Source organism: Crocodylus siamensis, chromosome 4 (genome assembly GCF_052110815.1).
Source record: "Crocodylus siamensis isolate JL-2025a chromosome 4, ASM5211081v1, whole genome shotgun sequence".
Classification (NCBI taxonomy): domain Eukaryota; kingdom Metazoa; phylum Chordata; order Crocodylia; family Crocodylidae; genus Crocodylus; species Crocodylus siamensis.
Window position 1 is genome coordinate 205,261,176 of NC_143398.1, and position 65,499 is coordinate 205,326,674.

The 65,499-nt window shown below is 42.7% G+C and overlaps 1 protein-coding gene across 3 annotated transcripts; it reads right to left on the reverse strand.

Annotated features, from left to right (window-relative positions):
* Window positions 1–18,252: 18,252 nt before the first annotated feature.
* Window positions 18,253–53,200, reverse strand: DCAF17 (DDB1 and CUL4 associated factor 17). 3 transcript variants are annotated; one of them, XM_090045483.1, is made up of 14 exons: window positions 52,591–53,200; window positions 50,935–51,038; window positions 47,655–47,745; window positions 45,295–45,434; window positions 44,116–44,194; window positions 41,194–41,283; window positions 38,633–38,740; window positions 38,025–38,130; window positions 36,138–36,235; window positions 31,108–31,217; window positions 26,029–26,116; window positions 22,166–22,249; window positions 19,339–19,494; window positions 18,253–18,706 (listed from the first exon to the last, which is right to left on the reverse strand). In XM_090045483.1, the coding sequence occupies exons 1-14, from the start codon at window positions 52,744–52,746 to the stop codon at window positions 18,518–18,520; spliced, it is 1,599 nt and encodes a 532-aa protein (XP_089901609.1). In that variant the 5' UTR covers window positions 52,747–53,200; the 3' UTR covers window positions 18,253–18,517. The 3 variants fall into 3 exon arrangements, with proteins under 3 accessions (XP_089901609.1, XP_089901608.1, XP_089901610.1); XM_090045482.1 differs by lacking the exon at window positions 36,138–36,235 and adding an exon at window positions 33,975–34,117 and having other exon boundaries at window positions 52,591–53,196; XM_090045484.1 differs by lacking the exons at window positions 36,138–36,235; window positions 52,591–53,200 and adding exons at window positions 33,975–34,117; window positions 52,180–52,515.
* Between the last annotated feature and the right edge of the window lie 12,299 nt (window positions 53,201–65,499).

Sequence of the window (65,499 nt, forward strand, 5' to 3'; positions counted from 1 at the left end):
AACACCTGAAATTGCCAGGATCCTAGAGCAGCCTGCTCAGCATACTCTTCTTTTGGATGTCCAGGGAGAATTCCAAGAAGTTTCTTTGCCTGGGAGATTGGATCCTTGTAGTGCTGAACACAAGCAAGTGCCAGTCAACCTATGACCTCTACATAAGGCCAGTTGTTCTTAGTGCTGCTACTAATGCATACCCCTGTAGAGATTACTATGTAGGCCCAAAGCTCACTGCTTCAAGCCCTCAATGAACTGCATGAGTTGGAGCTAACCCTTGTACCTTGAGAACAAGCAGTCCCCTCCAACTGAACTGTACTGTGCCATTGTACCCAGGGAAGAAGAGGTGGGTGAGGGGAAAAAAAAGGGGAGGAATACAGGCAGCAAACATTATTTTTGATGTCACCTACATTTCCTTCCTTTATTTCAAGTGTCCTATAAAGTGCACACCAGTTTCTTTAACTAAGTTTATCTGCTTTGCATTTTGTTCTGGTTTGGTTGACATAGTACTCTAGCTTTATCTATTTTGTGTTATTTTAAGGTTCCTTGGTTTGGTTTGGTTTGGTTCACATAGTGTTGTGCTATTTTAAGAAATAATGATTGCTTGCATTTGGTTGTGTGACTACCTTTATTATTTCTTTCTGTCCAATTTCTTTCAGTCCAATTGGGCAGGCAGCTGTTACAGCTGTCTGAAAGAGAAGGCCATGGCCTTGCAAACGTGCGTAACAGAGGAAGCAATCCACTAGGCTGACTCCCATTAGCACAGAAAGACAATTACGTTTATGCATAATTAACCAGACAGAGCATCACTTAGCCACCATAAACAACTCTAAAGATAAGAAAAAAATGCCTTGTGCACATCGGCAGCCACTTTACCTGAATTTCAGAGCAATATTATAATAGTCATTTCCTTGCCTAGCTATCCGTTGATAACATTTAAAATAAAACATGGGTTTGCTGGCACTAGACCCACCACATAAATGTGAGAATATATTTCAACCTCGTTTTCTTGATCAAGGGCCTCTACTGCTTATTATGGTGCTTTCTCTTGTGGTCAGTTTCTGGTCATTGGGAGGACATGGGGAAAGGGGAGGTATGTGGAAGAGCTGAAGGAAGTAAGCCATTAGCCATTTTAGCGATTAGCCATTTTAGTCTGAAGTCAGAAGGCAGGGTAGATTTGACCTTACAGACTAACCAAATCAGAGGTGTATAGGATAAGCTGTCATAAATATCTGATAACCTTTCGTAAATAGTAGGCTTTACCTTATACATCACTGATTTATTTGCCATAGTCTATAGGATGCAGATCTTCCCTGCCTTCTGCCTGAAGAGCTGAAAGACACAGGAAAAGTGGGCTTGCTGGTACAGGACAAGTAGCAAGAAGTTCTGCTCCAACTCAGAGGTGTAAGGTCTTTCAGTACCCAGGGCAGAGCCAGTTGGGGGTATTATGTTGACCACTGGAGAGCAGAAAGGAGGCATAGCCTTTTGGAGGGATGGCACCAGTCCACTCCTTGCCCCCTAGTTACACTACTGTGCATGGGGCTGTGCCTGCCTGGCTCCTATGGCCACACAGTGTAGGGCTGCCCCTGCCATAGTAATGACTCCTGGAGGGAGGGGCCTACACTGGCACCCTAAGTTGGCACCCAGGGCTGATGCCAACATTATTGCTTCTGCTGAATCACAGATTGGGGGTTGTTAGAGACAGGTAAGCCTGTGACACATTTATATTCCGCAAAGTTGAGTAGAGGCGGAACTTCCCATCAGACACCAATATAGGGGGTTTCTGTGTGAATGGCGTACTGTAGACTGTAGGATGGCTCTAGTAAGCAGCTTAATGTCTGTACGGTATAGCATTTGCTTGCATTTACTTAACCAAAGTTTGGGTAAGAGAAAAAGGAAAAAAGGAAATGAGCAAACTAGAGCATGTCAGAGATGAGAATAATTTTAGAAAGAAAGGTCAAAATAAGTAGGCTAAAGGTTGCTTAGAGTGCATTTAGTGGTTTTATGCCAGTTAGATCTGGCATAGGACAAGATATAGCTTAAATAGGGAATAAAAATAGGCACACACGTGTTAATTAGAGGAAAACATGTTATGAACATTTTTTAAAAATGGCCTTATTTAGTAAGCTTTTTGATATTGAGCCAAGTAATAAAATATGAAAACCTAGGTTCTTTCCTCTTCAGCCTTGAACTATGGTTCTTGCTGAATGGCCCATTATCAGGGCTCCCTCCCTTCTGAGGGGGGAAGGTCCCACGTCAGGATCAAAGGAACAAGTATAAATTTTATTGCAAGTAACAGCAAAATGGTCTAATGGCAGCAACTCAGTACAAGGGCTTACAAAACCACTAGCATGTCAGACTGGAGGAAAGGCACTCCCCACCCTGTCCTAAGTCATTATCTGACTTGTTTCAGGAACCCCACCCTGCGTCCAGGGTGTCGAGATGGTCTCCTTTATCAAGTCCTTAGCCTTCATAGATTTCATAGACATTTGGGCTGTAAGGGAACCTGGAGGATCATCGAGTACAGCCCCCTGCCCCAGGGGCAGGAAGTCAGCAGGAAACATAGGATCCCAGCATCCAGATAAGCATCCAGATGTGTTTTGAAGGCATGCAAAGTGGGTGCTTGAACCGCCTCAGGTGGCAGTCTGTTCCAAACCTGGGGGGCTCGGGCAGTGAAGAAGTTCTTTCTTAAGTCCAGCCCGAACCGGTCACAGTGGAGTTTGTGACCGTTCGATCTTGGCATCCCTTGTGGGGCTCTGGTGAACAGTCGTTCCCCCAGATCCTAATGAGCACCCCTGATTAACTTATAGGTGGCCACCAGATCACCCTTGAGCCTGCGCTTTTCCAGGCTGAAAAGCCCCATTGCTCTCAGCCTCTCATCATAAGGTCTGTTTTCCTGACCTCTGATCATGCACGTGGCTCTCCTCTGCAGCCTCTCAAGCTTCTCCACATCCCTTTTGAATTGTGGAGCCCAAAACTGGATGCGGAACTTCAGCTGAGGCCTCACCAAGGCTGAGTACAGCAGGAGAATGATGTCCCAGGATCTGCTTGAGAAGCATCTATGGATGCAAGCCAGCGTTTTGCTCACTTTACTAGCTGCAGCATCACATTGAAGGTTTATGTTCATCTTGTGGCCAACCATCACCCCCAGGTCCCTTTCATCTGTAGTGCTAACCAGCGTAGCACTACTGAGCCTATATGCATGGTGCAGGTTTTTCCTCCCAAGGTGGAGAACCTTGCATTTTTTGGAGTTGAACACCATTAGGTTCTCGTCCGCCCAATTCATGAGTCTGTCCAGATCTGCCTGGATTACCCTCCTATCCTCAGGTGTGAATGCCTTACCCCAGAGTTTGGTGTCGTCGGCGAACTTGGCCAGTCCGCTTCTGACACCAATGTCGATATAATTGATGAAGATGTTAAACAGTATAGGCCCTAGGACAGAGCCTTGTGGGACCCCACTGGTGGCACACCAAGATGATTGGCTCCCATTGACCACCACCCTCTGGGTCCTACCACGGAGCCAGTTCCCCAGCCAGCAGATCCTGGTGACGTCAAGGCGGCAGTTAGCCAAGATGTGATTATGGGATATCACCAGATAGAAGTTAAAGTCAAGGTATACAACTTTTATCTCTTTCCCTTTGTCCGGGTGATAAGTCACCTAGTCATAAAAGGAGATGAGATTGATCAAGCAAGACCTACCCACAACTAACCCATGTTGGGTATCCCTCAGGATATTGCCTTCAGCTAGTCTGTTAAGAATGGCCTCCTTAATAATCTTTTCCAAGACCTTCCCCAGGATAGAAGTTAGGCTGATGGGCCTGTAGTTTGCCAGATCTGCTTTCCTCCCTTTCTTGAAGACAGGCATGACATTGGCCCTCTTCCAATCATTGGGCACTTCACCAGAGCGCCAAGAGCTCTCAAAGATCTGTGCCAGGGGCTGAGCTATGATGCTTGTCAGCTCCCTGAGTACCCTTGGGTGTAACCCATCGGGGCCAGCTGACTTGAAGGTATCCAGCCTGTCAAGGTGTTCCTTTACAAAGTCAGCTTCAGTGGAGGGCAAGGAATCTCCCTCACCCGGGCCTCCCTGACCCACAGTGGGCAGGGCCGTCCCATGGGGCTGATGGAAAACTGATTCAAAGTACCCATTTAGCAAGTTTGCTTTTTCCTGGGCGTCAGTTGTCAGTTGCCCCATCTGGCTTAGCAGGGGTCCAATGTTGCCCTCGCTTTTCTTCCGGCTCCCCACATATCTAAAAAAGGACTTTTTATTTTCCTTGATATTTGTAGCTAGCTGGAGTTCCATTGCAACCTTGGCTTTCCTGATTTGCTCTCTGCAAGTCTGGACTAAGGCAGAGTAATCCTCCTTGGTGGCAGTTCCAGTCTTCCATCCTTTGTAGGTCTTCCTTTTAAGACTCAGGAGGTCCGCCAGTTCCCTGGAGAGCCAATGGGGCTGCTGTGGCCTTTTGCTGCCTTTCCTCCAAGACGGGATGTACTTTGCTTGCACATCCAGGATTCCTCCCTTGAGAAGCAACCACTCGTCCTGAACTCCCCTCTCCATTCGGTTGTGACCTATTAGGGCCCCTCTGACAAGCCTCCTTAGCTTGTCAGAGTCAGCTTTCCTGAAGTCGAGGACTTCTGTACAACTGACTGACTTGCCAGCTTTACGGCAGATGGTGAAAGTGATCAGTTCATGATCACTGTCACCCAGCTTCCCTTCGATTGTTAGGTTGCCAGTTAGGTCATCTCTGGTTGCCAGTACGAGGTCGAGCAACGCTTTACCTCGTCAGCCCATAGACTTCCTGCATCAGAGAGAGGTCATCCACACATGAGAGAAAGCTTTGCAACTGCTCGGATTTGGCTGAGCGCTCCTCCCACGAGATGTCTGGGTAGTTAAAGTCTCCCATGACAATCATACACCAGGATTGTGTGGCCTCAGCCAATTCCCTGGTGTTCCCTGGTGTTCCCAGGAGTTCCTAGTCGAGGTCTTGACTCTGGGTAGGGGGTCTGTAGTAGACCCCCACCACAGTATCCCCTGTGCCATGTTCCCCACGGATTTTAACCCAGAGGGTCTCAAGTCATCCACCGTGGGTGCCAATGTGCAGGGACATGTAGCTTTCCTTGACATAGAGAGCTACACCCCTACCCCTTTTGTCCACTTGATCCCTCCTGGACAGGGTATAGCTGTCTATACCCATGGTCCAGTCATGGGTGGAGTCCCACTAGGTCTCTGTTATCCCAATGACATCATAGTTATTTGCATTTAGGAGGAGAACAAGTTCCTCCTCTTTATTCCCCAGGCTCTGACATTTGTGTATAGACACACAAGTGTCCCCTTAGGGGCTCTTGCCTTGTCTACATTTTGTTCCAGGGCTGGGGCTGGGGTGGGATCCCTTATGTGCCTTGGCCTGCTGGCTTTGCAAGGGCCACTCGGTGGGCCAGCAGTGGCAGTAGTCCCCCCATCCTCCTTGTCCTTCCCTGAAGTGATTCCACCTAGTTCTCATGACTTTTATACCTCCACTCCCGCTCCCTATCTCTTTGGGTTCTCCAATCAAAGTAGCTTCTAGCCTTATTACCTTTCATGGATTAGAGCAAAACTATTGTTTCATGTTGCAAAGCTGTCATTTTGAAGTTTCTCTTTCCAGAGCCATTGGGTCAGGCAAGAGCAGTTTCTCTTTCTAATCTTATCCAAAGAGCAGCAGATGCATTAGGTCATTATCCTGTGGCTCCTGGGTTCTGCAAAGCTGACCTCTCTGGGATGCCAGCTTAGCCTCCTCCCAAAACTCTTTCCGGGACAGGCCTTACACCCATCTGCAGATGAACCAAGATAGTGCTCTTTTAAAACTTAATTTTAAACCTAGGTAAGAAGACTTTTTTCCCTAGTACTCTGGAGACCTGCTACCAGCTTTTTAAGACTTCAGAACATAGACAATGTAATATTAATTTCTTTCAAATGTTAATAAGGTTGTAATTTATTTTCAAGAATAGGCATTTTAGAAATTGTCATTTGCTTGATATGCTCTGTCTGTACTGTTTAAAAATTTTTATCTTAGTGGTATTTAGTTATTAACTTTACTTTTAAATTGTATTTACAATTATGTTTGTAAGTACTGTATTTAGTTTTGGTAGGACTGGCTCTTCAAACTTTTCTTGGTTCCCTGAGTACCTCTGGGAGTGAATAACAGACAGATAGTATTAGCAAAACCTGCATCTGGGAACAGGCCTACATCCATTGTAGACATCTATAATCACTTTCCTTTTGCCCCTTCATCTGGTTCCTGATTAAGAGAAGAAGAAGCCTCCACTTCATAAGTCTGCAGTCATTCAGGGCATTTGGGGGCATGCGTGGAGCACTATTCTCTCTCCCATGGAAAACGTTAAGTAAGCTAGAACAGCTGCAGGGGGATTTATCCTTATACCCTTTCTTCTTTTCTCTCAGTTAAGAGGTTAATCTAAAATGTATTAGAATAGGCATTTAAGTTCCTCTCTCCCAGTTATTAGATGAATTAATATGTGAAAATATTCACTAACAAACAGTTGCCTATCAAGCTAGGAGCAATACCAAGGAGTACTCTCAGACAATTCTGGTCAGAGCCGAAACACAGCACTGAAGCACATATTCAGAACCACTTCAGACTTCTCCCAAGGCACCTGCACTACCTACCTGCTTGCCAGGCTTTGATACACCAGAGTGGGAGTAAGCAGGCAGGGATTGCTAGGAAAGTAACAGTCCCAGGGAGTCAGTGTAGATATAGCCTTTTAGGAGTAAGAAAAATGATAAATACATTGAAGTCTAGAAGGGCTGTACACATAGCATATGACTCTTCCCCTGTCTAAGGTTTGCTAGTCTTTGGCCCCTTTGCAGGGATAGGTACTCCTGCCTATCATCTCATCTAGGTTCCTTCCCAAGGACCTTGTGTTAAATAAGGTGACTCTGTTTCTTATGATCCTTCACCATCTACATTGGGGCAGGCAAAATATGACCCATGAACCACATTCTGCCTACCAGGCAATTTCATCCAGCCCACAGGTTCCCACCAATTAATGCTCAGCCCATGCACTTCGCTTTTACCCTTGTGGGATGGTCCCAGCATGGGAGTGCCCCAGCCAGCATGCAGCTTCTGGGCGGGGCCACTGCTGCCACTGCTGAAGCCACCGGGGACCTGCTCAGCTTCCCCAGCCTCCAGTGGCTCCTCTGTGTCCCTGATGCAACACTCCATCTGGGCAGCAACTAGGGAAACACTGGTGGGTGGAGAGAAGCTGCAGCTGGGCGAGAGTGCAGAGCATGGGGCTGGTGGGAGTGCAGAGCCCAGGGCCTGCACCCAGCAAGGCAGCGGAAGCATGAAGCCCAGGTTGGCTCAGTTCCATTGTGTGGGCCTCCCTGCGGCTCACATGCAGCTACTGGACTTGCACACAACTGCGGGGGAAGCCCTGCACGATGGAGCCAGCTGCCTTCCTTGCTCCCTGCTACCACTAGCCCCCTGGTGGAGTCCTGGGGGCTGCATGTGGCAGCAGGGAGCGGGGCCAGGCTGCTGGTTCAATTGTGTGGGGCTTCCCCCCAGTGGCACATGAGTCCCAGGAGCTGCATGAGAACTGAGAACTCCTCTCCTTGCTGCCATGTGCAGCTCCTAGAACTGGCTGGAGCCATGTGCTGCTGGGCAGCTGTGCCTACACAAACCACGTTACTCTGAGAGCCTACCACCTGTTGCTGCTGCCACTGAGGGCTTTGCACCATGGGGGGTAAGGGACATGGGGGGGTCGCCATCCCCTCACACCCCACAAACCCTACATACCCACAACCATAACTTGCCCACCCCCCCCGCAACCCGCCATACATATACACAGCCACACCCGCAACATACCCTCCACACACACAGCCACTCCCTACATAAATCCCCCACGCAAACCCTCCCACACACACATACCTCACACCCCACCATGCACAGACACTCAACCACACCCCACACACTTCCTCCCCCCCAACAATATACAAGAGTAAGACTTTATTTTGAGATATTACGTAATCACCTCTATATACACTATGCAAATGCACATAAAACAGGACAAAAAAAATTTAGAAATAAAATTAGAATATTATAGTAGATGTTTGACTTTTAGTATAAGATTTGGTTTTTTTCTGGTTCCAAGATGGCAAATCCATCACACAAGGAGTACTTCTGGGGGCAAAAGACTCCTGGTAGCAAAGCTCAAGGATTAGGGGATGGAACTTCTAGTCCCAAGATGGCAACAGGGGGCGGTGCACCTGTCAAGGGTCAGGGCTACGCTTGTGGCCCTCAACAGCTCACCAAAGCTCATTAAGCAGCCCTTCTGCCAAAATAATTGCCCACCCCTGATCTAGCTGGACTGCTTCCTACTTTCCTTGCAGAACAACATTTTTCATCATAACGCTCTATACACCAGTTCTTCAGAACAATTCCCCAGCTTCTGGCCCTGGCCTCTTTTCTAAATGGGTCCTTACAACTGTAGAGGTTAACAGGTCATCCCTTTAATAGCAACCCTTTAGAGGTTAATAGCAACCCTTTCTGGGTTGCTCTCATGTGAGGGTTTATAAAACTCATTACAGTGCTAAGAAAGGAGGTCTAATGTATTTATTTGATGTTCAATTAGAAATAAATCAAGTGTTACAGGTAGCATTTGGCTTATTAAAAAGCTGTGCGCATGGGGGGGAGGAGGGAGGTAAAAGGACAGGGCAGAAAGTGTGATATAAGATGGGGGAGAAGAGCACTGTTAATGGAACAAGGCAGATAGAAAAAAAGGAATAAATAAATTGGTATATAATATTTTGAAGCTTTGATACACCAGAGCAATATGATTCCCCAATTATATGATTGGGAAGCTGTATGGAATGATGTTGAGAATGACTCGTATCTCTTTGATTTTATTGTGATATAATTTTTAATAATCTAGTATTTTATTATTTAATTTCCAAAACAAATATCTGAACTTAATGTAATGCTTGTAAAAATAATATATTTACTTAAGCTGCAGAAAAAGTGGTGGGGTAGCTGTCTCTGCGTCAGTCCTTACATACATTGGAAGTTTGAATTTTACCAGAAAATCACAGAAACTAAAGCTAGCTGTCTATACCTCACTGAAATCCTTAGGAGAAAAAAGGGTGCTCAGAATTTCACAGAATTAGGATCCTAGTCCCACTTCATGTAAACTGAGGATATTCTTGTTATTGGGCTAAAACCACAGCATTCCTGATCATAAAGCAATGAGCTGCTGCCTAGGCAGAATGAAGAAAACAAAGAATTGTTTCAAAAGAGCAAACCTGAAAAAAAATCCTCCTTTATTTTGAATGTATTTGAATAAGTTCCATGCATTTTTTTCAAAGCAATTTCCTTCCTTCTTCCTTGTGCCAGTCCAACTCTTTGATGTTGTAAAAGACAATTATGTTGAACATAGCAAAGAGATGGTTTTTTTCTCTGAAACAGGAACCATATGGGAATCTTCAGAATTTCTGCACTTTATTCATATTGCTCACTGTTTAGCATATTGAATTATTCAGATTGTATAAGTGATTTCCAAGTATCTAATTTACACTGATTATGACAGAAAGGTAAATGCTCCAGACTCATCACACACTAGCATATGGGTATTAGAATCTTAGCCCACAGGCCAGACTGGGGTCACTTTATACATTCATCCAGTTTTCATTTTAATTTTAGACTGCACAGCAATTTGGCTTTGCTACCAGCAGCAACCCCAAAAGTTATTTTAGTGCTTTGTCTATTGAGTCTGCTGGAAACGAAAACTGACCCAAACTGGGCTTACTCTAACACTGGCTAAGTAAACTGCTGCATTTTCCTGCTGGCTGTCTTGTGTTTTAAAATCTAACTCAAAATAGGCAGCTCAACACACTCGAGAGCTTTTGATTCACTGCAGCCAGGATTTCAGTATTTACATTTGGTCCACATGTTGGGCTATTTTTGCAACCATAGGCCATGTCCAGACAAGCATGGACATTTGTTTCCCTGGGACAGTTAGCAGCAGCACACTTTGTGCCACTACTTCTTGTCCCTGTGGAATGCCCGTGCCACACACGCTCTGGTGTGTGGCAGGTTACCCTGGGTGGGGTAGGGGAGGCTGAGGCCAGCAACTGTATTGGCCCCAACCACCTTACCTAGGGCCCTGGGGGAGCTGCAGCCATGGACTTCATAGATTTCATAGACATTTGGGCTGGAAGGGACCCCGGAGGATCTAGTTCAGCCCCTTGCCCCAGGGGCAGGAAGTCAACAGGGATCATAAGATCCCAGCAAGATAAGCATCCAAATGTGTCTTGAAGGTGTTCAAAGTGGGTGCTTGAACCACCTCAGGTGGCAGTCTGTTCCAAACCTTGGGGGCTCGGACAGTGAAGTTCTTTCTTAAGTCCAGCCTGAACCGGTCACAGTGGAGTTTGTGACCATTTGATTTTGTCATCCCTTGGGGGGCTCTGGTGAACAGACATTCCCCCAGATCCTGATGAGTACCCCGATAAACTGATAGGTGGCCACCAGATCACCCCGAGCCTGCGCTTTTCCAGGCTGAACAGCTCCATTGCTCTCAGCCTCTCATCATAAGGTCTGTTTTCCTGACCTCTGATCATGCACGTGGCTCTCCTCTGCAGCCTCTCAAGTTCTCCACATCCCTTTTGAATTGTGGAGCCCAAAACTGGATGCAGAACTTCAGCTGAGGCCTCACCAAGGCTGAGTACAGCAGGAGAATGATGTCCCAGGATCTGCTTGAGAAGCATCTATGGATGCAAGCCAGCATTTTGCTTGCTTTACTAGCCACAGCATCACACTGAAGGCTTATGTTCATCTTGTGGTCAACCATGACCCCCAAGTCCCTTTTATCTGTAGTGCTAACCAGCGTAGCACTACCGAGCCTATATGCATGGTGCAGGTTTTTCCTCCCAAGGTGGAGAACCTTGCATTTTTTGGTGTTGAACACCATTAGGTTCTCGTCCGCCCAATTCATGAGTCTGTCCAGATCTGCCTGGATCACCCTCCTATCCTCAGGTGTGGATGCTTTACCCCAGAGTTTGGTGTCGTCGGCAAACTTGGCCAGTCTGCTTCTGATACCAGTGTCCACATCATTGATGAAGATGTTAAACAGTATAGGCCCTAGGACAGAGCCTTGTGGGACCCCACTGGTCACAACACACCAAGATGATTGGCTCCCATCAACCACGACCTTCTGGGTCCTACCACGGAGCAAGTTCCCCAGCCACCGGATCGTGGTGACATCAAGGCCGCAGTTAGCCAGTTTAGCCAAGAGGTGATTGTGGGATACCAGATTGAAGGCTTTTTTAAAGTTGAGGTATACAACATCAACCTCTTCCCCCTTGTCCAGGTGATAGGTCACGTGGTCATAAAAGGAAATGAGATTGGTCAAGCGAGACCTATCCGGAGCAAATCCATGCTAGGTATCCCTCAGGATATTGCCTTCAGCTAGTCTGTTAAGGATGGCCTCCTTGATAATCTTTTCCAAGACCTTCCCTAGGATAGAGGTTAGGCTGATGGGCCTGTAGTTTGCCGGATCTACTTTCCTCCCTTTCTTGAAGATAGACATGACATTGGCCTTCTTCCAATCAATGGGAAGATGACCAGGCTTACTGCAGCTGGGAGCCTAATTGTCAGCTGGAGCTGGGTTTTTTAGTGCACTGCCCTGTTTTTTTTTTGGTGTGGGTTTTTTTGACCCTGAGGATCTCCTGGTGTTAAAAAACCAGCACATGCTGCAAGGTAGCAGCAGTGCAGGGAATGCCTTATACCACACACATCCATGCTTGTTTGGACACAGTCATAAAGGCTAGGGTGGAGTTTTTCCTTTAATGCTATTGGAATTCACTGGAGCTTTTCCATGGAATCAGCAGTTCACACTAGCAGACATAAATGGAAGATCAGAACTTAATATACTAATATGCTTTTGTCAAGTAGATCCCATCCATAATGCAGCCAAAACTGAGGGTATGGGCTTATCTACACAAAGATGTGTTCATTATTTGCTATTCTGGATTCACTATTCGCGAATCACTTTCAGGAACAGGAAATTTAACTAGGCAAGAACAAAGTGCTCTTATTTCAGAATCAAGAGCATCTGACTATGAAATTATTCAGGAATAGGTATTGCACTTTAGGGGCCCTCTCAATGTCACAATTAATGTATAAATCCACAGAAATAACAAGAATGCTACATGTGTACCCAATTTAAGGCGCCATAAAATGACAAACAAGCCCCCCAAATATTCCATATTAGGTAGGACATTTTTTTGGGCTGATTTGTATGATGCTTTAAATTGAACATGTGGTGTGTCAAGCTTCGTTCCAGGGCTGGTGGTAGAACAGGAGCAGGCATTTATTTGGGCTGGAGAGCCACTTAACAAGTTTTGGTGAGCTGTTCAGGGCCACATACACACATGTGCAGATACTCGCACACACAAGCTCCCTGCAGCTCTCCCTGTACCCCCTCTCCCACACCAAGTTCCTGGCATGCAGCTGGGTCAGGTAGGAGCTATGCCAGCTGCTCCAGCTATACTCACGTGGCCCAAAGTGGTGTGCAGGAACACAGCATGGCACTGGTCAAGCCTGGCCTGGCTGAATGCCCAGGACTGAGGGCACAGGAGGGAGTGAAAGGAGAGGGAGCTGGGAGCCACAGGTTATCGGTGCCTGGCCAGGCTGGTACCACACTGTGTTCCCTGCTTCTCCCTGCACCCATCCCCTGGCCTGAGTTTCTGGCATGCAGCCAGGCTGAACCGGTGCCACACTGTGTTTCCACACACCACTTTAGACCACATGGGCACAACTGGAGCAGCTAGTACAGCTCCTGCCTGACCCAGCCACAAGTTGGGGACTTGGGGTCGGGTAAGACCTGCTTCAGTGCCCACTCCCTTACCAGGCCCTGGATGACCCATGGCTCCTGGCCCTCTTTCCCCGCACCCATCCTCCCCATTGACTGTATTTTGCCCACCACTGTGCTAGAATCAGCTGTGGGCACCTGGTTTTCAGCTTGCCAATGCAGGGGGAGTCCATAATACTGGGCTCCCCCTGCACTGGTCAGTAGAAAAGGCATAGTTAGGATCTGATCCCTGATCTCAAAATGACGCCTTTTCCCATGTGTCTGTGGCACAGTAGGAGGTGCAACTGTTAGGATTATAGCTCATATCCTAAGATGCCTTTAAATAAATGTGTGCCTTAAACTCATATCTTACTTTGGTTCAGATTAAGTACTGTATAAACAAGCCATTGTGCTGTTTTTACAAGTTGTGTCCAAACAATGAATTTTCTTGTATTACAACTATGTTTTCATGCTTACATCAAGCTCTCTACCTGATTTTAGAAAGTCCCACTAGACAGTTTTGGGGGGCATCTGTGTGATGGTGTCTTAATAGTTGCTGCTAAACCTGGCATTTAGCAGAAGCCTTTCTCTCATGAAAAGACTAAATATTACCTTTGCCAAATTGCCTGCAGAAGTGCCCCTGGAGAAGTGCCTGCAGTGTTGTCTTCCTTCATTCTTTCCCACTAAATCTAGGTTTTTGGGATTGTGCAGGACTTCTAATTAGTAATGGAATGTCTGGCATTATCTTTTTATCATCAAAAGGCCTACTAATCATCAACTCTAAAATCAGCATTGGGGAAGGGACTGCAGCTCAGAGTGTTTTCAATTTACACTCTCTGCTCAGGCTATGCATGAAGCTTGTAGGTATATCTGGGAATTGGTTTACTCTCTAGAGCTTTATTTCTTTATGTTTTCTTTCCTGCACTCCATGAGTTTGGTCTCACTGGAGCTCTTAGTAACAAAGTCTGATTTTACTGATTTAAAAAAAACCCTAAATCTTCAACAGACATAGGGAGTCCACAATTAAAGTATTTTTTGCATGCATCCAAACAATGCAGAAAACAATATTATGCAATCCAAATATGCAGTATTTTTCCTGGAAACAAACATCCAGCTTCTGGATATTCACTTGCTAAGCATGAACATTTAGGACAAGAAAATAATAGACAAAATTAAAACATAGTTTGCAGGAGAGGTTGTTATGCAATTACGTTCTAAAGGAAGTCAAACAGTAAATTTTGAGAGATAGAAGAAAGTGAGAAGTCTACCCAGGAAAACAATCTATAGCTAGAGATGGTTGAAATCTCTACATTCTAAAGGGTCCTTCTATGGCAATGAAGCATTTTTTGAGATTTGAATGACCCCGTGTTGCCTCTGCTTGACAGTAATTTTCTCCACTGTAAGTGCTGATGCCAGTTTTGTTTTCTATTATTTGAAATCTTTTTAGTGCCTCAGGAAGGTTTGGGTTTTGTTTTTCCATTTGTATAAACAGGGAATGATAATGATACATAGACTGAAGTTGTCACCAGCTGAGGTGGCAGAATCTTAGCAAACTGAAGAATGGCTTACATATATAACTGTCTTAAGTAATTGACTTATTTAATTGGGCCAGAATAGAGATGCCTCATTAAAGATTGGTTTTTAAGCCCATTACACTTCATTCTCATCCTGTTATACCCCCATTTTCCTGTATAGTTCCAGATGCTATCTACTGACTGAGAAAGATACTGTCGTTCTGAGTTAGGCTAAGCTTCATTAAAAACTGCTACCCTCCATTTCAGATACTTATAAACAATAAAACACCTTTATGGAATCAGATATCTAAAATAAAAACAACCAACCACAAACACAGGTAGATCATTTCACAAAACAAAGATATATCTGTCCAGGAGTTCTGCTTACTTGTTTTGTGAAGGCTTTTTTATATCTGGGAAAGAGGCAAAAAGGCAAAAGAGAAGCATTCAGGATGCAGAACAAGCCCTGGAAAGGGAGAACTTTGAGGCTAAGTACTTGCTACAAAAGGAGCTTGGAACCAAGATGATGCGGTATAGCCATTTCCTGAGATTGTAGGGCAGCTCACTATTGCTCAATCTTCTTGCATAATTTGGTTGTGGATCCTTACTAGACAGTTTGAGGGTCAAATTCTCACCTGGGTGATTACAATCATGAAATATTTTTATAATCCATTTAGATTAAGGGTGTCAAACTGACTTCATGTTGTAAAACAGAATTCCATTTTTAATGATGATCTGCAGTATAGGGCTTAAATTTACGGCTATATTTTAACTCCCACTGATATCACTGGGAGGCTTACAGAAAAATGAAGACAGAATTGCATTACTTATGTCTTAAATCAGGGGTGTCAGAGATGCAGCCTGCAGGCCAGCTCCAGTCTGCAGAGTCGCTTTATTCAGTCTCCACATACCACTAAACTAGTCTTGTGCATAGGGCCTGCAACATGCCACAGGTGGCAGCCTGTTCAGGATCTCTGCTACACACAGCACCCACTCTGACTGGTCCAGGACTACACCACACCTCCCTGCCCAGTCCAGGACTGCACTATGTATAGTTCACATCCCAGACCAGGGGGTGGGAGGAAGGAGATCCCAGACCAGCTGGAGTGGGTGCCACCTGCAGCATACATCTGCAGACCCACACTGCACACAGCACTCATTCCAGCCAGTCCAGAATCTATGCTGCAAGTGGACCCCAGATCAGCTGGAGTGGTCATGGTGTGTGATGTGGGTACCAGAGTAGGCACTGCATATACTGGGTCTGGCCTGGGGTGGGGTGTGGGAGAAGCAGGTAGGTGGGGGACAGGGTGGTTCATGGGTCTGATCCAGCCTGTGGACCAGCTACTCATCTGATCCACAAGGTCAGATGTGCTTGAGACCCCTGTCCTAAATAATGAGAATAACTACATGTTTAGTTATTATTGGATATGTATTTTATTGCCACATTCAGGATCAATGGGAGAATAAGACTAATGCTTGAGACTACTGCTACTTCTAATATGTTTCACATTCTTCCCCATTTTTTTTCTCTTGCCCTGTTCACTGTCTTTGCATGTCTCCTCTCTTTTCCAACTGCATTCCATTCCTTGTAGAAGCTCTTATTATCCACCTACTTTTTACTTCAGTCTTAAAGACCTTCCCTATTCTGTCAACTAAAATGAATATTAATCATTCTTACATTTAAAGCATGTTATTAAACTTTTAATTAGTATTCCTGTGAGATATACTAGAGGAAGGGAGGCTACCACTCTCCAAAACATTTTACCTAGACCAGGGGCAGGCTATTATTTTGGGTGGAGGGCCGCTTACCCAGTTTTAGCAGGCTGAGGGCCACATGGGTTGCCCCGCCCCTAGACAGGTGTCCCGCCCCCTGGTCACCATCTTGGGACCAATGTCCCAGGGCCAGCAATGGCGGGGCCCAAAGCAGGGCACAGGCTGGCAGGGGCACGTGGAGCCAGGCTAGGCTGTACCAGCAGGAAGAGTGGGGGAGCTGGCTTGACTCCACAGAGTCCCTGCCGGCCAGGACCCTGCACTCCTGCCGCCCTGCTCTGGGCCCCGCCAGCACTGGCCCCAGGAGACTGGGGCGGGCCCTGTGCGCCTCATGGCTCCCTGCCCACTCACTCCCAGTGCTTCCCAGCCCCATGGTACAGGCGGGGGGCAGCGCACAGCCCCAACCCCCTGCTTGCCAGCAGGGAAGAAGCTGGTGCTAAGCGAGGGAAAAAGCAGCCCCTTGCCTGCCCCGTGGCCAGTGCTCCCTGCTGCAGCCACTTACAGCCTACGCAGGGCTGTCTAGAGCAGGCACAGGCAGCCCCACATAGGCTGTGAAGGGCTACAGTGTGGGGCGCCAGCCACAGGGCGAGTGAGGGGCCATTTTTCCCCATGCTCAGCACCAGCTTGAAACCTGCCCCTGCTGCCAGCCTGCACTGGCTCCGGGCTTGCCTGTCAGGGCTGTGCAGGGCAGCAGCAGCCGCAGCCCCTCTGCTTGCTGCCATACCGGGCAGTGTTGGCTGCTGCCGCCCACCCAGAGCTCGTGCACTGGACAGCCCACAGGCGGCAGTGGCAAACACTGCCTAGCATGGCAAGCGGGGGAGCTGCAGCTGCTGCTGCTGCCACGCGCAGCCCCGGTGGGCGAGCCCAGAGCCGGCGTGGGGCCCAGGTTGGCAGCGGGGATGGGTTAGAAGCTGGTGCTGACCACAAGGGGAAAAGTGGCCCCTCGCCCGCCCTGCATTTGGGGCCCTGCGCTGCCGCCACTCGCAGCCCACCTGGGGCTGCCTGTGCCTGCTATGGACAGCCCCATGCAGGCTGTGAGCAGCTGCAGCAAGAAGCACCGGCCACGGGGCAGGGAAGGGGCCACTTTCTGCTGTGCTGAGGAGCCCAGGGAAAAGCTGAGTGTAAGGGGAGGGGGAAGCAGCCCTTCCCCCGCCCTGTGGCTGGCACTCCCTGCTTGCAGCCACTCACAGCCCACATGGAGCTGTCTGGAGCAGGCACAGGCAGCCCCAGGTGGACTGTGAGCGGCTGCAGTGTGGGGTGCTGGGCATGGGGTGGGTGAGGGGCCACTTTTCTCCCCCTGCGCTCAGCTTTTCCCTGGGCTCCTTCCCTGCCTGGGGTCCCCCTGCCCTTCCCCCTTACCTGCTGCGGCTTCTGGCTGGAGGAGTGGGGCTGGGCAGGCCCTACTGTTGTGGGGGCCTGCTGGGCTTCCCCTGAGTCCTACTGCACTTGGTTTCTATCATTTTTGACAGGAACCAAGGGCAGATAAATATTAATTTTCTAAATTTTTTAGGAGCCCCGCAGGCCAGATAGAATGGCCTCGCAGGCTGGATCCGGCCCGTGGGTCGTATTTTGGCCACCCCCGACCTAGACTATTGTGGATCACCTTTGAACATTTTTTGCAGTCCTGGAACCTAGACACTTACTTGTTTGAAAATGAAAGCTTACATTCTACAGAATTAAGATGTGTACACAGGAAATAAATGAATCTGGCAGGCTAAATGCAGTATTAAAGTGGTTGCCTGACATCTCCAGCTCAGTGTTTGGATTGTGACATACAGAGGCCAGAGGACTAGTGGGTTTTTACAAACACATGAACTGTATTTATTTGTTTTCTAAGTATGATATTTATCTAAATTATTAGCACCTTCCATTTAAAAACCCCTCCACCATTTTATACAGTCATATAGAAACAACAGCAGAACGTATTTACTTCATGTGTATACAGTTGGATGACAACTCTCTCTATTGATCTGAAACAAATCTTCATCCTATACAAATTATTTACTTTGCTTTAGGTAACTTTATCTTAAATTTGCATAGCTGAGGTTTTTTAAAAAAGAATGATGCAATACAGCATGCCAGTAGGTTCAAAACTTTCTGACTGACACCATGTGTTTCATTTAGACTAACTGCTGAACAATGGTTATGAGTATCATTTTTATTATTTGTGTTACTATATTATAATCTGTATCTGGTAGCAATAACAAACAGGTAAATACATGAAAAACAGTTATGGTCTATAGAAGATGTACAAAAAGAGAAGATTTAAAATGTAATTATATAAAAATGTAAGATCAACATATGAATTTTCATACACAGTGGTCAAAAGATAACAGTTGACTACTCCACAGCAATAAATATCCTTGGTTATTACTCCAAGTGAAGTCTTTGCAGCTGGAGACTCTCTCTCAAAAATATTCAAAAATTCTCCCCCCTTTTTTACAACACAATCTCTTTTTTTTTTTATAGCTTGTATGGTCATCTTCATTTTCACTATCACAGACCATTTGGTAAACATAGCAGCTGAAGATGCGATTAGGTTTTTGTTCAATGTGTAACACTACATCTCTGTCAAAGTAAACTTGGTGACTGTAAGTCTGCAATGAAAACAAAATTAAATCACGGTCTCATTTCAAAAACCTGTTATACGCAGTAATATATAATTCTCACAGAACAGATAAAATGGTGTAGCAGAACACTTGTGATCTTACTGCAACAGGGGATGGGGACAGGAAGTTTATGCAACTAATTGGTCTTTTCAGATAATGAAAACATAACATTTAGAAACCACTCCACATTATTTTGACTGCTAAGCCCACACTTAACTTTATGCACATTAGTATATCTGCCAGTCAAAGAAACTACTCACGTGCTATAAAGACAAATCTGTGTGTAAATGGTTTTGGGCCTGAGGCATAAATTGATAAATACTTTACAAGAAAATCTCATGATAGATTTTTCCAAGCAAATGCTGTACTGAGGAATCTCTTCATCTCAGAGAATGGAAATTTTTAGATAAATTAACTATTGCCTAATAGAACACTTGCAAATTCAAATCACAATTGTAAAATTTGCTCCAAATTTTATGCTCTTTATATATGGGAAATGGCAGAGTAATTTGTACTAGGCACCTAACTCAGATCCATACAGAACACTGTATGTGTAACGGTATAGCAAATGGAGTGTAGGGGGACATTAACATAAACCGAAGACTATGTATTCTACTCACCACATCCCAAGACTCCAAGAATGGAACACTCTTAAGGAGAATCCCATGTTCATTACAGTGAAGGTCAAGGTGAGCTCTACCATCACGTCCTATCTGAGTGACTGCCACGACGGATAACAAATCCAACTCATCTTCATGGTTCACAATTTTGAAAGTCTCATGAAAAACAAAACCTTGAGCTGATCAGTAAAATAAGCCTTTAGTTATTTTTTCAAGAACTCTGTATTTTTTTGGAGAAAGTAGGGACTACAAGCAGACTTATGGTCTATCATAAGGAAAATCCCTGCATTTTGAGGCACCCAGGAGGTAACTTTCTAATTACTGACTGCTCATTGCATTTCAAGCAAGCACCCATGAGAGAAGAAGAAAGGAATTAAATTGCTGTATGGCTCCTGTGTATGAGTACAAGGGTTTTACATAGAATTTTTGAGGGTGGAGGGTGAAGAATTGCAGTGGAATAACATTGTAAGTGCTGAGAAGGAAAATAAATTAGTCACTTAGAAATTGTTAGTGGCGGTATGACTTAAAACTGTTGTCAAAAGTAGTTCATGAGATTTGAGAAAATTACTAGGATAAGTCACAAAATTTTTTTAATCTCTACTCAGAACTACCAACCTGCAAACAACCTGAGCAAACAGTAGCTCTAGACTATTCTAGGAAGAGATTTTTTAGAAATCCAAAAATCAACAGCAGGGAGATCACATCTGGTTGTCATAATCTACATGCCTGAGCTGTGAAAGAGGACTGAGGCCAGAAGCTGAAGGATGTCAGCTGAGAGGGCCATGTGTCCTATTACTATGTGCCTGAGAGTACATTTACTTTGCCTATTAAATGGCTCTTTTGTTTTTCTCCTCTTTAAATCCAATAGAGTGTTTTCCTCTACTGAGGAAAGGTATCTATTACAGCGTTTGGAGAATAAAGCTTCAGTAACAGGGAAAAAAAAAGTCCATGGAGTTCTCACTTCTGTTGTGTTATCACTGTAACTTTTTATAGCTGAATATAAATGAACTACAAACTTGATAGGTTATGCAGGAACTTACCCTATTTTCACTGAGCTAATACCTATTCCCATGGAAACAACAGTAAAAAGGTTTGCCAGAAACTGAGCAATTAAAATTCATATACATGTGTACATTTCAACTGAGTCCTTCTTGAGAGGTGAAAATTGTTTTCCAAAAATTATCTGAAAACCTCAGGTGCAGAAGTCCTTAAGTCTGTCATGCTTTTATTTTGAAAAAATACTTAACCCCCACCCCAAAACCTTAAATATTTCCCCCTGCACTCCAGCCTTTTTCTAAATTTGAAGTGGAATAAAATGACCAATAAAAGATGGACTGTGCAATTACACTGGGAACCCAAAGATTTAGAACTTTCATCAGCTGATTAGGTGCCTCATACCTCTTATATAAACATACATGACAGCAGATCCACAGTTATCAAAATCTCATTATTTTGACAGCCTATGTTAAAACAGATATAACAAAAATTTGTTATATAATCCATGTTATCAGTGACCCGAGGAAAGGCACTTCATGGTCAAAAGCACATCTAACATCTCTCCCATCTATAAAGTTGGTCCAATAAAAAAAAAGATATCACCAAATAAATCCTTGCCTCTCATTTATTTTCTGGATCATCACAGCTACAGCACTCTAACCCTGTTTAATATGTGTCTCCTGTCCTTAGCTGTAGGCATAATAGAACCAGTTAAAAAAAATGATATTCAGATAACCGGGGGAAGCCTGCTGGCTGCTTTCTCCTGCTATGTTTATGAACGTGGGAAAAGGAGGCTGTAGAGAAGAAAGATTTAAATGACATACTTTGCTAAAATGATCTAACGAAAAGTTGTTTAGCTATAGTGCTATCCTCCCACTGGTTAACAAAAAGGATTAAACCAGGCTCAGTGTCGTTTGAGAATGTATAGTTGAGGGGGGAGGGGGAGGAGAAGGATCCTATTTCCCATGGCTGCATTAACTTTAGGTTAGCTTTGTCAAAACAGGCTGGAACACCCTCCATTCAAGGTAATAATGTATTTATGCCAAGGGTAAAGTAAAAGGATAGTAGCATTCTTGAAAATTTTGACCTATTTTTCTACACAACTGGAATACAAAGAGAGAGCGAGCCCTGGCTTGATTTGTAAATTAGCAAATTTCCAAGTTGAAGGAGTATGAAAAGAAACAAAAAGCAAAAGGCAATGAATGAAACAGAAGAAAACAAACTGAAAACAGACTAGCAGTAAAGAATGTTAGATAATGGTTAACCTGATTATCTGGACCAGGTCTGCTCTGCAGAATTTTGTAATGCCTTATTATGTAGTCACATACAACCTAAATAGCAAGGTTACAGCTGTTCCTATCATCACCAAATTTCTTTTAGCACTTACCAATTTTACTGAAACAAAGAAAAGAGTTCATGAGTGACAAGTCACTCAAAGCAGAGAGAAACACAATTTTAAAATATTTCTTTGGATCACTGCTGACAGACTATAGGAGAAATAATCTAAATGATCTGAATGGAGGGAAGAGGTAGGGTAGTTTGTCACACTATGGATTTGATGCTGCACTACCTACGTCACAGGGAGTTTTGCTACTGACTTTAGGAGAAGTTGGATTGGTTCTTGAAGGACAAAGACTATTTCAGGCACAGATGACACTTTGGAGGAAAACAGAAAATGGGAAAAGAAAGCAAAAGGAATAGTTCAGATGGAGGATTAGGAGGACAAAGGCAGCACCAAGATGAGCGTAGCTAATAGTTCTGGTAACTGCCTCTGTTCTGGCTGAACTTGCACAATATTTTGGTATATTTTTGCTCATTGTATCACAATTACCTCTTGTTCTGGGTCATCATCCAGTAGGTTAAAACGTTTTTTCACCACTCGGCCAGAAGCTGTTACAGTTACAGAGTTGTTCACCTGATGAGAAAAGAAGAAAAGGTGGTTCAGGACTAAAGGTAACACAGGTTGTGTTTTAGCTGTACATCCATTTTATTTGAAATTAGGTAAACTTTTAAAATACCAAAAGGCAGCTTAGTCTTTATTAAATAAAAAAGAACAAACTTTAACCTGTACAGAAGCACAGAAATTACTGTATTAAGAACCATTGTTTGATCCAACCGTAAGGTTTTATAGGCCCTCTTAAAAACAGAGGTCCTATCCAATTTGACAGAATATTAAAGGTGTCACTAAAGTCAAAGTCTTTTCCCAGATGTACTTCTTACCTTGTTCCACTATTGAGCTATACACAGCTTAACTGTCACCAAAATTAGAGATGTGCGTGCATTAGATATACCGTTTGTATATGCTTTCTGAAGCATTTTAGGATCCTTTGAAATTAAAAAGCTAAAGATAAGTAAAATACACAAGATGGAAGGGACAAGCACTAAACTACTTTTCATCCTTTAATATTACTCCGTACTATGCTTTCTACAAAGAAAGCAGGCCATTTTCTGCAACTTCAAAGGATTCTCTCCAACACCCTTTTTTACTTCTATCCATTAAAATTTTATTGTGTGATACTACTGATTCATTTTAATTGCAATATTTTAATGACTTAAACTATAAACGTAACATATAATTACTGCAGAGAAACTGGGTTACTTAAAAATGCCATCATGCAGACAGTTGGACACCAGTCCTACAACTGGCTGGGCACAGCCATTTTGAAGTAAATTGGGTTCTATGTAGGCATGGAGTTATGCTTATTGGGCTAAATCTGTAATGTAACAATTAGGAGTTAAGCCAAAAAGAAGAAAAATCAGGAAAAAGCAGAGAAGCACTGCAGAAACGGAAACCCATTAATGTAGCAAACAGAGAAACAAACAGTCAATAAAAACAAGGGCAAGATATACTAAAGAAGCATACCAAGGAATAGCAAGAATTTGCTGGGACAAACTTATGAAAGCAAAGGCAAAACATGAGATATGACTAGCAAGGGATGACAAAGACAGTGAAAAAGTATTTTACAGATACTTCAGACAGAAAAGCAGAACCAAGAAACTGTGGGTCCATTGTTTATAGTGAAGGTGCTTTATTTACAGAAGACACAAAGAAGACAGAGTTGCTCAATGACTACTTCATCTCAGTCTTCATAACAAAAAAAATGACCAAATAAGTAACAAAATGTATACAGACAAAGAAGAATAAATAAATAAAGAGCATGCCAGAGACTTCTTTACAAACTTGGATTCATTTTTATTGGCATAGTCTGATTAAATTATTTTCAGGACGAAGTAACTGGCTGAAGAAGTCTCAGAGCCACTGGCAACAATATTTACAAAGTTGTGGATGACAGGTGAGATTCCAGCAGAGTGGAAAAGGGCTAACATAGTACATATCTTTAAAAGAGGATACAGGAGGACCCAAAGAAGTAGAAACCAGTCATCTCAATTTTAATATGAGTAGTTACTAGGGCAAATTATAAAGGTTATTATAAAAGTCAATTTATAAATACTTGGAGGAGGAAGAGATGATCACTAGCAACTCACCTAGCTTTATTTAAGAATATTTAAAAACAACTTTGGCATAGTTACGACTTTGGTGGATGAAGGGATGCGGTGGACAGAATACATTAGGACTTTAATAAAGTTGCTGATACAGCTCCACGTGATATTCTCTTAAGTAAACTAGAGAAATGTGGGCTAAACAGCATTACTGCTAGATAGATATGTAATTGGCTAAATAACTACAAGCAGAGACTAACTATAAATGGCTCAGTGTCTGAATGGCAGGTTTCAAGTGGGATTCCACAGGGGAGTGTCCTGAGTCTGGTGTTCAACGTTTTTGTTAATTGCTTGGATGCCAGAATAGAGTGCTTCCTGATCCAGCTGGCAGATGATACAGAACTAGAAGGGGGTTGAAAACACTTAGGAAATACAAGTAGAATTCATAAGGATCTTCATAGATTGGAGAACTGGACACTAGACAACAGAACGAAATTCAGCAAAGAAGTGTCAGGTGCTACATCTAGAGAAGAAAAACCAAATGTGCTAAAACAGAAGGAGGGATAATTAGCTATGCTAAAGCAGATAATAATAGCATTGCTAAGGCAGAACTGGGGGTTTTAGTGGATCACAACTTGGCACAAGCCAGCAACATGCTGCAGTTGCAAAAAATACTAATACACAAATTTAGACTGCATTAATACAAATATTATATAAAGGACACAGGGGATGCTATTACCACACTAAGTACTACTTATGCCACAGCTGGAGCACTTTATGCACTGCTGCGCTCTGCAATTTAAAAACAATGTGGAGAAGCTGGGGAGGATCAAGAGGTGAACAATGAAGGTGAGAAAAGGGTTGGAATACAAGCTATATGAGGAAAGGTTAAGAGAATCAGGTATATTTAGTTTGGAGAAAAGGAGATTAAGGGTGATACATGATATAATTTTTCTAACAGAACAACTGTTTTTCCTTGTCAGATAGGGCAGGACATGAAGTAATAGTTTCAAACTGAAACACAGCAGATTTAGTTTACATCTCATACAAAAAACCCAACTTCCTTACAGTAAGAACAGTAGGACTGTGAAACAAGCTGCCCAGAGAAGTGGAAATTTCCTTTACTAGAAGTTTTCCAGAAGAGGCTGAAAAAGCATTTGTCAGGGATAATACATGAAGAGCACATCCTGCATTTGTGCAGGTTGGATTAGATGACCATAAGATACCTTCCAACCCTATAATCCTGCGTGTCAGCAAAGTAGGGAAGACCTTCCTATACAGAAACTACAGTACTATTAATCACAACAAAAGTACTATTATAAATTCCATACCCCTTTCTTCAGAGCATCTCAGAGTTATTTGCAAACATTAATAAAGATAGTCTTGAAACCCTTCTTGAGAGGTATGTACTGGATTAAGGGCCTGGTCCCAACAGAAATCATAAGTAGTGGAGAAAGGCTCAACATCTCCAAAATCAGGTCCCTGTTGTCAAGGTCAGACAGAAAATGTCTGAGAGAGATAAGATTAGAATTCAAGACTTCGGGCGCTCATTCCCAGCACAGAATTATCATTCTTATGAAATCTTAGGAAAAGGCAGGGGCTAACCCTGTTCCTTCTGAATTTAAAGAAAGCTTTGCTACCAACTTTACACATTTTTCTAAAAAAATTAATGCCACTGATTTCATGAGACAGTATTCAAAAACTATTGAAAAACCTATTCTGTGTACAGGTGTACCTGCTGAAGCCAAACTGCAGTTCTAAGTAATATGAAAATGTTTATCAGTATTCCCTAGTGTGTGTCATTTAACTAGTTCAGTATTCCCATAACTTTTCATTGTTTTCTGTCAAAAATGTTAATATTAGACAGGTTTGAAATGTTTTGGCTATTTGAACCATCAACTTCATGATTTTTTACAGTATGAAACCTGCTTGTGATTATAATTTAGAAAGACCTTCTTTTGAAATAAATTCATCATTGTATTTACAACTGTTCACCATAACAACTGCTGAGGACTAAAAAGTCAAGGGAGGTTTCAGTAAAATAGCCTTATAATACAAATTATCTGTGAAATAAATCTCTCTTATATAGGCCTGACGATACAAAGTCTGCTGAATTCAATGAGTCAACAGACTTTGCATCAGATTCATAAGATACAGTGATATACATATCCACATTAATACATGCATACCACATATAGTCTTACAAAAGTAAAAGATATTCTTTCAGTGAAGCATTTATTGTTATAGTCTTACAATATTCTCCCTGTTGGCCACAATGATAAAATCTTCTATAATTTCCTGTTGGTTGGTATTATTTTCAATTTCCTTCAGTTTCAAGACTCTTAAAAAAAGCAAAAAATACAAAATAAGTCATTCTGAAATCTACTTGCTGTAATATTTTTAAATTTATGCTCTAAAAATAATCATATTATTAACGAATCACAGATAAGTGAAAGTTACAATAGAAACTTATTTCAAATCCTAGGATTAATATATACCACATACGAAAGAAACTGTTACTATAACTTGCACTGACTTGTGACATTTTAGCACACCCCTTCTAGAATCTATAGCATGTTCATTACATTGTGGTGTTACCTGCATATTGTTTCCATCTATAGTTGCTATGAACTGATGACAATACTTTGGCATAAGGATACTCAGACTAAGGAGGAATCATTTTCCCTGCAGTGGTAGTGGGAATTGACTGCTGGCAAAGCCCTCCTTCCCCCCAATGCTGCTAGAGCCCCATGCCCATGGGTTGGATCCAGCCTGTAGGCTGTAGGTTGCTGACTAGGTCCTGCTGTTTTAGGTCCTTGCTACTTTGCAACTAATGCAATATTGATCCAAAACAGAAAATGAGTTCAGCCAGCTTCTTGGAAAAATAATTTCCCTAGAAATATATGCCCAACTTCATTTGTAAATTATTTTTTAAAGTAGTATTTGGGGGCAAAAAAAGAAAAAAAAAGAAAAAAGCACAGAAGCATTTAGTTTTTACCCACTGCAGACAACAATGAAGGAAAGAGATGAAATATGCTCTTATTATACAGGCATTTCCTGAAGAAAGTTTCAAAACTATAATAGAGACAGATAGATTTTCTTTTCTCCTAATGTAGTCACACAGTATTTACTAAATATTTTGAGATTAAAATATAGATTAATATAGGGTGAAATGTCTTCTAGGATATGAACAACCGCAGATTTGGAAGAACTGAAATATATTTGAGGAAGCCCTGACCAAATCATTTTGTATTCATCTTTAAAATAAATTCAAGCGGTGGAAATGAAATCTCCTCTATTTGTACCAGTAGTGCTAAGATTATATTCCTTTAGCTCTAAAAACAAAGTTTTATCACTTAAGTTCTTACTACTGCAACTCTTTACAATATATCAGCTAGAGTTTCAGTATCTAGTTTAAGTCAGTTTCATTCGTATATATCTCCCAATTATAAATGCTATTTAATACACACACACATACACACATACACGTATGTATATATTAAGGCTGTGTAAAGCTTCGGGCGCTGATTCGATTTGGAGGACTGAATCGATTCAGAAAATGATTCAGAGATTTGGCAATTCAGGCAGTCCCTGCTCGCTGCCACAGGTAGCTGGACCTGGACTCTGTGCCAGTAAGTAGGGGGGAAGGGGGTGGGGACTGGAGAAGGGGACTATGGAGGGGACTCTTGCCAGGCCCCATCCCCTGCCTGCTCCTCCAGCCCCCCTGAGCGCCCCCCAACCCCTGCCCGTTTTCCCGGGCCCGTCAATGGCTGCCCTGCCCGGCCTTGGCATCCCAGCTCTTAAAAAAAAAAAAAGCAAAAAAAAAGCCCTGCACTCACTGGCTGCTGCAGTGGCCGCTGGGGCTTCTGGAGGCTCGTGGCAATGGGGATCGCCCCCTCGCTTGGCAGGATTCAAATCTCTGAATCAGATTCGGCCAAATCTCACTGAATTGAATCACTGTCCCCTGAATCGGCTGAATCCGAAGCGAATACTAGACATTTTGCACAGGTCTTTATATATATATATGATGAAATTATTGTTGTTGGTATGTTTGGTTACATAACAACACTTTTAATTGTTAAAAGAAAAGTGTTATGTTGGCCTCTCTCCTGCCTTTTGTTTTCCAAACCTATTATTTTATAACTTTAGCCTTTGGCACTCAGATCATAAAACCAACCTACCTGGCTGGAATGAGGTTTTATCATGGGGTTAGCAATCAGTAAGAAGAAAGTTATCATGGTGTTTTCACTGCCAAGTCATTTGACTATGTACTCATTTAATATAGAAATGAAATTTGGCATATTCCACAGCTGAAATCTCACATTGCGTAAGATTTAACAGATGGCTTAGGAAGGTAAATTAAAAAGTCATGTAGATGTACTGGGCTCCTTCCTGTACCGTCTTAAAGATAAGCCAGAATTTAAAAAGTCAGCTCCCTTCCATTTTTGAATAGTATGCCTAACTGGCTTCTTGACTCCCTCTGTGTTTATTTTCTCATTAGTCTTAAAGGTATACTTTAGGCAGAATTCCAAAGAACATGCAAAATTTGAAATAAAATTCAAATAAACTAATTTTCAAATGGGGGAAAGAGGAGAAATCATTGAATTAATGGCTGGCTAGGACCCGAATTATGAAAACCAATGTTATGAAGACCAGATCAAATGGGATTCTATTTTAACAGATTAAATCTGGCTGTAAGAATTTAAAAATATGCAACGTTAGCTGATCAAAGCTTATACATCCAAAAAAAAGAGTGAGGGTCTCAAAAACTTATGATGAACTTGAGAGTGTCAGCTTTTGAAACTGATTTATTTAGAGGTACACTGATAGAGATTTTGGGGGCCAATACCGAAAGCTGACTTTTAAGGAGGCATATCGGCCAATACTGATCCGATTTCTAAATAGCTATGTGCAGCTGGTAAATCTATTGTGGTGAAAGGGGAGGGGGAAAGGAAGAGGCGTGGAGGGAGCAGATCAACAGCCCCTGCACTGAGGGAGGAATGGGGCTGGGGTAGGTGTTGCCCAGCTGGGGCAAGGCAGGTGCAGGACAGCACTGTGGCTCATTCAAGGGGCATGGGGAGGGGGGCAGCAGCCCCCGCCATTGCACGCTACTGGTCTGGGAGCTGCTTGTCTGGAAGCTCCCACCGCTGCTCCTGCCAGTCATCTGGGACGGGGGGTGCCCCCGGATCTGCACAGGGTGGGCTGGGCCAGGCAGGCTGCAGCTGTGGTCTGGGGCTGTGCTGTGCTGCACTTGGTGCAGGCGCCGGTGGCGTGGCCCCTGGCCCTAGCCGCAGCCCACTCCACACAGATCATAGATTCATAGAAGTAGGGTCAGAAGGGACCTTGTAGATCTTCTAGTCCGACCCCCTGCCCTGGGCAGGAGAGAAAACCAGGCTCAAATGACCCCAGCCAGGTAGACATCAAGCCTCCTCTTAAAGACCCCCAGGGTAGGCGCCAGCACCACGTCCCCTGGAAGTTGATTCCAGATCCTAGCCGCCCTGACTGTGAAGTAGTACCTTCAGCCGTCTAGTCTAAACCTACTCTCTAACAACCTATGGCCATTATTCCTTGTTACCCCGGGGGGCGCTAGGGGAAACAAGGTCTCTCCCAAACTCTGCTTGTCCCCCCTAGTGAGTTTATAGATGGCCACCAGGTCCCCCCTCAGCCTTCTCTTGCGAAGGCTGAATAAGTTAAGGTCCCATAGCCTCTCTTCGTAGGGTCTGCCCTGCTGTCCCCGGATCATGCAGGTGGCCCTCCCTTGAACCCTCTCAATGCTGTCCACATCTCTCCTGAAGTGCGGGGCCCAGAACTGGACACAAAACTTGAGCTGTGGTCTGACCAGCGTCACATACAGGTGGAGGATCACCTCCTTGGTCCTGCTTGTGATGTATATGTGGATGCACGACAAAGTACGGTTAGCCCTACTGACTGTGTGCTCGCATTGTTGGCCCATGTTCATCTTGGAGTCAGTAATGACTCCAAGATCTCTTTCTGCCACCATGCTCTCGAGGAAGGAGTTTCCCAGCTTATAAGTGTGCTGCTGGTTCCTACTGCCCAAGTGCAGCACCCTGCACTTGTCTGTATTGAAATAGGATGCTATTTTCATTAGCCCACTCCTGTAACCTGTCCAGGTCCTGCTGTAATCTATCCTTCCCTACTAACGTGCCCACCTCACCCCAAATATTGGTGAGCAAATTTGAACAGGCTGCTTTTGACCCCGTTGACCAAGTCACTAATAAAGAAATTGAACAGTGCGGGCCCAAGGACCGAGCCCTGGGGGACTCCACTGCTCACTTCCCTCCAGGTCAAAAACGACCCGTCCACCACTAGTCCCTGTATATGACCCTTCAGCCAATTTGCAATCCATCTGATTGTGTAGGCATCAATACCATAGCTGCCTAGTTTTGTAATGAGAATGGGGTGGGAGACCGTGTCAAATGCCTTGATGAAGTCCAGAAAGACTACACCCACCACGACACCTGTGTCCAATGCTTTGTGACCTGATCGTAGAAGGCAATCAGGTTGGTCTGACAAGACCTGCCCCTAATGAAACCGTGTTGGTTGCCTTTGAGCATCATCCCTGATGCTGGCCCATCACAGATGTGCTTCTTGATAAACTTCTCAAAGAGTTTCCCAAGGATTGAAGTAAGACTAACGGGCCTATAGTTGCCCAGGTCCTCCCTCTTCCCTTTTTAAAGATGGGGACCACATTGGCTTTCTTCCAGATCCGGAGGCACGCATGCAGCAGTGGGAGCCCCGCCACCTGGATGAGCCGCAGCTCCGTCCCGTGCCCACCCCGCCCTAGCTGGGCAGAGCCTGCCCCAACCCCACTCCTCCCTCACCACGGGGGGCGTTGAACTGCCCCCCCATGCCGCTTCCCTCCTCCCTCCCCTTTCACTGCAACAGACTTACAAGCTGCATGCAGCTCTCCAAGCTACTGGGCTGTGCTCCTTGCTGCCTTCGTGATACGTTGAGGCTGCATACAGCCATTTATCAGCCAAATTACTGGCCACATCAGGCCAATTTCCGATTTAGTCAATTTTCTTTATATCGGTGTTGATCCAATATTGTACTGATGTATCAGTGCACCTCTAGATTTATTATGACAATTAAGATGGATGTCAGAAGAGACTTTATATGAAAATCATTACTTTTTTTTAGTTAAGGCATAGAAATATTTTCTCATTATACCTAGTTTAAAAGTGACACTACACTGTGACCCAATAATTATCCCTAACTCTTAGGGACCTTCCAACAAACTGCTAATTAAAGGTTACCTTGTATTCTTGTTAATAAAAATAAGCTTTGGGAAAAAAAGTAATATGTACTTACTTAATCAAATTTGGTCCCACGTGGATTATTCTACCTGAAGTGTCTGGGTGGAAATAGATCCAGTCTGGTTCTAGTGAACAGCATTTCATATCTTGTATGCCATTTTTTGCCTGAAGCAAAAAGGGAAAGCTTAGAACTTTAAAATTTTGATATGCTCAAAGAATTAAACTGGAAAGTCTCCTGCCCAACTTCATCTGAGTGGCTACAAACACTAGCTAGACCCTGTCAGTACAAAGAGAATAGCAGCCCTGAAACTGGAATAAATAAAGGGAAGAAGCAAACCCTTAGGTAACTTCAAGGCTTAAAGGAATCCCACTGAACTGGGTTGTAATACTGTTTGGTGTCAAGGGAACAGTGGGGTCCCAGAACATGGTTAGACATGGCCCTACCTTTGTAAGCCCACACATTAAAAATGAAAGATCTAGCTTAACAACTGCAAATACTTCAGCAATTCAAAACAGATAAGGTGTGATTTGAGATCAGACCTGTCTTTTGCATTAGTTCTAAGTCTTATTACAAATGTGAGATACATGTCTGCAGAAAAGCTTATTTAGGTCTGCTAGCCTGGGATAATTCATAATTTCAGCACCAAATCAGGCAATCCTACAAAGTTTTGGAAAAGCCATGTGACAAATTAAAATAATTTCAAACCAATAATTTAATTTTTCAATGGTGTTAAGCCACCTCCCAAAAATGCGGGGGGAAAGGGTTGCCTGATGTCCTGGCCATCAAAAACACCAACCTCTTCTATATAACTATACTTCACCATGAGACAGAGACCTGCATGGTCTGAAGAAAATAAAGACAGAAATACTAGTTTAAAGATGCTAAAGAGTCTAAAGAAATGAGTACATACACTGATGAAAAAGTTCCTGGATGAAGAATCATGAGTTAGCAGGCCAAGTGCTTGCCCATGTATCAGAAGTGACTTTAGCCTGAATATGGTGAACAAGCTAAAGTGAAGGCTAAGATGAAGAGCTGACGCATGTCATATAATACAACATTTCAGGGTGGATAAAAATCAGCGATTTTTTTTTTAAGTAAAAAAAAATCAGATTTTTATTTAAATTTTTTTATTTTGTGTTTTTACTTCTTAAGATGCTTTTTGTACAAAAATAAACTTACATAAAGATAGCTTTAATTTAAGATAAGTTAAAGCTCAAAGATATCATCATGGAAAAGGGATTATAACTTCTAATTATATACTATTTGAGACAATATACTCATGTAACTTTTTTAGAAGTTTTATAAATAGGTCACAACGGGACATATATTAGGGGCCCAATCTTATGGGGTTCCCAGCGGTTCCTCTATAGATTAGTAAAGATTAAAGAAAACCATTCTACCCAATGGGACTCAGTGCTCAGTCTAGAACAGTGGTCTCCAAAGTGGGGTGCACGCACCCCAGAGGGTATGCGAAGAAAATATTAGAACTTGTATTTTATTTATTTTTTATCTAAAAAAATAAGAAAGAAATTAAGCTTTACTAATATTTAATATACAGATTAACATTGGCGCCCTCACTCAGTCCATATGTCAGACAGTCACGTGTCACGTACGGTACGTGAGGTATCCTGAGGGAAGAAGCATTCATTCGCTTTCAGCGTATTGCAACGTATTGCAGTTTACATGTGACCGGTTAGATTATATTATTTAGTTTTAACTAAACTAACCCTCACAAAATGGACAAGTGGCTTAAAAAGATTCCTGCAAAGAAACTGCGGATTGAATATAATACTAATAATGTGAGCACAAGCAAACAACAAGAAAATGGCAGAACTGACACTTCTCCTACTCCTAGTATGAGCTCTTCGTCAGCCACATTACAAGGTAAAAACAATGACGATTTAATTTCTATTTTTGTGTATGTTTTATAATGTACATATTAGTACAGTAGTACAGGTATATAATTTATAAATAAATATGCATATATTGGGGGTGCATGCTCAAAAATTTTTTACTGATAGGGGTGCGTGAATATAAATATACATATATTGGGGGTCCATGCTCAAAAATTTTACTGATAGGGTAGTGCGATCAAAAAAGGTTGGAGAACACTGGTCTAGAAGATCTCATTAAGCATCTCTGTGATGATTAGTTTCAGTTCTCAAACTGTGGATTTGTGTCTCCAGAGATCATAGGCAGATAAGGTTTTTTTTGGGTAGATGTGGTATCTTTTATTACACCAACCAAATAATTGGAAAAAATGTTCTTTGCAAGCTTCTGAGCACAAACACCCTTCTTCAGGCATAGGGAGAGTTTGTCGTCTCCAGAGATAACATCCTTGTTAACAGCAGGATATGGAGATGAGAGATAACAGACCTGACTACCCATCCATCAGCACCTTTTGTAGAAAACAATGATAAATCGAGGCTTCCTGACCAGTGATTTAAATCAACTTGATTTAAACCAAAGCCACCCTACATGTCTACAGATAAATTACAAGTAGAGGAACAGAACACAAATACTAAACCCATTTATTTTGCAATTTGTTAAGACTCTGAGTGCTTCCCTAAAGATTCTTTTTGGCTGGCTGACCAGCAGGAAGCACAATAACCTGTCACCACTGTGAACACAGAGAATGCAATGGGTATATGAGAAGGGAGGAAACACCAGAAACAAAACCAGTGGAAAGAGAATATTTCCATTACTTAGCATTCTTTCTTCTGGCAAATTCAGAATTGGTATTACTAGTTGGTAGGGGTAATAATGTATAGTACTCCCTAGCAAGGAGTTAATCAGAAGAATAAGAGGATGCAGTAGCAGAAAAAATGGGAAAACTGGTTTTGCTTCAGGGCTTTTCTCAGTTCACCCTGTGAATAAAATAGATGCATATTAATTCCCGAAAAGCCATTTGAATACATTACCAAAGTATTGTCTTTCAGAGAACAAATATGGAAGACTCCTTTGTGCTTTTTATTATTAGGTGTGATGATGTAATGCCAAGGGTATCCTCCAATTTGAAATGCATTCTCTAAGGAAGACACTTCAAATAGCAAAGGTGGGGTATCTGTGAACATTGGTAATGTTGAGAAGGTTATTAGCAGTCTCACAATTCTACTGGTCCGTAAAAGCCTAAAATCTCAGAACAGCATTCCTTCTTGAGAACTTCTGAAGACTAATCATATGCACCCAGTGAATCAGATTAAGGGTAGAAAGGTGTCCACATTTGTAATGTAACAAAACAGAGTGGATTGTAACTACTGTAATTTGCAACTGAATTTATAAAAAATAAACAACACACTGTAAGATTTTTATAATGAATATAAAAAGGATTGTAGTTCTCCTTTCAGCTCATATAAGACAAATCAATCAAAAAACTCTTCAGCATTAATGTGCTAGACTTGTAAATCTTCTGTGCATCAATGAAAAAAGTTAATTACCTACATTTAATTCAAATGGATACCAAGAAAGATTTATAAACTAACTAGCTACCTAGAAATTCCTTTCTTAGGCACTAAAAGTAAGCCACCTTTTAGGGTGATAAACAGCCCTGTTTAAACAGCACAGAACACCACTAAAAAGACTGATAGAAAACAAATTACAAGGGGAAATTTGAACATATAGAATATAAATACTTAAAACAGTTTTTATCAAGATGGGGAAAAATGTTTACTTTTTTTATTTTTTAATTACCAGAACTGGGTACGACTTCAATTTTATGCCTCTGGAAGACTGAATTTGGAGTATTATTTTTTTTCTTTGTACTCTGATGGGACATTGATTCAGTGTTGCCTGAGGAAAGCATGCCATCTACTGAATTACCAATACCACTTTGTGCCGTACCTTATTCTTTATCTTGGGTTTACAGTCAAATTCTGACTTGATCTTATCCTACTTAGTTTATGAAATTTAATAATCACCACTTGATATGGTACAACTGCATGAAGTATGAGAACTTACATTTATATTGTGCCACTCTCATGCCCATATCAAGATTCAAAGCACTTGGCCAGCTATTGTGTGCAAAATCATCTGCCACAGTAATAAAGCCACACTGGAGCCAGGAAGTGGCAGCTGGTTAACACCACACAACAGGTTAGGATTACTGAAGTGAAGATAACTACCTCCACAAGAGAGAGATTTCTGATCTACCTTTCAGAAAGTTTCTAATCAAGGTTTAATAAAGTATGGCCTATAGTAAATTACAGCCTTGGAAAAAAAGTGTAGCATATGACTAGGGGGGTTGGAGAGGTGTCTGAGACATCTGAGTTGATTAAAAAATGAGGGAAAAAGTCATGAAAATTTGTTAACTTTGTGCTGAAATGTTAATTTCATCAATTTATTTCTGACAGCCTAATCATTTAATTTAAGAAACAAGATAAACTAAGAACCCTGAAAAAGCTGAGTTAATCTCAAATCACAATAGTCCTATAGAACTCCTTCTTATGCTTATGTTGTCTTTTACCAAAAACGTTAACCATTACAGACCCCCAAAGCCACAGCAACTGCTGTGATGAATTTGCCTCAAATCTTCATTCTTTGTTGTTATATATTGCTTGCTCTCATTGCCCAGCAGTCTACTGGTTAGTACAATACTATCTTTGTTCTTAAACTCTCCTCGTAGAAATGTCAGTCTTCAATCACCATTTGGGCTTCTTTTGTTCACTTCCACAAAATACTCGTCTTATCTAAATGAAAAGCCAGCTTGCTCCTGGTGGTACTAGCATATTTGTTCTAGATGTGGCAAATTAATGAACAAGACACTTTCCTCTCCATTGTATGAAATAATTCAATAGTTACATCATAAATTCTTATTTTTCAAAAAGCAATTTTAAGTCCTGGACCAGTTAGACAGTGGCTTCATGAAGATTTAATTGTAAGTGCCCTTTCACTTATTTCAAATTTGTCCAAAGTCACTAGTACCCAATAATCATGAATAGTCAACACCTGTTTGGTGACCCGTGTGAACTGAGCTATTGATCTCTGTGCAGCATCTCCTCTTCACAAAAAAACCACCATGATTGACACCCTTACTGGCAATCTCAGCAGAGAGGGTAAAGACTAAACAAGCATGGAGATTACCCTACTCTTATCTGTAGAAGTGGTCTCTCCAGGACCAGGCTGAGGTGCATTGACATAGCAGTGTGAGAAACCTTGCACTGCTTCTGTCCAGGATGTGGTTGTTCTGTGGAAAAATACAAGATTTCAAGTTTCCACAGCTTTGAAACCATCCACAAAGCATCAACAGTCAAGTTACATCAAGCACAAGTTTAAACTCTGCCACCTTCAAAAAGATCAGTTGCTTCTTCACTGAAACACTACATTTCATTGCATGTACTGTCAGCCATCTCACTTGTAAAAGAGAACTGCTCAAAAACCACAGGAATGCAAGCATCGCTGAACAGCGGCTATATAAAGTATACATCAGAAGTTGAATAGTTTTTAACCACAAACTCTTGAATAAGTCTCAAGATAAAAACAAAATGAAAAAAAAAAATCAACCTTTTCTTTCGACTTTAAAGCTTATGACCTATAATGCTCCATAGGCCACGAAAATATATCCAGTATAAACTGTTTCAAAGCTCTCATAGGCCTGTTTTCCATCAGCCCTCCAGCACTAAATCATAATGTAGGAATCTGAGAGAGAGAAAACTGAAGAGAAATTTCCTAAACTCTTGTGCAAAACCGGAGTCAAATGTAATTGCAGCTTTTCTTTTTCTTTTTATAAGACATTACATGATTATTTAACGCCTTAATTTATCTAGCTGTTTTTTCTTCATATATTGCTTTAATTTTATACAAAGACCTGGCTTGATTTGTCTGTAAATGATCTTTATGTCTGTTAATAATGAACACATTTTTATAGAGAAAATCATTTAATACAAAAACATCCCAGATTTTAAAAAATGGATGCTTAACATTGGGAACAGACATGCATATTAATGGCAGTGAAAGCTGACAAGATCTGAGCCCTTCTGAAAGTCAAACTACTTATCTAGGTGCCTAAATATGGATTGAAGAAGCTCCTGGATTTTTTTAATAAGGAAAAAATGCACATGCTGAAATGGGGAAGTCCTTGACTTGGGACAAACCTTAAGAAACATAGGGCCAGATTCTAATCTCAGACGCACTGGTGAAAAGAAGCGTTTTTTATCTGAAAATTATAACGCATGTCTAAACAAAACCAACCAACATTTTTCCTGTTAAATTATGTTCAAAGCATCTGACACAATATACACAGCAAGACTAATCAAAGTTAAGATGTGAATAAGTTACATTCTGCTTCCTTGAGTTCTCTCTGCAGGTTATAGTAGATACACTAGTCTAACACTAGATAATAATCTATCTCACGCCTAAGTCATTATGTAATGTTTCTCTCTGTTATTTAATAGTTGTCAGGTTTTCCCCCTTTCCCTGCCAGAAGGAGCTGTACAGGAAACCCTCACTATTTGCGGGTTTGGCATTTGCAGTTTCAAATATTCGTAAATGCTGAACCTGCATTTTAAATACACTTTATACACTTACAGGAGAGGAGCACTCAGGAGGTGTGTGCTTGCTGCCGCCAGGCTCCTGCTGCCGCCGCTGGAACCATGCCCCCCCTGCCACTGGGGGCACTGCGTTCATGAACTCAATGCCTTATTCGCAGATTTCGCCATTCACGGGGGATACGAGAACGTATCCCCCACAAATGGCAAGGGTCGCCTGTAATGGTGGGTGAAGGGGTTCCTGATTACTCATACCTTATAAAGTTTCTCAAACACTTTAACACCTAACACTTAAAAGTTAAAACACTGTTTTAGCTTAGAAGAAAAGAAGAATAGAAGAAAAGTCCTATTAGTAAATTCTTAAGTTTTAGAGTAAATAGAGGCATACTTTTATTATAACGTAATGGCAAACACAAATGAATGTGGAGTGTTTCTCATGTTTTTGCAAGCAGTGAGTCAGCCATCAAATAGTGAAAAGATAATAAATACCTGTTATTTTAATGTTGCAAGGAAGACCAAATGGATACTTTCCTACAATTCCAACTCTATTATTCCAGTTGAATTCACTGCCCAAATCAAAGTGCTGCTCCATGAACTAAAATAATGAAAAACAAATTAGCTTTACCAATACATGTTTATTATCTGCTCAGTTTTATTGCTTTTGTTATTAGTGCATTACTAAAACAGTTCATTTCAGTCTAAAATCCTGTCTTAATTACCAACAGATTTAATTTTTTTAACTAGAAGAATTTAAATTAAATTCCTGTTCAACAGTTGATTTTCCAAAATAAATTTAGTAAGATTCTAAGATTCTGTTTCATATCAAGGAATCTTCCATCCAAGTTTTTAATGAAACACTTCTGCTACAATTTTTACTGATAGGCAGAGTTCAGCTAACACTTGTTCTAGTATGTACTATCTGTGTGGTACCTTGTTAAGATCTCTCACTCTTACTTTATACTCTAATGGTGTTATGGAAATAGTTTTATCCTGTCTGACACATTTCCTCCATTATAAAGTCCAGTTTTTACATATTGTACTACATTCATAATAATCAGTCTTGAGATAAATTGGTGTTACATTTCATGCTCCATTACCTGCTCAGAGATAGCCTGGAAGCTATAAAGCTTGACCAGGCCCATGCTATTCATCACAATCAGTATTCCATTAGAAACAGCAACATCCATGACACTGTTTCCAAATATCTGGCTCAAGAAAAAAAGTGTGAGGGAAAAGATCATTCAGAGGGAATGCAAAACACCAAGGCTACATGATTCTAATGTTATCTTAATTAGCTTTACACATCAAAACTATCCAAAATTGGTAACTGCTTTAATTTTGAAATGTTTTTGTTATCACTATCCTCAAGCTCAGACTGCAACATAATATTTTGCCTTTCAGTATCACCTGATGTCAGATACTTAACAAATATTCATTTTCAATATGTCCCCAAGACAAATATTTTTTTTTAGTGTTTTTACAGATGCACAGAGGAATGAAACTTGGAAGTCCCACAGCTGGTTAGTATCAGAGCGGGGAATACAATTTAGAAATCTTGTTTCTAACTCCTCTACTGTTTGTCCTTTACCAGAGGCAAGTATTTAGTCTAGTTATGACTCTGGGACATCACATAACTACAAAATTAGCTAATTTATTAAGATGTCACTAAGGGTACAATATCAGATTCTTAAACTGGGAACCTGAATCCCAGGCATGTGTGTGCCTGGAGAGCTGTTTATGGGAGCTGGACCTGATGATCTTGCAAGGTCCCTTCCAGCCCTTACAATCTATGAGTAACTCCTAATGATGCTGCAATATTAGTTTTGTCAGAAGTATTTAACATATCTCCACTAAGAAGAAAAATACTTTTCTTGGAAACGAAGAAAAACTTTTCTTGGAAATAAATAGATTAAATTCATTCAAATTAATTTTGGGCTATGACTGACCTAACATAATGCCATTGCATACTTCTTTTTATATGTAAAGTATTTATGGAGGGTTTTCACTCTGATAATCAGATGTATTGTCTAGAAATGTGGAGTTACATTATTATTTTCATAATCTTAGATGCTAGTATGCTTTTATTAAAATTTCTAGTTTGTGCCATATTCATTTATATGGTTGCTCAATAATAATTCAGCATTTTGTTATAAACTGATCTGATTGATTGATTTGTATGTGGTACTTTTCAGTGAAATTATAGCACTGTGTTGCCATTTTGTGCCCTCTCATTCATCACCCCATTCTTACGTTTTTCCCAGTAACTCCAGTAATTCCAATGATTCATGAACTTCTGAACTCAACAAAGATGTTTCTTGACAAGTACCATAAAACCTCACTGGTAGTTCTTGTGTCAAAAAGCCCCAAAACATAGCACTACATTTATCTGTATATCACACGTTCCCACATAATACTCGCACCTTCTTTTGGGAAGGAAATGTGAGTATAAAAAAGGCTTTTTCCAGGATCTTAACTGCTATAGTATGGGCTCAACATGGCATTAGGGAGGAGGGGCAACAGCATCACTCAATGTCTAACTGCAGCTTTAGAACTACAGTTCTACTGCTCAGCAGCTATAACAGGGTTAAAACTAACTATATGCATAAAGGATGCACTTGCTATCTCCTGACCTGGGGGAGAAGCACAGCCATTATAAGGAGCCATTGGCAGCCATTACAGGGAGCCATTATACAGCAGCCATTACATGTTTCAATTCCAGTGCAGAAAATCAGCCTCCCTGCTTAAAACACCATTCCAATTTTGGAGGGCTGATTTTGGGGGGAAAAGGTATGCATGACATGAGTAAATATGGTATTATTTAGAAGCCAGACTTCAAATAGGACATGTTTCCTCTTCACTGACATTATCAGACTCATCTTTTCATTATCTTTCTGGTATCTTTCCATCTCAATGGTCATCAAAAGAATGTTCCTACATAATAATCTACTTAAATGGTCCAGTACAAGGCTGTCCAGCTTCAAAGACTTTTGGGGCCATATGTCCCACGCGCTGCACTAGCAGGGACCATATAACATGGGGGCAGCACTATCTGGGGTCACGGGCTGTGTAACAGTGCAGGTAGGTGCTTCCTCCCTTTTGCACTATGTGCACAGGCAGGTACCCCCATAGCACTGCACCATGCATGTGCATGTGATTGTGTTCCCCCACACAGTGTGGCAGTCTGCTTCACCTTCAGTTCCCTTCAGGCTCCCATCTGGCACTGTGTTGTATGGGTACTCTGGACTGCTGTTGCCGCTCGGGTAGGGGCATTCAGCAGAAGACAGAAGAAGGAGAGAGATCCCTGAGGCCCTGGCTGTTGCTGGCTGCAATCACAGCAAGAGAGGAAGGGGAGGATGGGTGGGTGCTTGAGGGCCCATGTTAACCTTACTGGAGGCCACATGTGGCCTGTGGGCCACTAGCTGAACAGTCCTGGTCTAGGATCACCTCAGGACCCAGTACTGGCCCCTTCATTTGGATGCAGTCTGTGGCTACTGATATGTGGAAGGTGGAATGTCACTACACATTAATGCAATGGGCCATACATTATTTCCGCAAGTTGTAAGAATTAGTCCTGCATTACTGCAATGTGCAGTGACCCAACTCAATGCCTTTTAAATAACTAGGCCTGAGACTATAGTTAATAAAGAAAGTAACTCACTTTTTTGTTTATCTCCAGCATTCCAATAAAGGAAAGAGGTAGAACTCTGAATACAGCAAGAAAAAACAGCACAGACTGTTGGATGCCTGCCTAAGGAGGAACAGCAATGATGAGCAGAATTATTATACTCCAGGCAATTATTACATGATAAGGCATGTATCTAACCATATGAAACCTTAATAAAAATTATTAACAGTGTCTTGTGCCCTCTCTGAATAAGGGAAGTTCTCACCATTTTACAGACGTGGAAGCTCAAACGTTGGGAAACTTCATCATGCCAAAAGCCATAACAGAGGCCTGGGATATCTCTACACTCCTGCCGCTGTGCTTTTATTGCAAAGCAAGTCACTTTTTATCTCAAGCTAAAACAGAAAGGAGAATATCTCTGGGGAGAAGAAACCAGCAGCATACCTATAGGCTGGGGAACACCTTTCTTGTCAGCACAGAGGCAGAAAGGGATCTTGGAGTCATTGCTGGCTCCAGGTTGAATATGAGCCACCAACGTGAGGAAGCTGTCAGTAAGGCTAACCGCACCTTGTCACGCATCCATAGATGCATCACAACCAGGTCCAGGGAAGTGATCCTTCCCCTATATGTGGCATTGGTCAGGCTGCAGTTGGAGTACTGTGTCCAGTTTTGGGCGCTGCACTTCAAGAGAGATGTGGCTAGCATTGAGACGGTCCAGAGGAGGGCCACTCACATGAATAGGGGGCAGCAGGGCAGGCCATACGAGGAGAGACTAGAGCAGGCTTGTCCAACATATGGCCCGTGGGCCGCCAAGCAGCCTGCCAAGGCATTTTCTGTGGTCCATGGTGCTGTGACAGGAAATGAAAGTTCCCACCCCTTGTCCCTTCCCCAGCCCCTCAGCAGCTTCCTAATGGCTGCTAAAGGGCTGGGGAAGGGACAAGGTTCCCACACGCACCGCATCAGCTTGACGTTGCCGACACGGTGAGTGTTGGAAGAGGAGTAGCCATGTGCCACTCAGGACAGGATGAGCCCAGCTGAGCAGCAGGGGCTCAGCTGCACTTTCCCCCGACCTGTGCTGGTTAGTCCCGAGCGGCACACGGCTCTGCCACCAACTCTGCTGGCTGGTGCAGACCCAGGCAGGTCTGTCCCATCTGGAGCAGCATGCAGCTGAAGCCAGATTCCCACATGCTGCTGGAGATGGGAGGAGCCCAGCCAGGTCAGCACCAGCCAACAGAAGTGGCGGCGGAGCCATGTGCTGCTCGGGACTGGCGAGCAAAGGCAGGGTAAAATGCAGCTCAGCCCCTGCCGCTGCGGCCAGGCTCATCCTGTCCCGTCCCAAGCAGCACATGGCTCCGCCACTGCTTCTGCTGACCAGCGCAGACTTGGCTGGGCTCCTCCCATCCCCAGCAGTTCATGGGAACCTGGCTTCAGCCGCATGCTGCTCCGGATGGGATGGACCCAGCCAGGTCAGCACTGGCCAGGAAAAGTGGTATGCAGCTGAAGGTGGCTTCCCACATACTACTGGGGATGGGAGGAGCCTGGCTGGGTCTGCACCAGCCAGCAGAAGTGGTGGCAGAGCCATGTGCCACTCGGGATGGGACGAGCCCGGCTGGAGTGGCAGAGGCTGAGGTGCATTTTCCCCCTGCCTGCGCCCATCAGTCCCAAGCGGCAGATTGCTCCGCCACCGCTTCTGCTGGCTGGTGCTGACCCGGCTGGGCTCCTCCCATCCCCTGTAGCACGCGGGAAGCTAGCTTCAGCTGCGTGTTGCTCCAGATGGGACAGACCGGCCCAGGTCAGCATCAGCCAGCAGAAGCGGCGGCGGAGCCGTGTGTCGCTCAGTACTGACCAGCGCAGGTAGGCGCAAAGTGCAGCTGAGCCCCTGCTGCTCCGGCTAGGCTCATCCTAAGGTTCGGTTCATGTTTGTAAAATACTTGGAGAGCCCCACAAAGATGCACTGCATAGAAATGCAAAATATATTTTGACTTATTTGGTTGGCACCTTGGGCTGAGATTTTCAAAGCTGAGTCAAAAGGCCAACTTCCATTAAAATAAATGGGATTTAGAGGGCTCCAAATCTTCTATGACAATTTTGTAACATGCAGATCTACCCTTTTTTGCAAATGTCAGCCATAGTTTGGAAGCTCAGCCAAAGAACGTAAGAGCTTCTGAACATAAGAGCATAAAAAGTGCCATGCTTGGTCAGCCCCATAGTCCATTTAGCTCAGTATCCTGTCCCAAACAGTGGCAGAGGTGGATGCTATAGAGGGAGAGTTTTGAACTGGTTAGACCCATTTCATTGTCACTTCCTGCAACTTCATTGGTGTCAAAGGTCATGTGACATCACTTCCTGATGTGATACCACTTCCTGTGAGGTCTTTGAATATGGCTCACCAGCCCACTGAATGATAAAAAGTTCGTGATCCGGCCCCACCTTCAAAAAGGTTGGACACCCCTGAACTAGAGGGTCTGAACCTATTCAGCCTCCACAAGAGAAGGCTGAAGGGGGATCTGGAGGCCATCTACAAATTAACCAGGGGAGGATCAGCAGGGAATAGGAGATGCCCTGCTTCCCCGGGCACCACATGGGCTAACTAGGAATAACGACCACAAGTTGATAGACAGCAGGTTCAGGCTAGACATCAGGAGGCATTACTTTACAGTTAGGGTGGCTAGGACCTGGAACCAACTTCCAAGGGAAGTGGTGCTTGGTCCTACCTTGGAAGTCTTTAAGAGGAGACTGGGTAGACACCTGACTGGGGTCATATGACTCCTGGGGTCACGCACTCCTGCCCAAGGCAGGGGGTCGGACTTGATGATCTGTTTAGGTCCCTTCTGACCCTAGCTACTATGATACCTGCCAGATGGGGCAACTAAAAATATTTCTCTTTGAACTTCTGTACAAGCCCTGTAAATATTTGGCTACATACACCTCACCTGACAGGATGAGTAAACCTACCTGCCGTGCTGCTGCTGAGAGCTTCTGCTGAACAGACTTTACAACCATAATTTCTTGAGGAGAATCCCAGTTCAGGTACCTGTTGGTGATAAGAAAGAAGCCTTGATGTCAGTATTAGTTTAGTCATTGTCTAAAACCTTCTTAAGGTAAGTGGCCCTTTTCACATAATCTAGATTAGATTATGAGAGTCCCAGGCCAGATCCCAAGGTCTCAGCCAACTCTGCAGGCTCCATGAACTGAGTGTTTAGGTTCTGAGCATTGATGGAGCTGTTTCCCATGATCTGAATCACTCTCCCTATTAGACAATGCAAAAAAACACTATACAAACTCGTGGATAGTAAGGTTGGCTGCTGTACCTTTTCCTCTGCATTTCATAAACTACTACTATGATTCTGAAGCAAGAGAGGGATCACTTCCTCTGAGAAGTGGGATGGAAGGGGGATGGGAAGTTTGCTGTCCTGCTAAAAACTAAAATGGATACATTGTGCAAAAGCATATGCATACAGTTAAAAATTGCCTGTTTCTAAATTGCTAATAATATTTTCCCTGTGTTTTATGAAGTTTGCTTTGCAGAGCTTAAAGAGACATTCTCGTATGTTGTTATTGCAATATTAAAAGTTGTAAAATTGACAGAGGAAGCTAGTATTAGCATGAACTTGTGGTTTTTTTGTAGCACATGCTCTTCTGGACAGGTAACTGGAATTTAGGGACAAATAACCATAACACTTAGACTGCTGAAGTTTAAAACTGTTCTTAAACAATATGGCATGTGGAGATTGTGTCCAAGAAAGGTCCTAGACTGAGAATCCCTCTCATCCATAAAATGGGTAAAGCTTAGGACCAGCACTGTAAGCTACCCCTTCCTGTACCAACAATGTGCCTTCATCCTGACTGGGAGGGAGCTCCTTGACTATAATTCACCTCTAATCACTGGCATCTGGGAGTCACTGAAGAATTTTGGGCTGCACTCTTTTCCTGCTCTGATATAAATTCCAACCAACAAAAAATGCATTTTTACAGTTCTATGGTTGTAGGAAGTATAGTATAAAGCCACGTTTTCTGAATACATAGAAACTTAATAACTTAACTTACAGAAAAATAAAAAATATTTCCCCCGGTACTGCAATAATGCTAACTATGAAAACATTGCTTATGTAAAGCTCAATCAACTTTTAGTACCTGAATTTGCAGTAGGATCCTGCAAGGTATATTTTTTCCAGTATTTCCCCAGTATTAGCAGAGAGACGAAGGAGGCAGTTCTGAGCTGTCAAAACTACAAGCGAAGTTTTATAGTCTGATAGACTAGGCAATGTTTCCCCCTACATAAAAAAAAGTCAGTGAAAAAAGTCTGAACATGCAAACAAGGAAAGTCACAAGGCCTAGAACCCTGAAGTGACCATAAAACAAAACAGTGGTTGAGGGTAATAAGCAGGCTTCTACAACATCAGACCTTATATATTGTTAAATCATATAAATCAATGACAATTGCCTACTGCACAAAACACTTGCTTTTATGCATTCTGCAGTTTAAAACCCCCACAGAAGTGTATGGCCTACATGAACATTAAAAATCAACTTTTTAAATCCCAGTCTTCCTTTTTTAAACCATAGTTTGCCAATATGATTGTGCAGTTGATCATGTAATTGGATATCACTTAGTCATGAGGTAATTGAACAATCATTGAAATTGTGTAATAAACTATTCCATAGTAACAGGCCTTTGCAGTTCTGGGATAAAAGTGACTTTAGCCCAGAATAATGATTCCACTCACAAAGCAGCATAATTAGCCTGGGATAGTCAATTTATCTTGGAACAGTGTCCAAGTGGGATAGTAATTATAGAATAGGTAATTATACTAAACTAGCTAATTATTTTGGAAAAAGCTACGCACATCAATTTTGCCCATGTAGACAAAGCCTTCAAGGTCTAACTGCCTGATATCAAATAGCTGGATATCACACCAACCGTACCCACAAAACAACAGATAGAAAAAATATCAAGGTTGAAGCCAAACTGAAACTCAATTTATATTAGCAATGGATAGAATTTACAAATCTTGAAAAAAAAGTGGAAGTAAAATGTTCTACAATAGAAACAAAATAAGATTATGACACTTAACACAGAGTGATCAAAGCTATTATTTTAAATTTTTGGTGAATTTGTAATATTCTTTTTAGATTTTCCAATTGTGGAGCACCTTCTTCCAATAATCCCCAGCCGCTTTTTAAACATAGCTTAAAATAGGCTGAAAACCTGATAGATGAGATATAACAGCTATTTTCACAAATTTTGGATGAGAGATTAATCATTGTGCTTTTCTGTCTTAAATCCACGTCTACCTACTAAAGATTAGAAGGTTGTGGATTTTCTTCTGAAACTTCTGGTGCTGGAGACAAGAGGCTGGACTAGATGGTCCTTCAGTCTGATCTAGCATGGCAAGTACAATGGTCCTATATAGCATTAGTAGCTTAAATGTCTACACTGCTATGGAACAGGTAATAAAGTGAATACTACAAAAGTAGAGCCCCTTTTGAGTTAACAGTACACATGCACAGTCTTAAAAGTTAGAAAATGTTCTTTCATTCTTTTTCTTCCCCCAAGATAACCAAAAATGACTGAGTAAATGTTGGCAGGAGGCAAGGTAGATTTGCACTTTATACACTAACTAAATCAGAGATTTATAGTGTAAGTTTTCATGAGCTCAAGCTCAATTCAAATGCTGTCAGATGAGTAAATTCTGCTTAAACTTCTGAAAGTTCACCTTTGTTCTGAGACACAGCATTGCAAATTTCAGTCTAAAAATTACATTTTAAGGCGTTTGTGAACAAATGAAAAAGAATGTTAAAATTGCAATGTGGTAGTAATAACGGAGATGTAGAGTTCATATATATTATGCACCAGTTTAAAAGCTTGAATAGAATAGCATTAGAATTCTTCTAGGGTCTATAACCCTATTACTGTGTAAACTGAAGTTACACATATATCAACAAGATGGTATGCCCCTAAAGATTCTGCCAAAAATAAAGGACATATTGAAAACTATACTTTGCATGCAATTGTTTTAAAAAATGATTCCTTCATTCACGGGGCAGGAAGCTCTCTATTAGTAAGGCTGTTTCATTGAAAAATACCAGACCATTTATGTGCTATCCGATGATCATCATTCCTGACAAGCAATGTGATAGTCCTTAACAAGAACACTGTTACAAACAAAGCAAGTTACCTATTAAATAACTGCTCCAAGCAAAGACTAACGTAATATATTAACGTGCACTACCTTGAAAAATTACTCCTCTTAATGGAGAAGGTTAGAATAAAGTGGATTATATGGTCTCTGAATATTTGGCTCCTTCCACTGAAATCATAGCAAACCTTCTACCATTTTCACTGGGAGCCATTTACAGACATCTGAAGTTGAAATTGACCCTTAAATTACTGCAAATAATTTCAAGTTTGCCCTTGTCATTAGTAAACAGTTCTTTCATAGCTAGATCAGTTACATCTTTACTTTTCAAAATTTCTTTCAAAGTAATCTTACCAGAGGACATTCCAATAATAAAGCATCCTCTATTTTTTCTGATTTAGAACATGGTGGCATTTGATAAAGTATTCTTGGCTCTCCTGCAATACTGAAAAAAAAGATTACAAATGATCAGTCTATTTTATAAATTACCTTCTGTCAACAGGTCATTTTGTGGATTGTTATAAATCGTAACCTCTTCCTCAGGCAGGGAGCAAGCTCAACTGTCCAGCATGCCAGACTATTCTTATTTTGCTAAGGGTCACTTTACATTACCCTCAGACTACTGGGTAAGATTATTGTAAGACGCTGTTAAAAAGCTCACCTTTCCTTGGGAGAAACATTTAAAAAGATTTAACAGTAATGCTCTTACTTTAATAAACTGTATTTTGTATTTTTTTAAATATATTAAAATTCACTCAGAAGCTAAGGAAAATCACAAACCCACCTCACTTACTACTCTACACTTTTTCAGCTTCGCCTACTTTAAAGTAAACACATAGCTGCCGGTACATATATTTTAAAAAATGAAAACACTTTACAATGTACAATCTTCTCTCTATAGAGGAGAGGAGTTAAAGTAGGGCTACGCGACTTGTAGCTAGTGAGGAGTTAAACCTTAGGCTCTCACCTAGCCATCACTCCCCGCATTGCTCTGGCTGCTGCTTCCTGTCTTTGCCCCAGGGGACAAGGCAGTGTGGTGCAATGTGGGGAACTAAGGGTGAGTCCAGGTTGTGCAGGGTGGGGGAAATCATGCCCTTGTCTAGCAGCAGTGAGGAATGGGGGTGATAGGGATGCCCAGTATGGTGGTGAGGGGGTAAGCAGTGCAACACTGGAGAGGTGCCAGTGCAGTAGGGGGAAAACATCCATGAAGCCCAGTGGCCTGTGGCTTGCCTGATGAGACCCATGAAGTGTCCAGCTCCTGTTGGTGTGGCCCTGGAGGCTTAGAAGTTGGACAGCCCTGAGATAAATAATGGACCACACATGGCCCATATTCTTCATGTTGTTTAATGCAGTACTGGTGGATGGTCAGATGCTGCAGTGATGAGCAGTAGAATCAGAGAAAATTAGAGCTAGAAGTCCATCTAGTTCAACCCTCTGATCAAAGCAGGACCATCCAAAACTATATCATCCCAGCCAAGGTCCAGCCCAGTCTTAAAAAATCCAAGGATGAAGATGCCACAACCTCTCTGGGTAACATGTTCCAGTGCTTTACCACACTCCTAGTGAGAAAGTTTTTCCTATCTAACCTAAACTTCCCTTGCTGCATCTTGAGACCATTGCTCCTGTTATCTGCCACCACTGAGAACAGTCTAGCTCCATCGTCTTCGTTGTTGAAGGCTGCTTTAAATCCCCACCTCAGTCTTCTCAGCATGACTGAAGTCCCCCATAAGCACCAGGGCCTTCCACTAGCTGAAGAAACTACAGATACTAGAACACTGGTTTGTAACAAGTTACTGGACCAAATTCTTTCAGTTGCATTTGTGTAAACCTAAAGTAACTTCTTAATTATATTCTGTAGCTGACAAAAACATTTGGCTCACAAAATACTGTCATGTACTGCATCACAGCATTGCATCATACATCCTGCTGGTGCAATAAACCATTTAGGATCAAAGTCTTCTCACCTGTGCTACTTATTATAACAGTGCTGAGAAGTCCTTTATAGTTTAAGAGCTATACAGTTTACCAGTATAAGTCTCTTAAATGTGTTTCCATTTCTGTCCTCTTCTTTGGGCCGTATGTGTATTTGCAGAGCATTTGTACCATATTCATTTATACGGTTGCTCAATAATTCAGCTTTTTGTTATAAACTGATCCGACTGATCAATTTGCACGTGGTACTTTTCAGTGAAATTATAGCACTGTGTTGCCATTTACACAATGGAAACCACATGTTAAAAAGGGACTGGATCCAACAAAGTAATGAATACCCTCAATCCCCTTTAAATTATGAAATAAGGCAGGGCAAGGACACCTTGGAGCAGAGGTGTCCAACTCATCCAACCTCACAGGCTGAATTAACATCCCTGAGCCAGTCTGCAGGCCAGACTGGGACTAGCTCTTTGTAGAGTGGCCACAGCACTGGGTCCACCTTGCATACCACATGCATCAATCCCTGGGGCCTGAACAGGGCTAATGCTGCCCTTGTGCACTGGTTCCAGGGTCAGCAGGGCACTGCATGGAGCGTATGCCCTGTAGCAGCCCCTTGTGCCACATGCTACGCGTGCAGGCTGCTCAGTCCTGCACACACGTGCCAGCCATGTGGCTCACTGTAGTGCAGCCTCTGGGGCCAGTGGGGGCGGGGGTGTTGCAGGCACTGCATGGGCTGAACCCATCACTGCACACAGCACAGGGGTCCAGGGCACAGGTTGCTTGGGTCCAACCCACAAACCACATGCAGTGTGCAGGGCTAGGGCCAATGCACAAGGTTGGTCCAGCAACCTGCACGCTGCATTAAATGGCACCATGGGCCAGATCCAGTCTGCAGGCCATTATGTTTGACACCCCTGTCTTAGAGGCTAACTGAGAAGCATATAAAATTTCATAGGTGACAGCCTATTTCATTAGATGCTATGAAGTCTGAAAGGTGCTCAAAATGTTGTAAGATTGAGAGTAGATTACTGCTCACAGGATCAGGGTTTCCCTTGCCAAAGAACAAGGTCCATAAGTCATCACAGAATAACCACAGCATTAGGAGATAAAAAAATGAGCATCTAATCATGCAAACACTGATACATGTATTTATCTTTGCTTAGATGAGTAATCCAATGGGAGTACTTGCATGAGTAAAGTTATGCACATGTCTAAATGCTTGAAAGATCAGAGCTTTCTGGCACATTCAGTGCTTGGATTCTCTGCTACCAACTCTGTCAACTCTGGCGATGTCTTTTGTGAGGTAGCTCAATAGATACTCAAATATGTGGTACTGCATATCCTACACGTCAGGAAAGAGCTTGTCACTCCTGAGCCCTGGATCAAGCAAGTATACATAAATACTTTTACACATCTGAGTTTTTACAGCCCCTGAGTCAATACAAATCCTGTCAGGTTCAATACTGACCAAAAAATACAGCTATGTGATGACTCTGATGCCACAAATAAAATGAGTCCTTGAACACCATTTAGTTTAGCTGTATTAGTATCTTAATGTCTGTGAACAAAACTGAGTTTACACCAAGATCTGAAATGACCTTTGTGTGGGTCATGCTTCTTCAACCAAAAGAAAAAAAAGTTTCCATAGTGATAGTGACTCAGTGATAAAATGTAAAGTAATGGAAATTTTCCATCATATTACCTACTGACACAGCACCGATAATTGTCAAAATAGATTCTTCCACTTTCATAAGTAACAGGAGATGTGGAATGACTTGTCCAAACTTTCCTGAATTTAGTACTTTCCTGTAACAAACAATAAATAGAAGGTTGTTATAACAAGCTGTGGTTTTGGAAAATATTTCATTTGCTTCTGCAACTTAATGACTGACTTTAGCAGAATTCATGGTTGTGAACACATAAAGGATTTTTATCCAAATAAAAAGGTCTGCAGAATTTTTTAAAATAATTCTATAACCGTGTACTGGGTATATCCAATTGTGGGTAGAAGAAACATTAAAATAAGGCAAGCATATTTTTTTAAATAATAAAAATTGAAAAATAACTGAAAAAATTGGTGTTGGAGGAAAAGGCAGTAAAACTGATGAATGGACCTTTGTAAGTAAACTAGGGATAAAACTGAATGAAAGGAGATCCTTTTCCAGTTTATAGACAGCACATAAAATACATTTTTAATCACTAACTTAGAATTGGCTACAAAAGTTTAACCTTTCACACTGGAAAATGACAGGCTCAGATCTTACCACTGTGCAAGAATACCCTTATGTATGTAATTCCATGAGGTTTCTCAACATCATCCTCCCCATGTGCTGGGGAAGGCAAAGGGAGTTTGTAAACTTGTTTACATAAGGATCCCAAAATGTTAGTGAGTTTAGTAACTAATCACAAGTATAAAATTAGGCATGTGCAGGATCTTTACCTGTAGCATTAACAAAGGCTTGGATCTTACAGTAAGAAGTGTGCAGGCCAGTGGTTCTCAACCATTTAACACTCAAGACTGAAGAAATCCCTCAAAAAATTCCAGCTTCTAGCTTTCCCTCATTTTTTTACTACAAAAAAATAACAGAGCAGATCTTTTCTTGCAAAACATCTTTTTGACACTATGTATTCCTATTTGAAATATTAAGGTTTATGTTGTGAATTTTGGGTATGTGTTGGCACATCTAGTATTGTATAGTACCCTTAAAAGGAAGTCAAGGCACCCCAGTGGCATGATGAAAAAGCAGGGCACAGGCAGATGACAAAGAGACAGAGTCCTGTTCACTTCAGCATGCCTCTCTGTGGATGCAGGTATGCAGACACCTCCATAGAGATCTTGGCTGGATGAGCGGGGCCTAGCCCTTTCTAGCTTGCTAAAAGTAAACGGATTTATTAAATGTCTGTGTTCATCCCAGCCAGGGCGTGGATGATCATTTCAGTTTCCTACCCAGGTAGTGTTCGGCTTCCAGCCACAGGACGTGTTTGTGCTTATTAGAAAAACAACCACTGCCTTCCTTCACTGGGGAAAGAACTTGACTGAGTTTAGCGCGGAAGGCCCAATGACAAGAGAACAGCAATCCCTTAAAACACTCCCATCCGCATCAACGCCAGACGAGTCCTACACAAGACCAGACACCCGGATTAGGACATTGCAGGAAAAAGGTTTTCCAAGAGGCAGTGTTATTATTAGTTAGTCAAAAGCTTGATGAGCAGGGAGCACTAGGGGTGAGGTGGGGTGGGGTGGAAGGGTTCCCCATACAGTATCTTGCAGGGATGAAGGGCTCCTCATCAGCCCTAGCTCCGGCTCCAGCCAGAATCCCAGCTCCTTGCCTGGCTGCCAGGCGGCGGGGAGCGTTACCTGGCAAAGCAGCCTCCTGAGGATCCCTAGGTTTTTCCTGAGGGCGACCCCAGCGTCCTGGGCGTAAAACCCGCGCACTCGCCCGCTCAGGAGGCGGCAGACGTTGTGGGGGGCTCGCACCCCTCGCCAGGGAGGCGCGGCGCCTCCAGGCCCCATGGCCGGCACGGGGGAAGCCCGGGCAGCCGCACCGCAGGCCCCACCGGCTCCTCCCCCTCACACAGCACCGCCCCCGCGGCACGCAGCCCGGTGCCCGCCCCCCCGCGCGGCACCCTGGGTACGGTAGTTCCCCGGGCAGAAAGCCCCCAGTCACCGCCTCGGCCCCGGGATTGCAGCCTGCCGGCGTCACGCCGAGCCGCGGCCCTGGTGCCGGGCAGGAGCTTAGTGCTCCAGCCTGCCGGAGGCACAGGCCTGTGGGGCCGGCCTCAGGGCCCAGCCCGCCGCTCCCGGCCGGGCACGGGCACGGGCACGTGGCCCATCAAGCCCAGCCGGCCCCGGGCGCAACACCAGCGCCGCGCAGCCACGTGGGCCGAGCTCCCCCTCAGGCCTCCCTCGGACCGGCCTTTCTCCCCAGTGCTGCCTTGAAAGAGTCATGCTGCCACGTAATCCTGCTAAAGCCAGGCGTAGGCGGTTACAGCGCATCCAGGGGTTGGTGTTTATTTTTTTTTCTTTAAAGCAACAGGGTATACAATACACAGTTAGGAAAGACACCAGAATAGAAACAGGATTTTTACATTTTATTTTAGTTTGACCTCTTCCGTACCCAGCCACATGCTTTTCGGTTGATCGGGGGAAAGGAACAAAAACAATCCTGAGAAGATGGGGCCCTCAGCAGGGCGAGGTGAGGAGATGGCTCAGGTGGCAGCAACTGCCCTCTCAGCTCCCTGCTGTGTGGTGTGTGCCCCCTGATCACACTGGCTGCAGGCTTTAAAGATAAATTTAGTGACTGGAAAATGCTGAATTGAAAACTATGGAAACTTTTTTTTCTTTTGGTTGAAGAAGCATGACCCACACAAAGGTCAGTTCAGATCTTGGTGTAAACTCAGTTTTGTTCATGGACATTAAGATACTAATACAGCTAAACTAAATGGTGTTCAAGGACTCATTTTATTTGTGGCATCAGAGTCATCACATAGCTGTATTTTTTGGTCAGTATTGAACCTGACAGGATTTGTATTGACTCAGGGGCTGTAAAAACTCAGATGTGTAAAAGTATTTATATATACTTGCTTGATCCAGGGCTCAGGAGTGACAAGCTCTTTCTTGATGTTTCTGACGTGTAGGATATGCAGTACCACATATTTGGGTATCTATTGAGCTACCTCACAAAAGACATCGCCAGAGTTGACAGTTGGTAGCAGAGAATCCACGCACTGAATGTGTGAGAAAAATCCAACTTCCTTCTTACCTACAGAGGTTCATAGATCAGGAGTGTGGCGTATTGATGGGGTTGTATAAAAGCTCGTGCTTCATTCAGACTAAGTACAGACAGTCAAAAAGCTTGAGGCTGAATGGATTCACTCTTCATAGGTCCATAAACTCCATAGATTGAACCAGTGAGCAAGTGAACAAATGTTCACTTCTGATTCCAGAAATGCAGCCACATGCCTACAGTGGCCCAGGGGAGAAGCAAGGCACTAGAGCAGGGGTAGGCAATTATTTCGGGGAAGAGGGCCACTTACCCGGTTTTGGCCAGCTGTCAAGGGCTGCATGGGTAGCCCCGCCCCTTGACAAGTGCCCTGCCCCGGTTGCCATCTTGTGACTGGAAGTCATGCCCCCTAACCTTTGCCATCACCATTATTCCTTTCAGCAAGGGAGTTTGCCATCCTGGAACCAGAAAAATATCAAATTATATTCTCAAAAGCAAACATCTAAATTCTAAAACATTTATTAATTTGATTTCAAAGAATATTTTTGCCCTGGTTTACATGTGTTTGTATAGTGTACGTAGAGGTGATTGTATATAAAAGCTTAAAGTGAAGTCTTACTCTGGCATATTGTGCGTGTGTGGTATATGGGGTGTGGGGGAGGGAGCATGTGTGGATATGTGGGGTGTGGGTGGGTATGGAGTTTGTGGGGGAAAGTGTGTGGGGAAGAGGATGGCAGGGGTGTGGGTGTGGGGTCTGCATGTATGGCAGTGTGAGGAGGGGCGTGGGTGCATGTATATAGTGAGGTGTGTGGATAGGACTCACTTTACAAACACACACATACTGGCACAACCCCATACTCCCTGGTCCAGCAATAGTGCTAGAGCAGTGCAGGGGCAGGAAGGCAGGGAAATGGCTGGAGGTGGGGAGGGGCTGGGCTGCTACATTCCTCCTTAGGTGCCCCCAGGTCCTACTACCCCTGTCTTCTGTCAACTTTGATAGGCAGCCAGGAGCAGATAAATACTTTCTAAATGTTTAGGGCCAGCATACAGCTTCTGGTGGGGCAGTTTCCAACATGGCTGCAGCTAGCATAGCTCCTCTGTTCCCCTCACCTCCAGTGGGAGCAGCCAGCCTGAAGCTTCCTCACCGACATGCCTGGAGCAGGGGCAGGAGAGGGAGGAGGAGTGGCTGCTGGAGGTGAGGGGAGTACAGCAGCACCCAACTGGTTGCAGTCACACTGGGAATAGCCCCATTGGAAGCTGCTTGCTGTGGGGTGGCGGTAGCTGTTTTGCTCCCCTCACCTCCAGCTGTGGCTGCTGTTCTTGCTCCTGCTCCTCCTGTGCCTTTCTGGGTGGCTGGCCAGAAAGCTTCAGCTGGGCGGCTCCTGCCCAGCAGGTGGAGCTCTGGCTCTAGCTCCCTGCCACCCACCTGCAGCTGGCTGCTCATTATGCCAGGTGGGTGAAGCAGGTGGAAAGCAGCTGTGAGCTAGAGTGCTGGGCATAAGCCACCCAGCTGAAGCTTCCCACCTGCCCACCCAGAGCAGTACTGCAGAAGCTGGGACAGCAGCTGCAGGTGGAGCCAAGGGAAGCAGAGCAGCCCTACTGGCACCAGCCCTGGCCAGCACTCAGCTTCTAGTGTGGCTGTTCTGGCTGCAGCTGCTGTTGTGCTTTCCTCGTCTCCTGGTGACAACATGAGCCCAGTTGGCTGCAGTCATGTTGGGAACAGCCCCACCAGAAGCTGTGCACTGGGGTCTGGGCCAGTGGGTGTGGGTGGGAGTGGGAGCGGGAGCAAGGTATAGGGGCAGCCGCGGAACAGGCAAGCTCTGCTGCATGCAGCCTCATCCCTCCCCTGTCCCCAGCTGTCTTCCAGGCAGCCTGGCCACACCCCCCTGTATCCCCCCCTGCCAACTCCCCCACACAGGGCAGGACATGGAGGAAGCAGATCATGCTTGTATCACTCCCAAATACTGTTCCTCACTCACCCAAAGCCCCATAAGAGTTTTGGTGAATTGTTGCGGAGGGGAAGAAGTGGGTTGCTGACCTGGCCTGCAACGACTCATCAAAACTCCCTGTGTGGTCCTTAGACTCAAATAATTGCCCACCCCTGTACTACATCCAGTCAGGGTTATCTTAAACCAGTTTTGGCCATTTTGAAAGCAGTTTATATGCACTGAATTAAACCAGTTACAGATTTAAACCAGTTTCCAGTCACTTGTCCTGGTTTATGTGCAATTTCTATCTGTAGCCTCAAGTGTGTTAAATATGCTAACAGCTTTCACAAATAATATATTATTAAAAAAATACTTTGAGAGGCAGGGGATGATGGAGGTGCTTGGCGACAGTTGCTGCCAAGTCAGGGCCCAGTAAGTCCTGTGTATGAAGCTGGGGTAGTATTGCAGGCATTACTCTTGAAGCAGCACTGCAGCAAACAGGTTAGTGTTGTGCTGTTTGTCTTGTGCTTTTTCTTGGATAGAGAAAGTGCAGTTCAGGTATATAGCTACTTATGAGTGACATAAGGGTATTTGCAGGTTCCTGAGCTCTGGAACTTGCTTCTAGTTTGGCAGAACACATGCAGATTCTCAAGAGAGATGAGCTGATTAATTTATGATGACAGACTGAAATTCATAATTGTAAATTCTGGCTAATTGGTTTTCATATTAATGACATATTACACTATAAAATAACTTTTCTAGGTACAGTACAATTATTTTGTATTTATTCTTTGACTTGTATGTTTAGATCATTCCATGGATGATTAGGAGCATGAATAGGCATCTTAAAAAAATCAAAATTAATTTGTAAAAATAGAGGACTTAAATAAAAGGACCTCTGGAAGATTAAATATTATGTTAAATTGACATTTTTTAGTAGCTCAGGCCCTAAGTGCAAGTTCTGGCTGCTAAAATCTGCTTTTGTTTTTTGGGGGAAAATAATATTTTGAATGCAGAAGAAGTAATACATCATTTCCCTCCCCCATTGATAATTAGTTGATAGAAACTGCCATCCAAACTGCTTCTATCACAATGTCCATTTTATACGACATCCTCATTAATAACTAACATTTAGTCAAAAAATTGTAATCATATATTTTTTAATCAGTGTTTAAGGGCTTAATTAACAAGAAAAGCACTCATTTATAATATGAGCATAATCCTGACAACATAATTTTTTGAATAATTTAATATGTGGCTTTCTGGTAATTTAATGAATAGCAGATTGTTAAAATTATTTTAATTTTTAAAATATTCTTGAATGTATCTGTCATTTAAAATAACTTTCTAGTGCACATTAGACTTTACTATTGTTATAGTGCAGGCAAAATGTTAAAGTCTTAATACTTGCTATTCAAAATTTATCACTGATTGGAGGTCACTGTCCCTGTGTAACCTTAGCATACCTTTACTTTATTGCAGCAGCACCAGCCAGCAGAGGGTGCACAAGTTAACTAGCAAACCCTGCTCAGAGCTTTGATTATCATTAATGGCATCCTAAAGCTGAGTTGCCAAACAAATCAGTTACTAAGTTAGGTTCATGTTGGACACTATTACATAAATAACAGTAAGAAGAGTGAATTACAGTGTTGCAAAGAGTAAACATACTAGAAAAAGAAAGAGGGTTCCCTCTGGCTTTATAGGGCAGTGTATGTGTGCCTAAATCCCAGTTTCTTCAAAGACATCACTGAAACTTTTCTTACACATAAAGTTAAGTAAATGTATGTCGGTTAGAAGAATCTAGTCTAAAAATTAAAAAAAAAATACAAGAGTTTGCCTATGTAAACTAGTAGGCATTAATAACTAAAGACCACCATTATTATTTCCATTACTTCCACTATTTAAAAACTCTATATCACAGTGCCCTTTTACAGGCACTCAGTTTTGCTGAGTGCACTTTTCACTACACATTAGAAACACAAAAAATCTAGGCAGTTATTAATCTTGTTAAGTGAAAAACACTTTAACAAGTAGAGCTGCCCCAAACCAGAATTTCTGTTCCATGCAAAAAGCTAAGATTTTGAAATTTGATGTCATTTCAGTTCAGAATAAAAAAGTCAAAATCTCAGAATTTTCTGAAAAATGAAAGAGTGAAATACTAGCTCGTTTTGCCTATTTGAAAATGTTTCATTTCAACTTTTCCTTCTGATTTTTACTATTAAGTAGAAATTTACTTTGTAAATGATAAACTAAATATTTTGACTTAAAGTGAAATCTTAGTGTAAAAAACATTTTGACAATTAGCCACAGAAAAGCCAACAAAACTGAGACATTGTTACAAAACATTTCACTTCACTTTTATTGAATCAGCTTTTTCGGAGATAAACCTGTTCAGTAAGAAACTTCAATTGGCTCTAATTACAAGTAAAAAGAAAGAACAGGGCTAGAGATAAGAGTAGAATTGAAAGTGTCCAAGTAGGCTTTTTTTTGGTTTATCTCCCTTTTATTTAGCAAACATATCCCACAACTTCCCCTGTGTAATTCCTTTTCAAAACTCTTTTTGCTAGTAGTTTCACTTTCTCTGCATTTACACAAGGTAATTAAAGATTCTGTAAATAATTGACATCTTTATTTCTAAGGTGTCTGCTTCCTTACCTGCCAATCCGTTGGTACTTCTTTATTCTTGCAATTGTCATTACCTTATCTTGCCTTGCATTTGCATTAAAACAGTTATTTTTATTGGATTAAATTCCATTTTAACAAACATGCTAGTTTCTGTGTTATAGAGAATAATGTGGAGTAGTTTCCTCTCCAAAAAAATAGCTACATGTAATTTACACTCCAATTTTTATATATATTATGAAAGAAAATAGCTTTCTCTTTTTTCAGAGGTGGTATAGCTAGTATTTTTTTAGCAAAGAAACAAAGACAACTCATCCTTTCTCACTGGTGGTTTTCCACTTCATCATAGAATTGAGCTTTGTGTCTAAATAGCTTTTAACAGGAGACTCCAGAGAGAGAAGTTAGGTGTGGGGGTTGTAAGTGTGGAAACAATTCTTTGCAATCAGTTTTCTGCAGACAACAAATCAGGACATGATTAGAAAAACAAAAACAAAAACTCCTAAATTCAGCCTGTTGTTTTTTTCATAATGGCAACCCTGTATCTTAAATTAGTGATGCACATCCAGGGTGCCAAATCCTTTGAAGGCTGACCTGAGGTGTGAGGAAATAACCAAGGTGTGAAGAAATAAGCAGATAAGCTCACCAAGTCTTGCCTCTGCCTGAATTATTCCACTACCCCTACTGCATGGCCCCTCTGCAAGCTGATAAACACTCTAATACAGTATATAAATTAGTTTTTTAAATTAAGTGCCATTCAATTCACAAGTTATGGAGGAGACCTCAAGTCCAGTGAGGGGTGCCTTGAGCCCAGAAAGTTTGAGACCCACTGTCTTAAAGACTCCTCCCCTTTCAGTGTTATTCTGGCTTTTGTCTTTGCTTTTCCAGGTGCCCATAGTAGCTTAAGAATTTGTATCCCAAAGAATAAGTTCCGTATATGTCAGCTTCTGATTTGCTGGATGTAAGATGGGCTAGCAAATCTTTGCCTTCAGAAAGGATGTTTTATACAACTTATTTCCTTCCTGCAGTCCCCCGTTAGGGAGATGTGGTTATGGTAACATAAGATATCACCCTGCCTTGCATGAAACATTTCCTCTTTTCTCGGACACGTTTAATTACCAACTCTCCCCTGCAAGCTGCTGTAAGAACAGAGCACTACCATATCTGCTAACTTTAATGGCAGAAATCATGTATTATTATTCGTTTTAGTTGTGCTGACTCTGCGGGGCTGAGGCAAAGCCTGTTTCAGTTCCTTCTTATTAAGTTTTTGAATAGCTACAGCAGTGCAAAGTCACTGAAGGTGGAAGGGTTTCAGTGGGGTCACTGTGGGCCAGGTGCAGAACTAAGATTTTGAAAAGGGCATGTACCATACAGATGGTGTGGTGCCTTACCCAGGGATGTCCAACTCATTTGGTCCTGCAGGCTGGATCTGGACCATGACCCATCTCCAGTACCAGGTTGATGGCTTTGGTACTTCTGCTGGAGTTACTTCAAAACCCAAGGGGTGAATGCTGCTGCTGTTCACCTGCCACCAATTTTCATTGCCAGTGGCAACTGAAGACCTCAAATTTGGCAGTGACCAGTGGAGTGAGGAGCAGGTGGTACAATATTCAGGCCCTGGGTCCTTGAGCTGCACCAGTGCAGCAGTTCTGGCAGCCATGCTGATGAGCTCCCTGTGTGCCATACAGTCAAAGGAGGTAGAGCTCCACCACTACATGCCCCTGGATCTGCCCCTGTTGTGAGCTGTGCCTGCCGCACCTTCTGTAATAAGGCATGAGGAAAGATTCGAGTTGGCATCTCAGACCCCATGCTGACTTTGCACAACTCGTCTTTTTACTAGTAATTTAGAAACTCCACAATGTCAATGCTAGAGTCAGTTTTCAGAGTAGAGTCACGCTGTCTGTCCTTTTCAATTTTGTCTGGTAGTACTACACTAATGGTGCCTGCCTTTTCTCACTTTATAGCATGGCCTTTTCCCTGACTCTTGGAGGAGCACTTAATTTATAGCTTCTTTTCCTCATTATTAAGCATTTGTGACAAACTTCCCCTTAGAGTCCATTGAGTCTACTCTCTTCTGATAGCTAAGGACTCCCAGAACTCATTTCCTCTCATGTGGTTCTACACCATTTCCACTTTCCTTTTCCAAATTCCTGTGCTATTTTATTACACAAGCTGCAAAGCCCTCAATTTCATCCTAAATGATCTATTTTATTTTCTAATGTCTTCATTTCATTTTTGCATTGTTTCTCAGATGTATAAACTGTCGCTTTCTGATTTATCCTCACAAGAGGTTAATGACTTCTTCATATTGTCTATTTTATGAATGGATCTCAGGGAAGCTGTAACAGTCATAGTCTTCTGACATAGCTCAAAACAGTATCATTGAGTGTGTCTGGATCCATTGTTTTTGTTTTGAACTATTCACAGATTATGTCCAGATTTCAGACATACTGGTATTCAAATATTAAGGAACTTAACTGTCAGCAAACCCGTAGTATTTGCTACTGTACTATCCTCTCTATGAATTATTCTTCCACTTTGTGTCCACCAGTGCCCTTTACCATTTGTAGCTGTTTTATGTAATTGTTTTTTGGGGTCTCTGTAGCAGTTGAGCAATAATAAAATAGTACAGCATGTGCTTCACAGATAGGTTGTAAGGATTGATTTGGTAATGTTTGTGTAGTGTTTGAATTTATAAGCATTAAGTACTGTGGTAGTATACTTCAGGAAGTTTAGTATTTTCAGAATACTTTTTTTCATAAAATGGCAACCGACACAGTACATGTTATTGTGTGTGTGTGTGTGTGTGTGTGTGTGTGTGTACACTTTCCCCTTCATAAAAATGATTGTGACTCCCAAAGTGGGTCCAGTAATAATTGTAAATGGAATGAGAGACTAGTCAGCTAGTAAATGACAAATTATGGTTGCTATGCCAGTTTATTGGAAAGATTTTCAGTTAAAAGTATCCTTTATTTTCATCTAGTACCTGTTTCAGAGCTGGTGCTCCTCAGGGCTTTATTATTTGATGCTGAGTGGGTATAGATAGCATATCCTGGTGTGCTCATCTGTGACCCAAATAGTCAAAACTGAGAAGTTTCCTTTATTGTAAGATAGAAACACCTCTTCCCTTCCCTGTCCTGTCTTCCCTACAAATCAAGTTCCAGCCATGTAGAGGCCCTTAACTCGAGTCTAAATAAAAACAATATTTCCATAACAATCAGTGATTTACTCAGAATGGCTGCTCTGTGTTTTTGCCTTCAGAAAGTGCAGCCTGCAGTGAAAGTGCAGCAATATTATTTTTGCAAAGGTTCTCTTCCGTTAGTGCTGTGCTGAGGCAGAGAGAGACAATCTGTGGTGGTTGAGATGACAATTAAAAGTAGAGCATTATACCACTAAACTAGTAGCTTGAACACATCACTCCCTGGGAAGGAAGGCTTCCACTCTACTTCTAGCAGGCAGTTAATCAGCAGGTTATTTCTTTAGTGTTTTGCTAGATAAGTAATTCTGTTCCTGCAAAGTTTAGAGATTTTTTTGTGTAGAATCAGTGGGAGTTCATTTTCTGAAGGATAGAGGGGCTTTCAAGCATTGGCCCGATTATTATTGTTATCATGAACAATCAAGTATATATAGCTCTTTTGCTTATTCTTGAATATGGCTCTGTACCAAGTAGTCAATTCCTAATTCTTTTAGACAACAACATTTCCTGCTGTCAACTCCACAGGGTGCAGAAATCTGGCAGAGAGAAAGGATGGTTACTTGTTTTAAGAGTTCATTAACAAAATTAATTAAAGAAGCAATTGAGCAATGAGTCACTTTTGGAAATAAGATTTAGGCTCCCAAGCCTGTTAGACACTTCTATAACTTTTACCCTAAAATGCCCATTAATTACGTCATCAGTAGATCCACCAGTTTATCAGAGCTTTGTCTGTCTCCAGGGACTTTCTCTGCATTATCACCACATTCAGAACTCAAATTTTACTTATCTGTCCCAAGTATCCTTGTGTTGTTTGTTCAGTATCATTGTTCAGATTTGAACAATGAACCAACTACAGATTATCATGGAAAGGTCAAATTCATACAAAATCCCAGTGTTTAGCCTGCTACTTATGCCAGATCATTTTAGTCTCCTGATTATACATCCCATCTGTGCATCTTTTCATGCTCTTAATGAGATATTTAGAGAACCAACCAAAACTATTTGACTAGCCTAGCAGCTGAATCGTATTTTATGTTCAGCATAAAATACATAAATATCAACCTTAACAGAGAAATTGCAGGGCCTGGATTCAGGCTTTTTTCAGGTAAGTGAAGGAGGAACTGATTTTTAAATAGTTTGTAATGTCACCATCAAAGATCCTGGTTTTATCTGTTTAAAAATTGTAAATTCTTTGATAAAAAAACCAAATTTGCGATTAAAATGAGACATAATGTTTTATTCATATATTTACAATTTTAAAGCAATTTGGAAGCCTACCATGCCTCAATCACTATAATAAAATACATTCTAAATACCTATAAAATTTGGTATTTGATTTTGGGTTTTTTATCATGGAAAATCAAAGCCCTCCCCCGCCCCCTTCACTCAACAGGATGCAAGATCCAGGCCCCTCACTCCCCAGTCACTCCCCAGCTGGTGCCCCTCACTCTGCAACCACAGCCCCCACCCCCAGCCCCGCTGGTGCCTCTCGCCCACCCCCCACCAACTCCCTGCCCCCCAGCTCTGCCAGAGGGGGCCCTCAGCTGCCAGGGCTATGGTACCAGGGACCTGGGTCTGCAGCCTCCTGCCCTCTACAGCAGCGCCGGAGCCCAGGTTGCCACCTGCCGGAGGGCAGCAACTGCTGCAGCAGAGCAGAGTGCAGAGCCTGGCTCCTCCTTCCCCACAGGCAGTATGGTCAGAGCGGAGCCCATCAGGAGGTGGGGCAGGGGTGAGCTGGCCACTGCAGACTCAGGCTTCCTGCCCTGCTGCCCTCCCTCCGGGGCCTCCCTGGCCCAGTGGGCAAGTCCCACCATAACAGGGCAGAGTGGGACCGGGCAGGGAAGCTCCCTGCCACTGCAAGTCCTGTGCTGCCCTGGCAAGGCTCCTCCTACCTGCAAGGGACACAACTGCACTGGCAGCCCAGCTGGTACTGGCCAGGTAGGGGGTGCCTCGTCAGGGTGGCACAGGGCTTGCAGTGACAAGGAGATCCCCCCCGCCCCTTAGCCCTACTCTGCTCTGCCATGCCAGGTCCTGCTCACTGGGCCCTGGAGGCCCCGGGAGGAAGGCAACAGGGCGGGCAGCCTGAGGCCACAGCAGACAGTCCACACCCGCCCCGCACAGATCTGGGGGACACGGGCTCTCCCAAGAGTGCATGCAGCAGCAGGGAACCAGCCCTACCCCCGCCCCTCCAGATGAGCCACCCGTGGCCCTGTCCTGCTCCCTGCCAGGGCCCTATAGCCACACATTCCAGTGCTAGGTCCCAAGCCCCACGCGACGCTTGAGCCCTGCCCAGCTCCCTCTCCCCCTCCCTATGGGGGGCCTCAATTCCCACCTACCCCAGACTCGCCTGCAGGAGTTACTCTCCAGGCTGCCTGGCATGTGTGCATGCACATATGCACATGGCACCCCATGCCCCAAACTGACTAAACATTTTGGTTTGGTGTTTGTCATTTGGCGGGGAGGATTGTCTTTTTTGAGGAAGCATTCATTTCACCTTGTTGTAAATTCAATATTATGCAACAATTGTTGGTTTATAGTAATTTTTAATTTTAGCAGCTATATAAAATGTAACTCTGTGTGTGCAGTCCTCGTACTGATAACTGTGAGTGTGCAGGCCTGGCTACACATTTTGCTGATGATGCTAATATACAAGCCAGCTATTTGATTGTAAATGAAATAGCCAGTCTTAATCCTGCAAAAGTCTTACATGCATTCTTAGCTTTTTTGTATGTACATAGTGCCAGTGGAATCAATATGACAGCTCATGCAGAATCAGACCCTAAATAATTTTACTCAGGAAGTTTTATTGTAAATTTGAAAGACTGTTTCAGTTACCCAAATGTGTGTTGCCAAATAATGCCATAATTAACTGATCAACATTAGAAATAATGTTGATCTAAGAAATAATTCTGCTATATGATTACATACTACATTTTACCATGTAAAATTGCATCCAATAAGGAACACCTGGACTGGCAAAAATACTAATACACTGAAGGTATAATAGTCCTGATGTACCAGTAGTTTCATTAAACATAGGCAACCAACAGGTCAATATATTTTTAAACCTTCAAAAAAAGAAAATGAAATACTAACCTTCTCTCTTTTAAAGACTTAGAATGAATAAACAATACTGTTAATATGTGACTTATTCAGAAGTATACCTTTTAATCAGGAACTGAACTGATTCATTTACAAAACTTTGTGTGGCTGTATATATGTGTCTAAATGGGTTTTTTTGGTCCTAGTACAAGATGTCTGATCAGACAGTGATTACTACTTTCCTCCCTCTAAGGATAAAAATCTTCACTTCTTCAGCAGGTTTGCACAGAGTGTTTTACAAAATGTCTATATTTAAATAGTGCTTACTTCTTTGTGACTGCATTTTGTATTCCCAGTGCATCACATTTATATGCACACTTTGTGTAGAGGGAGCACTCTAAAAATAATGACTGTTAGTAGCGTTTTCAGTCATATGCAGAGCATTTGAAGGGAAAAAAAGAACAAAAGCAAATCAGGGTAAAAGTAGTAGGTAAAGCATTTCATTTTACTTTTCTCCTAAAAAGAGCTTGTGTTAACCAGAACATGCCAAAAACAAGAAGACAGAGTGCTAGTAATAGCTGCAGCACACTTGTGATCTTTCTTTATTGGACAGGTTTGAATAGATTCAGAGTCACCATTTTTTAGTAAGTGTAATGTAAGAATGCAGAGATGCAAGGCAGAATCATATGTTTAACAGAAAAATCTCAAGCATGTTATAATTCACGTGAATTAACATTTATAAATATTCACTTAAGTGG

Excerpts from the sequence above, each read along its gene's own strand:
- DCAF17 (XM_090045482.1), bottom strand. The coding sequence starts at position 52,746 with ATGGGGCCTGGAGGCGCCGCGCCTCCCTGGCGAGGGGTGCGAGCCCCC. Across the intron at positions 38,741-41,193 it reads TGCTGGAGATAAACAAAAAA|ATATTTGGAAACAGTGTCAT; the intron begins GTGAGTTACTTT and ends TTCTTGAGCCAG. Across the intron at positions 19,495-22,165 it reads ATGATGACCCAGAACAAGAG|ACTTTCAAAATTGTGAACCA; the intron begins GTAATTGTGATA and ends GTTTTTCATGAG.